Raw genomic sequence first — 72,089 nt, forward strand, 5'->3', positions numbered from 1 at the left:
AGTCCATGGGTCACAAAAAGTTGATTGAGCACACACACACACGTGCGTGCATGCGCTCAGTGAATATTAGTAAACATTAGGCACAATGCCAGGCTCTTGACAAGGCTTGTTTCATTCACAATACCCCTCTGTGGGTAGCAGCTGCCTTTGAGAATGGAGGAGGAAAATTGATAAAATATCAATATTCAGAGTGTGGCAGGCAAAGGCCTCTTAAACTAATACCTCATCTGGGAACGTGGCAGGTCTAGCAACAAAATATCGTTAGTATGTTCACTGATGACAAACTCAACTGCGAAGTAAATAGGTCATATATATATATATTCATACTCTGGCCAGAGTATCAATTTATTCATTTATCAGGGAGTATTCACACTTCTTATAAAAATAATATCCATCTATTTATTTGGTTACCTCAGGTCTTAGTTGTCACACGTGGGATTTTCATTGCATCATTTGGGCTCTCTAGTTGTGATGGCAGGGATCAGTAGTTGCAACATACAGACTTAGTTGCCGCACAGTATGTGGGATCTTAATTCCCTGCTCAGGAATTGAGCCCGTGTCCCCTACACCGCAGATTCTTAACCACTGGACCATCAGGGAAGTCCTGGAGTGATCACACTTATGGAGCAGGATTTTTAGTTCAATAAGCATTCCTGAAATACCCAACATGTACTAAGGACTCGAGAACAAAGACAGGGAAGAAGACGTGGCATTTGCATGAGGGAACTTTCAGACTAGCCTCTGCGGGCCTGAGGGATAGGAGGTGTGTTGGGTAGAAATGGTCCAGGGACCACCTGATAGTGGGCTGCACCCTAATACAGGGCGATCTATTGGCGAGCACTCTGCTGGAGCCCACATATGGGTTAGGAAGAAGGACACCAAACTGGCTTCCCAGGAGACCATTAGGCCTTGCTCTGCCAGTCTTCTGCTGAGACCCTGGACAGTTACGTTAATGCCTCACACATACTGAGCACTCACAGTGCATCCAGGTCTGTGTGCTAAGTGCCTTAACATGCATGGCCTCTCAAACCGAATCTGAATTACCAAGTGTGACAGTGTAGGTTTACCATGATTCAGCTCCAACATAGCCCATTCTAATTTCTCCTCTTCTACAGGCACCCTAATCTGTAGCCATATTGCACTGCTTTCCATTACATTTATTTCCAGCTTTAGGTGACACACTCTCTACTCCCTGGGTCCTCTTTTCTGACTCAGTCCATCATAATGCTGACCATTCTTCCAGGTCCAACTCACATGCTAACCCTCTCAAAATTTTTTCGTCACAGGATCTTTGAATATCATACAGTTTTTCCACTCATTCATTAGCACTCAGTTCAGTTCAGTTCAGTCACTCAGTCGTGTCCGACTCTTTGCAACCCCAGGAATCCATCAGCAACTCCCAGAGTTCACTCAAATTCATGTCCATTGAGTTGGTGATGCCATCCAGCCATCTCATCCTCTGTCGTCCCCTTCTCCTCCTGCCCCCAATCCCTCCCAGCATCAGGGTCTTTTCCAATGAGTCAGCTGTTAGTATGAGGTGGCCATGGTATTGGAGTTTCAGCTTCAGCATCAGTCCTTCCAATGAACACCCAGGACAGATGCCCTTTAGGATGGACTGGTTGGATTTCCTTGCAGTCCAAGGGACTCTCAAGAGTATTCTCCACACCACAGTTCAAAAGCATCAATTCTTCAGCACTCAGCTTTCTTCACAGTCCAACTCTCACATCCATACGTGACCACTGGAAAAACCATAGCCTTGACTAGATGGACCTTTGTTGGCAAAGTAATGTCTCTGCTTTTGAATATGCTCTCTAGGTTGGTCATAACTTACCTTCCAAGGAGTAGGCGTCTTTTAATTTCATGGCTGTAATCACCATCTGCAGTGATTTTGGAGCCCCAAAAAATAAAGTCTGACACTGTTCCCCTGTTTCCCTGTCTATTTGCCATGAAGTGATGGGACCAGATGCCATGATCTTAGCTCTCTGAATGTTGAGCTTTAAGCCAACTTTTTCACTCTCCTCTTTCACTTTCATCAAGAGGCTTTTTAGTTCCTCTTCACTTTCTGCCATAAGGGTGGTGTCATCTGCATATCTGAGGTTATTGATATTTCTCTCGGCAGTCTTGATTCCAGCTTGTGCTTCTTCCAGCCCAGCGTTTCTCATGATGTACTCTGCACAGAAGTTAAATAAGCAGGGTGACAGTATACAGCCTTGACCTACTCCTTTTCCTATTTGGAACCAGTCTGTTGTTTCAGGTCCAGTTCTAGCTGTTGCTTCTTGACCTGCATACAGGTTTCTCAAGAGGCAGAGCAGGTGGTCTAGTATTCCCATCTCTTTCAGAATTTTCCACAGTTTATTGTGATCCACACAGTCAAAGGCTTTGACATAGTCAATAAAGCAGAAGCAGATGTTTTTCTGGAACTCTCTTGCTTTTTCAATGATCCAGCAGATGTTGGCAATTTGATCTCTGGTTCCTGTGCCTTTTCTAAAACCAGCTTGAACATCTAGAAGTTCACGGTTCACATATTGCTGGTGATGGAATTCCAGTTGAGCTATTTCAAATCCTGAAAGATGATGCTGTGAAAGTGCTGCACTCAATATGCCGGCAAATTTGGAAAACTCAGCACTGGCCACAGGACTGGAAAAGGTCAGTTTTCACTCCAATCCCAAAGAAAGGCAATGCCAAAGAATGCTCAAACTACCACACAATTGCACTCTTCTTGAAGAGATCTCTAGTCTTTCCCATTCTGTTGTTTTCCTCTATTTCTTTGCATTGATCACTGAGGAAGGCTTTCTTATCTCTCCTTGCTATTCTTTGGAACTCTGCATTCAGATGCTAAGTGCCTTTTAAAAAGTCATTTTAATGTTCTCAGTTCTGATTACAAAAATAAATAAAATATTGTTTATTGTAAATAAGTCAAATAATAATGGCAACATTTTGGCAAATATGTCACACTCCTCTCATGGTCTTAAGTTCGATAGGGACAAAGACTGTGTTGCATTCATCTTTCTATCTCCTCCAGAATCTATCCACTATAGCTCCAATATGTCTACTCCAAGCTTGGTTTATAGTGAGAACTAAATAGATCTTTATCTGAATGAAGGAATTATGCTTAGAACTTTTATAGCTAAACCTAGAGCTGATTTTGTTTATTGTTTAAATTATTTTTATTGGATATAGTTGATTTACAATCTTGTATTAGTTTCTGCTGTACAACAAAGTGAATCAATTATACATATAGGCATACATATATCTAGGGGTTCTTGATGAAAGTGAAAGAGGGGAGTGAAAAATCTGGCTTAAAATTCAACATTCAAAAAACTAAGATCATGCCATCTGGTCCCATCACTTCATGGCAAATAGATAGGGAAACAATGGAAACAGTGACAGACTTTATTTTCTTGGGCTCCAAAATCACTGCAGATGGTGATGGCAGTCATGAAATTAAAACATGCTTGCTCCTTGGAAGAAAAGCTATGACAAACCTAGACAGCATATTAAAAAGCAGAGACATTACTTTGCCAACAAAGGTCCATTTAGTCAGGGCTATGAGGAGATCCAACCAGTCCATTCTGAAGGAGATCAGCCCCGGGATTTCTTTGGAAGGAATGATGCTAAAGCTGAAACTCTAGTACTTTGGCCACCTAATGCGAAGAGTTGACTCATTGGAAAAGACTCTGATGCTGGGAGGGATTGGGGGCAAAGAGGAGAAGGGGACGACAGAGGATGAGATGGCTGGATGGCATCACTGACTCGATGGACGTGAGTCTGAGTGAACTCTGGGAGTTGGTGATGGACAGGGAGGCCTGGCGTGCTGCGATTCATGGGGTCGCAAAGAGTCGGGCACGACTGAGCGACTGATCTGATCTGATCTGATGGTTTTTCCGGCAGTCAAGTATGAATGTGAGAGTTGGACCATAAAGAAAGCTGAGCACTGAAGTATTGATGCTTCTGAACTTTTGAAGACTCTTGAGAGTCCCTTGGACTGCAAGGAGATCAGTCAGTCAGTCCTAAAGGAAATCAGTTCTGAATGTTCATTGGAAGGACTGATGCTGAGCTGAAGCTCCAATACTTTGGCCATCTGATGTGAAGACCTGACTCATTGGAAAAGACCCTGGTGATGGGAAAGATTGAAGGCAGGGGAGAAGGGGACGGCAGAGGATGAGATGGTTGGATGGTATCACTAACTTGATTGACATGAGTTTGAACAAGCTCTGGGAGTTGGTGATAGACAGGGAAGCCTGGCAGGCTGCAGTCCATGGGGTCGCAAAGAGTCAGACACAACTGAGCAACTGAACTGAACTAAACTGAATACATATACATATCTATATAATACATATATCTTTTTTAGATTCTTTTCCCATATAGTTCAGCAACTGAACTGAACTAAACTGAATACATATACTTATCTATATAATACATATATCTTTTTTAGATTCTTTTCCCATATAGATCACTACAGAGTATTGAGTAGAGTTCTCTGTGCTATGCAACAGATTCTTATTAACTATTTATTTTATATATAGCAGTGTGTACATGTCCATCCCAAACTCCCTAACTATCCCTTCCTCCTGTTTCTCACCCCCAGCAACCAGAAATTCATCTTCCAAGTCTGTGAGTTTCTTTCTGTTTTGTAAGTTCATTTGCATCATTCTTTTTTAGATTTCACCTAAAAGGCATGTCATATGATATTTCTCCTCTGACTCCTCCAGAACACTCCTCCTCAGTATTACAATCTCTTCAATCTCAGTATTGCTGTAAATAGCACTATTTCATTCTTTTTTATGGCTGAGAAATATTCCATCGTCTATTTGTATCACATCTTCTTTATCCATTCCTCTGTTGATGGACATTTAGGTTGCTTTCATGTCTTGTCTGTTGCAAATAGTGCTTCAGTGAACACTGGAACGTATCTCAGTGAACGCATCTTTTCAAATTATGGTTTTCTCTGGATATACGCCAAGAACTGGGATTGCTGGATCATACCATGGCTCTAGTTTTAGCTTTTTAAGGTACCTCTGTACTGTTTAGAGCTGATTTTTTTTAAAAAATTTTATGTGGGATTTATGGTCAATGATGTTATTAACATGTCTTTATTTCTAATATTATATACTTCTCTAAAAAACTACTAAGAAAATCATTTTGTTACTAGATTAAAGGAAATGCCTGTGCTTTCTTGGAGTGTGGGCCAAATCCATTCCTGATCATCTGTTATTGCTAGAAATCCTATTGCCTTTATCTCCAGACCACTTTGGAGATGAATTATTTAATTCATGCTGAGAACATTTCAGTACTTGAGGTTGTTCACCTTTCCGAGTTCCTCAGGTATCTGCAAGAATTTGTGAGTTAAAATATTCCTGGGTTATAGGTCTTTACTTCATTGGAAATTGACTGCACATTTTTATCATTAAATCATGAGCATCACAGATGACTTTATCCTTTCTGCTGAAGGCATGTTTCTTATTAGACTCAAGCTTTTCAACCTACAATTAATGGTTCATAGCACACTAGGGAACATTTATTAATTTTCATTTTACTTGTTCTTTGAAGGTTATGGGGGTTAAGGGTTCTGAGTTGGAGTTATTGAAATTTTAAAAGGTGTAAATAGGTAAATATTATAGCTCTTGGAAAAGTGAGACATTTTTCCCTTTAAGCAAGTGATTAATATTACTAATAAAAATGTCGTCAGTCTTCCCTGCCAAGGTTATGCAGTGAGAAAGATATTTTGTATGTGTGTGGTTTGCTTTCCCTATCAAATACGGCATTTTTGAGAGAATACTTTATATAAGAAAATTACTTTTAAAAATAGATTCTTGATGCTTTGTTGACCAAACAAAGTAATTCTAAATGAAAAATAGTACCTTCCTATGTATTTACTAAAGATTTTTCTTGACTATTCTTGATGGCTTGTATCAGTGTTTGAGATGCAGGGAATTTTTTTTCCTCTTATCAGATCACCTAACATGAATACTATTCTTGCTGAAGGCTGGATTTCTGAAGGGTAGGCCTATTTCCTATCCTTTTATGGATAGATTACTTACTTTATATTTCATTCAAGTTTCATTTGCAGGCAAGTTTCATAAATAGTTATTTCCTTAAGCTACTATTTATAGTACATGATGTTGGGTATATATATAATAAAATATGTAATTTTGGCATCTGTCAAGTAGTATGTTGTTGAGATATAACTCACATACCACACAGTTTACACATTTAAATGGTTTTTAGTCTATTCACAGAATTGTGTATCCATCACAACAATCTAATTTTAAAACGTATTTGTCACCCCCAAAAGAAATACTGTGCCTACGAACAGTCGTACTTGCCATTTTCTGCACTTCACCAGCCCTAGACAACTACGAACCTAATTTGTGTCCATAGATTAAGCAGTATTAAAAAAAATACATTATCTTATTCAAAAAAGATAATTTTAATTATCTAAAAAGTTTGGTGATTTTATGACATTATTAAAACCAATACAGTCAATAAGGGCATTTTTCTTTATCTTCTCACTGATTTTATCCTCAAAATAAAGCATCTTATTTGCAATAATTTCAAATCCATTGTTAAGTTACAGTAGCATTATGTCCGCCTGTGCTGCCCTTCTGTTTGGTTAGTACCAGAAAGTTCTGTATCTATACCTACTCCAGTGCAGAAGTGTTAGAAAAATGGTGAATATGTCAATGGTTAGCATGAAGCATACTCAGAGCAGAATGTCTCAAGCAACTCCCCTGTCCCTCTGTTTCATTCTCCAGTTCCTTCTACTTCACCAACACGTACACATACGTATGTGCACACACACGCTCACACACACATATTCACACCCACACACATGTATGCACACAGAGTAGCCATGGTCACATACAGTGGAAGATGCTAGAGAGCAAACTTTATGCAATGACAACCAGAAGTGTCAATACAGGTCCAGTATAGAACTGACACATTTTTGCTGCTTCTGCTAAGTCGCTTCAGTCGTGTCTGACTCTGTGCGACCCCATAGACGGCAGCCCACCAGGCTCCCCCGTCCCTGGGATTCTCCAGGCAAGAACACTGGAGTGGGTTGCCATTTCCTTCTCCAACGCATGAAAGTGAAAAGTGAAAGTGAAGTCACTCTTAGGCACCCTATAAAAATAACATGTGTTGTATATTTTTATTGCATGTATATATGGTTGATTTCTGAATCCTAGCGGGGTCACAGAACATTCTCGAGAGGTCAGAAATGCGAATGCTTATTTCTACTGATTTTGCTCATGGCATCATCAGAAAGGCTGGAGGTCATTCATTTTTTCCTTCATTCATACAACATGTACTGGCTAAAGATAATGTGAAGGGCACAGTGCAAGGTCCCAGGGAAAAATGAACACCTAAAAGCCAGCTTCCTTGGGAACTGTTACTCAACTTCAGCACACAGAAGGAAAGAGTTCAATGAATCATGCATCTCTTCCTTTTTCTTGAAAAATTGCAGCCGATATTTTTCAGGAAAATTCAACATAATTGGTATATACCCATCTTTTTAGGTGAATTAGGTCTTAACTGACAGCTAGCCCATTTTGTTCTAAAATTCAACAAACTCTTGGAAAATCTTATTCCATACAATCTTTTGAATATGTCATTTGCTATTTATATTTGATGGCCTTAAGCAAAAAAAAGTTATAAAAGGTATTAATGCAAGTAGATAATAAAGCTGCATTCTGTAAATCTATAGCGGCTTACAGTAATCATTAAAGCATGCAAAAGTCTTTCATCTATTCAAAAATATGCAGTGCACAGAATGTCTGCTAAGGTGCATGACAAGTCAGAGTTAAATATATATTAATAAATGAATTAGCTTCATAAATAATAGCCATAATGACATTTTAGGAGACAATAAGTCTGAGGATTGTCAGAAAACGGTTGATGTATGAGCTTCACGTCTCAGTGATTCTTCAAAATGAATAGGCTTTGCGAGATAGTTCAGACCCGCGACCAGCCTATTTCCTTGAATAATTTACTTGTTGTCAATTTGTACAGCCACATTACACATGCAAATTGTGCTGCCTGTGCAAACACCACTTGGAGATGATAAAAACAAATTTACGAAGGCTATAGAAGAAGGATTTATTTCACTTTCTCACCCAGGTCAAGCAATACATGTATCTGACGATTGTGTGTACCCAATTTTGTTGTAATTATATCAGCAAATTATTCCTTATAATCTTATTATTTTTAGCAGTCTCCTTGTGCTTGGGATAATTAGCTTTCTTCACTCAGTGTAAAAACAATTCAACTTGCCAGCCAGGCAGGGCATAGCTCCATTATCTGTTTTGGGTTTAAATTTATTCCCTATATTCTTGGACACTTTGTGTAAATTAAAAATTTCATAGTCCCTAATACTGTACACGCTGTTCATTCAGTGATGAATTAAGGCCCCTAAACCTCTCCGTTTGCTATTAGATATCTCACCCACTTTATATGTTAATCTGTGCTAATGAATTCCACAACCCCTAGCCACAGCGAGATGACTAAAATTATTACCACTTACAGAGATAGGCCTTTTTCATTTAAAGTTCAATTCAAATTGCTCCCATAAACAGTCTGCCACACAAAGATACCTCCTATAAAGGAGAGTTACTTACCTATAAGTAGAGTTCTCTGAAGGTAGTATTATCTTGGGATGCACATTCCTAGGTCACGTGCCCTCAGGTGTCTGGTGTGGGGGGAGAGAACTCATAGCTGACGGGTAAGACTTTCTTTCCTTGGGGCACTTCATTAGCTCTGTGGCCTGTATTCCTAAGGGTTATTGGTGCCACACCCCTTCATGCGACCAATCCCTTCTTGGCAGACCAGTCCCCAAGTGCAGTAGGAGGCCAATGTAGCCTTCCAAATGAGAAGTGAAGGACTGGTTACCATAAACAATGGCTGATGATCAAGAAACACATTTTCCATTTTAAAAGAAGTTACCTATAAAGTAATATGCCTAATAATTTTTTTAAAAATGAGTCTTTGCCTATAGTATGAAATGTTAAATGTTTGTCTACTTTTTACAGAAATAGCATTTTTATTGCAGAAGAAATGAAAGTGACGGTGTTAGTCACTCAGTCATGTCCAGCTCTTCGTGACGCCGACTGTAGCCCACCAGGCTCCTCTGTCCATGCGATTCTCCGGGCAAGAATACTGGAGCGGGTTGCCATTTCCTTCTCAGGGGATCTTCCTGACCCAGGGATCAAACCCTGGGTCTCCTGCACTGCACGCAGATTCTTTACCATCTGAGCCACCAAGGAAGCAGAAGGAATACATTGTCACTATGGAAGAGCTAGAGAATATAGATCAACAAAAAGAGTAAAAATCACACATATTCTCACAAAAAATCCTGTCACCTAGCGATAGTCACTGATAACGTCTGGTATCTATTTTTACAAACTAGCTTTCTACACACTTTTACATAAGCTCTTAAGATGGCAGCAAAATCACTAGTCTTACTAGGTCCCTCTTCACCCCATTTCTAGGACAAGGAGCATCTGCCCTGTTTGCTCCTAAGTCTCCAAATGAACCCATTTTAAGATGCGATTTGCTGTCTTCCTCTAAAGTGGAGAGATTCCCAGAGTTTCAAGGGCTGAGCCCTTGGTTCCTTCCATCCCTGTTTCCTCAACAGAATATTCAAGCCGGTTCTCCTCCTGCTTCAGCTCGAAAATACTCTCAGCGTGTACCATCTTCCTGAATAATCTTTCACAAACAGTACAGCAAGTCACAGGCATGTCAGGCACGGTCTGAAGGCTGGGTCCCTGCGTCAGACTTCACCAGACCTTACATACACGGTGTTCTATTGGTATGGGTGCTGCTTCATGCTAACTGCTGTCTCTGCCCTTGATTTCCACAACCCCCTGTGAGAACAGGCGGGGCAGGTGCAGTCACTCCTGCTTCACATATGAAAGCATCTCAGGTACCAGAGTTTAAGCGGCCTTCCCGGGAGAAAAGAATTAGTTTCCGAGTCTTTGTGACTTCTAGACCCAAGAAGAGGTCTTGGGTCTAGAAGAGGTCTTCATTTCAATCCTTGTCCTGTATGGCTTTGGAACTTAGGGCATTTGGGATCTTTTCAGTATTTCTCCTTAAGGGCAGATCCCTCCAAAGGTAAAGCTTTGGAAACCTTTTTGGTTAGAAACTCAGAGCTTTGTACATTATTTTATATTGAGTTTTCCTTAATTATTTATAGCTGTAAGAAGGCTATTTACCTAAAGCAAATATTTTGCTTCAGGAGAGTTTATAATAGTCTATCTTTTATAGTATCCTCTGCTGAAAAGTCAAAACAACTTCTTGGAAAAGGAGATTTTTTTTTTCAGTCCACAGGTCAGAAAATGCGCACAGGTGAACTTAATTCATTATGACGCCTGGATGCAGTATGAGTGAGATGCTGCTGAGCCCTTCCCGACTGTTTGTGCTTCTCTTTTGGCCTCAGGGTCACTCACAGTGGTAAACACACGGGGAGTGAGGATGGCACGTCACATGTGACTTACACAATGAGAGGAACATCAACCTAGAGAAACCATTTAATCTATCACTTGAAAGTTTGAAACATCATGCCCATGATAGATTGGGCAGCCTGCAATTAACCCGAGTTAATATTTGGCAGAACCATACGTACAGCTCTTAACATCTCATCTCACAGAAGGTGCTATATGTTCTGTTAATAAAAACAAGATGTAGTTTGAGCGTCTTCTCTGGATCACAGTATGTTCACCTCATTGTCTCATCTCCATTCATGAATCTCAAGTGCAGGCGTGGTTCTATAGTGACCAAGCTCTGAGAAGCATGAAGTGGGCAGGGTTGGGATTCTACGCCTCAACCATCCCCAGAAGTGTCTTCCCCCTTCCTCCTTCCAGTCGACCCTGCCTGTATGCCCTGTGACCTCCTCATCTCCCCTCCCCTTGTTAAATTCCTCCTGTCTGGAGATCAGCTGGTAGTTTAGTCAAAATGCAGGGCAGTGGCTAATAGCACTTCCTAGGTTTTCTCTCCCAGGATCATCTTCATTTTGATTGGAATGGATCCTAGTAAGAAAATATTTAGGCACCAGGCAAACATTTCCAGTGACCATATAACGATGTGACTTGGATCCAGGTTCTTGGGGATTAGGGATATTTTACTTGTAGAACTGTTGAATGCCACGAGGATGTTGAATGCCAGTTCAATTGTTGAATGTCAGTTCTTTTTTTGGTCTGTGTGACAACTTAGAATTCTCTTTTTTTTTTGTGGGGCGGAGGGTGGTGGTGGTAATTTACTCTTATACAGAATGAGGATAAAAATGAACTCCCTCATGACTGTGGTGATGATATGATTGGTTAATATGTGTAAAAGCAATTGGAATGGTACTGGCCTTTAGGAAGTACTCAGGGCGGTTTGTAGATCTTCCTCTTCTTCCTGGGGTAGGCAAGGTGGCATAGGAAAAACCCGTGGGTTTGGGAAGCAGGTGATCTTGGCAGATGGCAGATCTAGATTCTGCCACTCGCTAGCTATGTGATCCAGGACACAAAGTCTTTCTGAACTTTTATTTCCTTTAGTATAAAATAAGGATGATAAAAGTATCTTATCTTACTGTCATGAAAATTGAGATTGTGCGTATGCTATGATTAGCAAAGCATTTTGTGCCTGGCAAGTGCACGTTAATGAACTGTTATTTTTGGTGCCAATAAAGGCAAAAGGGCTTCCCAGGTTGTGCTAGTGGTAAAGAATCCTCCTGCCAATGCAAGAGACACAAGAGACTCGGGTTTGATTTTTAGGTCCTTTATGTACTTTGTGTCCCTTCAGACACAGCTGAGCGACTGCACTCACTCACTCAAAGGCAAAAGACATACATGTATTTGAGGTCGCAGCACAGTTTTCTAAATATTAAATTGCCTCTTACAGTCACTTAGCTAAATATGAATGTCAGCTTGTTTGCATTTAAATACTGAGAGTTTCCAGGTTTATGAATCATAAATCCCGTTTTCTTTACATAAATATTTTTCCACTATCCAAGACAAATAAACAATAACAGCAAACCACAACAGTATTATTTGGCAAACATTTTAATGAAATGCTATGGAGGTGCTAGTAAGAGGGTTGTTACTAAAAAGAAAAATTTAGTATATCTGAAAGTATGAAGTATATGCTAATAAGACTTCAATGAACCAGAGAGTAGAGAAAAGAACAAGTAGAAATTCTATTATTAAGCAAAATTATGAAGAAAGTTCCTTAAGTTTCTTTTTAATTAAAAAACTGGAAAACTTTGAAAATTATTCTTTCAATCTCTTTAAAGTCCCATTTAAAAATAGTTTACATATTATACTAATATATCCATCAGATAATTGCCTCTATATTTCAAAAAGGAGCCCTACGTATATATCATACTAACAAAATTACTGTAAACTACAGTCTGGTTTCCATTAAATTCCCTGAGTTTCCACTAAATTCCCTGAGTTTTCACTTTTTCTTTCCTCCATAGTCTATTGCCAAGTTGTTTATATTTATATCCTCCAAAGTCTATGGCTGAAATAGAAAATAGTCTTTTTTTTTTCAGGTTTGGTCTTGCAAGCATCTTTTACCTAGATTATTGTTATAGTTTCCTAAAAGACTTCCCCAACTTCAGTCTACATGCTTCTATCAACCTCTTTTAAGCCTCTCCATAATTTGATCTCTACTTGATACCCCCCTCCTTTTTTTTTTTTCTGGTGGTGAAACTGAGGCGCAGGGAAATTTAAGGAGTTGAGCAGAGTCATGCTATATTTAGGCTTTCCACATGGCGCTACTGTAAAGAACCTCCCTGCAGTGCAGATGTAAGAGACACAGGTTCGATCCCTGGGTCAAGAAGATCTCCTGAAGGAGGAAATGGCAATCCACTCCTGTATCCTTGCCTGGAGAATCCCATGGACAGCGGAGCCTGGTCGGCTACAGTTTATAGGGTTTCAAAGAGTCGGACACTAATGAGCAACTTAGTATATGTGACTTTGTGACTTCAAAGTCCAAGATCTTATCACTAAACCATGCTACTTTTCCCCAAACAAGACCTATAATTTCCCAGACTTTCCTAGAATGAAATTTCCCTACCAGATATGCCTATTAAATTCTTTTTATCCTCCTACTTCCCTTTTTTTTTCAAGGCCAGTGTATATCCTATCTCTACCAAGAAACTGTCCTGAAATTTCAATCTGATTTCACTGCTTCCTACTTACTGCAATCATAACACTTTATTCTGTTTTTGAAATAGCACTCATTGTTGTCTGCTTTATATGTTAGGGTTATTTATATCTGTCTGTCTCTCCAACAAGATTTTAGATTTTTGAGTGGCAGGGACCATGTTCTTATCTTTCTCATTTAATCGTCCTTCCCTTTCATCCTAAAATAGTCAATGTCTCCCATGGTGCCTTGTATCTAGTAGAAATTAAATCAATATTGAATAAATTGCATTAAATCTTCATTTTAAAAATGTAAGAAAGTAGGTTCCTGTATTTTTGAAAGAATTGTAAGGGTTTTTTTTTTTTTCTAATAGCATTTTTAATGAAAAATGCCTGTGATTAACTAAGTATTCTTGTATAGAAAAAATTTTCTCAACAAGAAGTTATTCTATATAGGTAAGGAAAAGTTTATGCTACATTAACTCATTTTTCATCATGTAATTATTGACTGAATGTCCAGTATATAGGACAAGAGAGCAGGCAGACATTCAGTTCAGTCCAGTTCAGTTGCTCAGTCTTGTCCGACTCTTTGTGACCCCATGAATCGCAGCACGCTAGGCCTCCCTGTCCATCACCAACTCCCGGAGTTTACCCAAACTCATGTCATCGAGTCGGTGATGCCATCCAGCCATCTCATCCTCTGTCATCCCCTTCTCCTCCTGCCCCCAATCCCTCCCAGCATCAGGGTCTTTTCCATTGAGTCAACTCTTCGCATGAGGTGGCCAAAGTATTGGAGTTTCAGCTTCAGCATCAGTCCTTCCAATAAACACCCAGGACTGATCTCCTTTAGGATGGACTGGTTGGATCTCCTTGAAGTCCAAGGGACTCTCAAGAGTCTTCTCCACACCACAGTTCAAAAGCATCAATTCTTCAGCGCTCAGCTTTCTTCACAGTCCAACTCTCACATCCATACATGACCACAGGAAAAACCATAGCCTTGACTAGACGGACCTTTGTTGGCAAAGTAATGTCTTTACTTTTGAATATGCTATCTAGGTTGGTCATAACTTTCCTTCCAAGGAGTAGGCGTCTTTTAATTTCATGGCTGCAGTCACCAACTGCAGTGATTTTGGAGTGGTGCTTAATATAAAAAGTAGTAAAGTGAAAGTGCTAGTCGCTCAGTCGTGTCCAACTCTTTGTGACCCAGTGAACTGTGGCCCACCAGGCTCCTCTACCCATGGAATTCTCCAGGCAAGAATACTGGAGTGGGTAGCCATTCCCTTCTCCAGGGAATCTTTCCGATTCAGGTTATCAAACTTGAGTCTCCTGCATTGCAGGTGGATTCTTTACCGTCTGAGTCACCAGGGAAGCCCCCAAATCTTTATCTTAAAAACTGTAACCAAAAATGAATAAACTCTAACAACAACAAACAGCAATAAGATTCCATGAAAAACATAAGAGTGTTTAAGAAGATACACACCCATCTGAATTAGAAATGCTTGCATTTCCAGTCATGGCCAAGTAAGCTCCTCTGTGGCCCACCATTCTACTGATGGCAACTCCAGACTCTGGAAGAAGCAAAATTTTTTCTTGAAGACATTGGAGAGTGAAAGAAAGCAGTCAGACACTGGAGAGTTCAGATACCCAGAAGAAGCGGACTCAAAAGGATGAGTTTATCATTGTTTTCCAGTTAGCCTGAGAGAAGGTCATAGCTAGCTTTATGCTTAAAGGCTAGAAATAGATTGGAAATACAATCTTACTAGGAAAAGAGTTTGGATCAATCACAGCTGCTAAAAAGTAAAAAGGTGTCTCGAAAAGAAGAGAGAGAGGGTAAGCCCTCTTTATTCTATTTATAAACTATGCCTTAATCTTTGGACAGGGCTTCACTGGTGGCTCAGTGGCAAAGAACTTGCCTGCCAATGCAGGAGACACGGGATGGATCCCTGGATTGGGAAGATCCCTCAGAGAAGAAAATGGCAAGAAAATGGCAAGAAAATGGCAACCCACGCCAGTATTCTTGCCTGGGAAATCCCATGGACAGAGGAGCCTGCAATCCATGGGTTGCAAAAAAGAGTCAGACGTGACTTAGCAACTAAGCAGCAACAACAACAAGACTCTTTGGATGATCCTTGAACTATGCAAGTTAAGGACAGAGTCCTAGCAGCCCAGCTAACACTAAAATAACTGAATTTAGATTTTAACTGCCACCTATCACAGGGAGACAGAGCTTGTGCTTTGAGCTTAGCCAGTTAACTGCCTGCTTGGAAACAAAGCAAAAGCAGCAACAACAAGAACAAAACAATGTTCTTTAGAGAAACATAAGAGAATCTAGTGTTTCTACAATGTGTCCTTCACAGTTTCCAGGATGAAATCCATAATTTTTCATTGTCTATAGATACGGGAAAATATGAAACATTAAAAAAAAAAGAAAGTCAATGGAGACTAACCTGGAATGCCCCCAATGTTGGAATTGAAAAATAAAAAATTTTAAATAGTTATGCTAAGACTTGAAAGGAGAATACTATACTATAATGAGTGAGGAGACTAGGAAATCTCAGTCAAGATATATAAATTACATAAAAAGAACTGAATAGAAATGATGGAACTGAGAAATAAAATACATATAATGAAAAATTTACTACGTAGCTTAATAGCAGTATAAGTATGACAAAAAAAAAAGATTCAGAGAACTTGAAGATACATCATTATAAGTCATACAATCTGAAGAACAGAGGAAAACATTTGTAATAAACGATCAGAGCCTCAGGGTGTTGTAGATCAATATCAGAACGTCAAATATTTGAGAAATGGAATGACAGAGGGGAATATAAAAAGTGTTTGAAGAAATAATGGCTGAAAATTATCCAAATTTGTTTAAAGACATAAATTTTCTAGTTCAAGAAGTTCAGTGAGCACTTAGCAAAACATATAAAATCTAAAATGTGCATCTAGAAACATTATAATCCAACTGTTGAAAACCAAAGGTAAAGAGGCAATCTTAGAAGCATGTGAGGAAATTTCTGTGCTTCGAAAGACACTTAAGAAAATAAAGACACAACCACAGACCTCATTAGTCATTAGGGAAATTAAAATTAATACCACAAAGAGATAACACTAGACATTTATTTGAGTGGCTAAAATTCTTTTTTGTGTCTCTGGCAAGAATTTGGAGCAACTGAAGCTTTCACCCATGGCTGATGAGAATAAACAGTGGTACAACCACTTTGGAAAACAGTTGGTGCTACTTATATAGTTAAACACAAATTCCATATAACCCAGCAATCCCGCTCCTAGGCATTGACTCAAGGGGAATGGAAACTTTATGCACACAAAACCTACATCAGTGCTTTCAGTATTCTTTGCTCATAATTCAGAATTGGTAAAGATGAAAACCATTTTAAATATCCTTCATCTGGTGAATGGATAAATAAACTGTGTTTTAGCTACGTAACTGAATACTACCCTGCAATAAAAACGAACAAACTGCTGATGGATTCAACATGAATGATCCTCAAATGCATTACATTACATGAGAAAGGCCAGACTCAAAAGACTACACACAACTAGATTTTACTTGTATAACTTAATTCTGGAAAGGGCAAAACCATGAGGACAGAAAGCATCTCAGTGGTGTCCAGGAGCTGTGGGTGGAGGAAATAACTTACTTCAGAGAGGCATGAGGGAACTTGAGTCGATGGCAAAATTTCATGTATCGATTGCAGTAGTGGTTACATGTGTATATGCATTTGTCAGATTTCATAGAATGTACACCATCAGGGGTAATAGAAATAGAAATCTTTTTTCCTTTCTTTTTTTATTTTTTTAAATTACGACAGTATGATAACACATTTACAGGAGACTTGGAAAATACAGAACAAAATTACATATACTGGTAGCTCCACTGTATATTGCAATTATTTTTAAGTAGATAAAGTATGGTTTTTAGTTGCAGTTTCAATATCAAACTCTCAAAAATTAATAGAATGAATAGACAAAAAGAGGAAGGATATACTAGGCCTGAAAAGTACTATGATCCAATTCTACGTAATTAAGATTTATACAATTTTCACACAACAGTCGGACACAAATTCAAGTTCCCATAGACATAAACCAGGAGACAGTGGAACACATCCAGGAACATAAACAAGGTGCAAAAATATCACTGTCTAAAGATATTGAAACCATACAGAGTCTGTTCTGTCCTCTCTATAGAGTTATGTTTAAAATCAATATCAAAAGGTATTTGAAAATAACCCACATATTTTCAAGTGCAATGGGACATTTACCAAGAGAGATCTTTGACAAAGCCATTGAAAGCCTCAGTAAAGTTAAAAGACTGAAAAAACTCAGAGGGTGATTGCAGAGAAGAAAGCATTCAAATGAATAATAAAATAAATTAATATCAAAATGAGAAATTAATATCAAAGATACTTTAAAAACCAGTAAGGAGTAAATTTGATTGTACTTAAACTCTACCTCAATGAACTTGACTTAGAAAAAGAATGATATTTTCAGGTAAAAGAAAATTAAGAAAATCCATTGCTAGCAAACATACGCTAACAAAACAGGGTAAGGGAAATTCTTCAGAATGAAAGTAAATAAAAGCAGATATAAATTCACATCCATAAGATGGAGTGAAGAGCATCAGAAATACTAAATGTGTGGGTAGATGTAAAAAACAAATTCCACCTCTTTCTTCCTTTAAAATACATTTATGGTTTAAAGCAAGCACTGGATTGTGGGATTCACAATGTGTGTAGCTCTAGCATCTGTGACAATATCGAGGTTGTGTCCAGAACAGCAGATGTACCTGTACAGCTCCAAGGTTTCTACATTTTTCATGAACTGTTAAAATACGAACTTTAAGTCATCTGTGAATAGTTAAGGATGAATACTGTAACCCCTAGAGTGACCACCAAAATATAAGATGGAGAGGTAAAAATAAAAAGCCAATATATAAGTTTAAATGAAATTGTAGAAAGGACCTAGGAAATGCACTTGGAAAGAGGGAAGACACTGCTCTGGGGATGGTCAGGCTCAGAGCTGGGAGGCAGGATGGCAGAGTCTGTGTGACTCAGTTACTGATTTGGTTGGATGGGCTGAGAACATAACCATGGAGTAAAATGTGCTTTCCTTTCTTTTCGATTCAAGTATAGTCGATTTATAGTGTTCTGTCAGTTTCAGGTATACAGCACAGTGATTCAGAGATTACATCTATCTCCATCTGTTTCGGGACCCGGGTTTGATCCCTGGATTGGGAAGATCCCCTGGAGAAGGAAATGGCAACCCACTCCGGTATTCTTGCCTGGAGAATCCCATGGACAGAGGAGCCTGGTGGGCTACAGTCCACGGGGTCGCAAAGAGTCGGACACGACTGAGCGACTTCTCTCTCTCTCTCTTTCTCTATCTCTTTCAATGTATTCTTTTTTCTGATTCTCTTCCCTTACAGGTTATTACAAAATATTTTTTTAATGTGTTTATTTTTGGCTGTGCTGGGTCTTCATTGCTCTGCACCTGCTTTCTCTAGCTGCAGGGAGCAGGGGTTACTCTTCATTGCAGTGCTCGGGCTTCTCATTGTGGTGGCTTCTTTGTTGCAGGGCACGGGCTCTAGGCACACAAGCTTCAGGAACTGCAGCACTTGGGCTCAGTAGTTGCGGTGTGCAGGCTGTAGAGTGCTGGCTCAGTGGTTGTGGCACATGGGCTTTAGTTGCTCTGTGGCATGTGGAGTCTTCTCGGTCCAGGGATTGAACCCATGTCCCCTGCATTGGCAGGCGGATTTCTATCCACTGTGCCACCAGAGAAGTCCACCAAATATTTTGAGTAGAGTTCCCTGTGCTATATGGTAGGTACTTGTTGAAAATGAGCTTTTCTTAACTGGAATTAAATAAGTAAATTTACCCACAGTTGAATGGTAGAAAGCAATTCAAAAAAATGTCCAAGTTAAAACCTAACAAGGGTAAAGTTGTATGAGACAGATCACTCAGGATGGCCTCAATTTAGCAAATACATGGTTTCAAGTGTCTGTTTCCAAATAGTTACAAGAAATTCAGAAAAGCCATTTTACTAGAGACAGACAATATCCTAAATGCCAATGCAGTTCCCAGGCCATAGAAAATAATGCCACATGGCAATAAAAACCAAACAAAATAAATAATAATACTGAATAAGAAATGACTCTTGCTTACTCTGAATGATGAAAGCTCTGGAAAGCTTTCTGAAAGGCTCTTTTCGACACATTCAAGGTGAGATGCTAGTTCCGTAATTAGTTACTTCACTTTAAACTTTCAGCTTTCTTTTTTCTCACCAGCACATCATCACCTTGTGCTTGGCAGTCAGGATGAGTGTGGTGGGTAGTGCTGTTTTATGCATCACAAAAAAGATGATGGAGAATAAGACACCAATATGACTGGGTTAAAACTGGAAAAGAAGTTTCCAAATGAGGTACCTGTGTCTATGAGTAAGAGATTAACTGGAATTTCCATCTTGTGAACAGAGCATCCTTTTCCATTCTCTGCACCAGAGGATATGTGTTGGCCAGCCTCCAAGCAGGCCACCTACATGACCACTGCTTACCTGGAACAGTTTTGCTATTTCTTGGAATAAATTGAGGATGTGGTACTGAAGATGGAAGGGAGGTAAGAGGTGGCATACAACAAGTATGTTTGCTTGAGCAGGTTATTTCAAAGTCAGATTTGACTAAGGGAGTTCCTTAATGAAAGGGATCCTCGAAGACTGTGTTGAATTCATAAAACTGAATGCAGAATATGAATGGGTAGAAAGGAGGGAGCAGTTAAAGAGCAAAAGCATAAAAGCAAAAATGAAAGGGAATAAATGAATGAGGAAAATATTACCCTTGACGATCAGATTTCTTTATCCTCATTACCATTACTTTTATCCAGATGCTTATCATTTATCCCACGATGGTCTTCTAGCTAGACATCTTTCATGTTGGCTCACCTACTTCCAAATCCATCTTTCTTATTCACAAGACTATAATATTAATCTCATTGGAGTACCTGCTTCTTCTAATTATTCCCTTGATCAGAATCCATTGTATCGAGGTAGAAATTGTGTGTTTGCCTTAGGGAAGTGCCCTAAGACGCTGACCCAAGTTGGTTTCTTATGTCTGACCTAAACCACAGCATTCTTGCCACTCTACATTGGTTCCTAAACACCTTCCCTGTTTCTCTTCATCTCATGCCTTGACATCTCCACTTCCATCATTCATCTGTCTTCTCCACAAACACTTACTGGATATCGGGTGCCAGGACAAGTGCTTTGCCTTCAAAGGAGCACACAGTCCACCAAGGTTGGACTCAGCTATGACCACTGGTTGCATTTCAGTGTGATGAAGCCCTAGCTGTGCTGTGCATCAGCTATTATAAAGGCACAGAGAAGAAAGCCATGAACTGTGTGTCAGAAAAGATTTAACTGAGGAGATAATATTTTGATCTAGATTCTGAGCTCAACAACTATAAAGAGACAAGCATTCCAGGAAAAAGAGATAGCACATGCCAAATTCCATTCTGGGGGTCTTCCCTATGGTCCTATGGTTCAAACTCTGTGCTTCCACTCCAGGGGTCCCGGGTTTGATCCCTGGCCAAGGAACTAGGATCCCACACATTGTACAGAGCAGTCAAAAAAATTCTTCTCTGGGACTTGTGTGATTTCTACTCGTATCATGGACCTCATAATTTTAGTAATTATGGTACAAAATGTGTCATTTAAAACTACATTACATTTCTTGCACTAAAGACTTCTTGACAGGACAGTTTACATACTTCATTTGTATTCTCTTCAAGTCTTAGCAAAATGCTAAGCATTAGGTCCAAAGTAAGGACCACAAAGATGCTGACAGATTAATCTGGCAAATATGTCAACATTTATATAGTTGGTTTTCTCGTGTATGTGTTCCCGTAGAACTTTATGGACACTAAAATTTGGATTTCATGTAGTTTTCACAAGTAATATTATTCTCCGATGATTTTTAAACAGTATTTTCAGAGCAGTTTTAAGTTCACAGCAAAACTGAAGCAAGGTACAGAGATTCTTCTATATGTGAATTGCCCTCCCCCAACGTCATGACAGATACTCCCCACCAGCGTGTTGCATCTGTTACCACTGATGAGCCCACAGTGATACATCATAATCACCGAAGTCCATGCTTTACATTACCGTTTGCTGTTGGTGTGGTACACTCTACGAGTTTGGACAAATGCTTATGGTATCATTATGGCATCATATAGAGTGTTTTCTCTGCCCTAAAAATCCTCTGTGCTCTGCCTATTCACTTCCCCTCCCCTCAAACATGCACACTCACACTACCTAGTTTTTACATGTAAAGGGAGGAAACTGGTGTTTACTGACTATTAAGTACATTCCAAGATGAATGTTAAAAGCTTTACATGTGTTTCTTCCTTTAGAGAGATTAAGCAGACAATGGGCTGTTTTGGAAGATGAAAGTATTAGGAAAAGGGAGAGTAACACATATTTCAATGCAGCAATCAATGAATTGTTGAATAGGATGGGATTTGATAATAGGATGGGATTTGATCACTCACTACATACTGAGAAAGATGTAGAGAGAAGACACATTTTGCTCCTGAAGCCTCTCTTTCCATGAGTTCCCCCCCCCCCCCCACACTGGGTAGTGATGATGTCTACACTTTATTGACTGCACTGTGTTGGGATTTACCAGGAACTTCACTGTAAAAGGGGCAGTGTATGACAGTGGAAAGAGCAGAAACTTCAGAGACCAGTGAAACTTTCCGATCTTAGTTTTGCATGTTATTATTGTGCCTCTTGAGAAACCTGTATGCAGGTCAGGAAGCAACAGTTAGAACTGGACATGGAACAACAGACTGGTTCCAAATAGGAAAAGGAGTACGTCAAGGCTCTATATTGTCACCCTACTTATTTAACTTATATGCAGAGTACATCATGAGAAACGGTGGACTGGAAGAAACACAAGCTGGAATCAAGATTGCTGGGAGAAATATTAAAACCTCAGATATGCAGATGACACCACCCTTATGGCAGAAAGCAAAGAAGAACTAAAGAGCCTCTTGAAAGTGGAAAAGGAGAGTGAAAAAGTTGACTTAAAGCTCAACATTTAGAAAACTAAGATCATGGCATCTAGTCCCATCACTTCATGGCAAATAGATGGGGAAACAGTGGAAACAGTGGCTGACTTTATTTTTTGGGGCTCCAAAATCACTGCAGATGGTGACTGCAGCCATGAAATTAAAAGACGCTTACTCCTTGGAAGGAAAGTTATGACCAACCTAGACAGCATATTAAAAAGCAGAGACATTATTTGTCAACAAAAGTCCATCTAGTCATGGTACGTAGTGAGTGATTAAATCCCATATCCAGTATGGGATCAAATCCCAAATCCAGTAGTCATGTATGGATGTGAGAGTTGGACTATAAAGAAAGCTGAGTGCTGAAGAATTGATGCTTTTGAACTGTGGTGTTGGAGAAGACTCCTGAGAGTCCCTTGGACTGCAAAGAGAACCAACTAGTCCATTCTAAAGCAGATCAGCCCTGGGTGTTCATTGGAAGGACTGATGCTGAAGCTGAAACTCCAATACTTTGGCCACCTGATGCGAAGAGCTGACTCATTTGAAAAGACCCTGATGCTGGGAAAGATTGAGGGCAGGTGGAGAAGGGGACGACAGAGGATGGGATGGTTGGATGGCATCACCGACTCAATGGACATGGGTTTGGGTAGACTCCAGGAGTTGGTAATGGACAGGGAAGCCTGGCGTGCTGTAATTCATGGGGTTGCAAAGGGTCGGACTTTCTAAGCAACTGAACTGAACTGAACTGAACTGAACTGATTGTGACCTTTGACTATATTTGTGACATTAGATCAGTTTCTTAAACTCTTGGAGAAGGAAATGGCAGCCCACTCCAGTATCCTTGCCTGAAAAATCTCATGGACAGAGGAGCCTGGTGGGCTGCAGTCTCTGGGGTCGCACAGAGTCAGACAGGACTGAAGTGACTTAGCAGTTAGCAAACTCTTGAAGCCTTAATTTCTTTTGTCTGTCAAATGGATACAATAATAACCACCTCTTGGGTTTATATGACATTAGTTACATAATAGCAAGCACCTCTCCTATCTTCCTATGTACAACCCAGTTGGACCAGAAGAATCTAAAAGTAAGGCAGGATGAATAAAGAAACAGTACTTTTCTTTGGCAACATCCTATATTACAGAAATTTCCTTTCCTCAAATGTCAACTGTTGCTAATGTCATAGTGTTAGTTGTTTGATATATTCTTGGAAGATTAACATTACCTAGAGATGCTTCAATTTGCAAGTTTAAAAAATCCAGACAGAGAAATTGTCATGCAATATCGAAGTTCAGAACTCCCTTGATTCTATTTTTTTGCATAAGTCATTAGCCTAATTTTTCTTCAATGCAGAAAGTAAGGCATTTTATACAGATGGAAAGAACTGTTCTCTTTCTCAGTTTCAGCAAGAAGTACATTTATCATGTGTTCAACAAAGTTGCATTTACTTTTTCCAACTGAGACATATTTAAGGGACTTCAATATATTTGGGGAAATTTTCATCAGAGATTTAGCAGCTACCAAAAAAAGACCTCCACAATTAATCTTTTATAACATGAGTGTGACTTGTAATCTCTACGCTTAGGATAAGTAAGTAAGTGTTAGTTGCTCAGTTGTGCCCGACTCTTTGCGACCCCATGGACTGCAGCCCACCAGGCTCCTCTGTCCATGAGATTTTTCAGGCAAGGATACTGGAGTGGGTTGCCATTTCCTTCTCCAAATATTACTAAATATAAGGAAAAACAATTCATAAACTATAATATTTCTTAGCAAAGAAAAACTGCTTTATGATTTTTAAGATGTTTGAAAATTTAAATGAAACTTACATGTTTGAAATTAGTGCCAGATGTAACACAATTCAAGCACAATTGTCTAGCTGAATCACATTTAATATGATTTAGTAAAAGGAATTCAATAATTCTGTATTTCATAGAAATCTCACAAAAACAAGTATTTCATTCACAAAATGCATGATTTGGCAGGTTTCCAAAGCAGGAATTTGCTGGAGGGAAGGTAAATTTATTGATTAAAATAAATCAAATGACTGACATCTCCTTTAGAAAACTGGCAAAATAATAATATTCAGAGACTGAAAGTCTTACCACCAAAACCAGAAGAAAAGTCTGACCTATTTACATGTATTATAGAAATCCAATTATGTCACAAGAGTAAGTTAATCAGATATTTGAGCATTCTCAAATTAACACTGAGAACATTTTAAACTATGTATTTTGGGAGTAGGACTTTCCAAAAATCTTTGGTATGAAATCTGGTGGTTGTAAGTCTTTGGAGTACTTATATTCCCCATTTATCCATTGCAGATTTATATGCAGTAAATAATGAGTATTCTATGATAGAATTTATATAGAAACAATCTAGACAGTTCTTAAATAGGCCGACAATACTTCCTTTCTATCCTTTGTCTCAGTTCTTCCCTCTCAGCATTTGTTATGAACTGAAAATTTAAACACTAAAATTCTAAACCCAGGGTGGCTGTATTTGGAGATGGGGTGGTTAAAGAACTGATTAAGGTCAAATTCGGTCATAAGGGTAGGGCCCTGATCCAATAGGATTAGTGTCTTCTTAAGAAGAAACACCAGAGAGCTTTTTCTCTCCCTTTTCCTCTCCTTACATAGCGCACAGAGATTTTATGAGCACTCAGCAAGATGACTGCTGCCTCCAAGCCAAGAGAAGAGGTCTCAGAATGAAATCTACTTTGCTGGCCCCTTGATCTTAGATGGTCCAACGTCCAGAACTATGAGATATAAATTTTTGTTGTGTAAGCTGTATAGGCTTCCCTGGTGGTTCAGTTGTAAAGAATCCACCTGCCGATGCAGGAGATGAGGGTTCCATCTCTGGGTCAGGAAGATCCCCTGGAGAAGGAAATGGCAATCCACTCCAGTATTCTTGCCTGGAACATCCCATGGACAGAGGAGTCTGGCAGGCTACAATCCATGGGGTCACAAAAGAGTCAGACAGGACTTAGTGACTAAATAACAACAACAAAATTACTTAATCTGTGATATTTTATTATGGCAACCCCAGCAGACTAAGATAGCAGTTAGGAAGCTTAATGTAACAGCCACAACAGAATTTTCCGACACACTCTCTCTTTAACTGCTTAACTTGTTTACGTGTCTGGATGCAGGGAAAACATTATTGAGAGGCTGGACACACTTGCCCCAGAGAGTTTCATACAGATGCTTAAATCATTCAGCCCTGCTTCTGTTTTAGAATCAGAGAATGTGAATGTAAGAAAGGGTCTTTGTGACCCAAGCTTGTCAATTCAGATTTTGCTATCATTCTGGGGGCATAGAAAACTACTTCATACACCTAGCACATCTTCTGGAAAACAAAGGGGGTTAGGTAGTGTATAGTTAAGTATTAAACACCTGTTTATACTAAATTATGACATGTTATTGAGTGCCATATGCAATTTTTACACATTTTTGGAATGCTTCAAAGGCATTATTGATAAGGTTAGTGACAATAACAACAAATAGCTGAAAGACTGGAAATGAATGGGGGCCAGGTAATGCCTTAAGGGGTTTATACGTATTTTGTTACATGATCGTTACAACACTAGAAAACAGAAAATTTTTTTTATTATTACAGAACATTATTTCAGAGTATGAAAGCATTTCTAAAATAGTCCCACTCCCATCATGGTCATATCCTGTTTTATTTTCCTCATAGTTTTTTTGGTTATTTCTTTCCCCCTTGCTTATTTTTTATGTTCCTCCCAACCCCCTTCGCAGACCCTAAGTCAGTGGCTGCCAGGGAAAAGGAACTCAATGAGCTTTTGGCCAAGGCCACACAGCCAGTCTGTAGCAGCTGCCACCATCAGCAGCAGCTGCCACCATCAGCAGATGCTAAGCGCCACGAGAGCAGGGGTAGAGACCATTTTGCTCTCAACAGAGGCTGGCACGGTTCCTGCTCAAAAAAATATGTACGGGGAGGGGGTGGGAAAGTAAGGAAGCGAGCTGGGGGGCGGGGGGTGGGGGGAGTTTGAATGAATGGAAACGTTCCCAGAAGGGTCTAAGAGCTTCTGCAGCGAGTCCCGGTCTTTGGGGAATGAACTCAGTGCCAGGCACTTTCCTCACCACAGAGCACTAGAGTACGGCAGGGGATGGAAAAAGAAAAAAGTCTTTAAGACGTCTAGAAGAAAGGAGAAAATGGCGAGAGAAAAGCAGAGGGAAAAAAAGAAGTAGAAAGAAACGAATCGCCCTTTTTCGTTTATTTAAAAGGCGAGCCAAGCGCGACCGGTTACCATGGCGACCCCAGACCAGAACGGCCCCAGCCCATTGGTCGAGATGTCGGAGCCAATGAGAAGGCGCGATGTTGGCAGGCCTTAAGATGGCTGCCGGGCGGCACCGTCCGGACTGGTGAGTACGGCTGATTGCTAGGCTGGTTCTTGTGCTCCAGGGAGACGGACCCAGGGAAGACAGGGTGCCTGGAACAAGGGAGCAAGCGCGGGAGGCCTCACAGCCTCTCGGCCGAGCCGTAAAACCTTTGGTCAGGCCCGCAAAGCCTTTGACCGGGCCCGTGGGAGCGTCGGCTGAACCGGCCTCCGCCTTGCTCTGACGCGGCGTCGCGGCGGAGTCCCCGTCCTGTTGGTGGGAGAGGAGTTCTCCGTCCCACCCCGGCCGGAGTGAGACGGGATTAGGCTTTCGACCCGGGAAATGGGCTCTTGTTTACAGTTGCCGTACCCGGAAACGAGCTGCAGTTGATGGGAGAGTCAGCAAGGTAAACATCCTACATCAGAATCTGTGGCGCTTAGTTCTGTGCCGGGATGGGATTCTTCCCATTTGGGCATCGGAGTGTGGCCCAGCTGCAGGAGAGCCTGCAGAGTTCCGGGTGGTTCAGCCCTGCAGCGAAAGGTGTACGTTTCTAGAGCCACCCCTCTTGCATTCTTGCACCCTGTAAATATTCTTACGGAGACATCCAATTTTAAAATGGGCCTCGAAATATTATTGGCTACCTGTAAATCTTTCTTGCAGGGTCTTGAATCTCGGGGAGTGTTTTCTAGCCCTAGGCTGAACAAGACACTCACTTTGACATATGCTTACGGGCAAAATCCTGCTAAATAGTTTATCTGGTTAATCGGATTGGTAACTTAAATCCGAAGTCAGGCCTGAGATTCAGTTGTACTTTCTGTACCTTTTTGAGAAAACGGAGCACATTTATTTCATAAACGTAAACAGGGCATTAATGTTGATGATAACATGCTTAGAAGTATTTCAGTTAAGTAATTAACGTCCAGTCACAAAAACTGATTATTGTGTAAGTTATTTAACAGGATCTTCAGATTGGTAGGTGGTGGTTCACGATTTCTGTAAGATTTAAGTTCAGATCAGACAAGATTTTCAGTTTTCCGTGATTATTTTTATTTATTTATTTTTTTGTCTTCCTTCTTTTTTTTTAATTTAATTTTATTTTTAAACTTTACAATATTGTATTAGTTTTGCCAAATATTGAATACAAAATTTGGGAAATAAGGCAACTTCATTCAGTAAAAATGGAATTGAGAGTCTAGAATATGAGCATCAGGGGACATTTACCTATAAAGTGCTTAGATTGAGTTTTGATTATAAGCAGTTACCTGGACTTTAGAGAATGTGGTATTATTACCCAGGCCTGTATTCAATTTGGTATAACATTTTTATATAGCTTTCTTCCCTTAAAAAGTGAGAAAAAAATTTCTTCTTGATCAAATTTTAACATTATTACAGGCTGGGGACATTCTTCAGACCCACTCTCAAATCTCTGTCACCAAGAATATAACATTACTAAACGATGCACTCTATAGAGTTTTGAGTTACAGAGTTCTATTTTTCTAAGATTAGTGGATCGCCAACCATTGGATGAGTCTGTTACCGCATCTGTAAAAGGGGTTTGGATAATAATTCCTAGTGGTAGGGTCATTGTGAGGGTTAAGGTAGAACAGTGCCTGTCACATTGATTGTATGCCACTTAGAGCGAAGACATGGTTTGTTTTTCCTCTTGGTTCTGTTTCTTTGGTCACAGTGGAGTTTCTTTCTCTTTCTCCAGAGCGTCTTTTAGGTGTTTTCTCTGAAGTGCAGGGTCTTACTGAAAACTAGCAAGCGTGGCTGTGGTGGCTGGGTTAGGAGAGAAACCTTATCTTCTGGGGTGTTGGGGTTTAATTAGTATTGTTCTGACTGAGAGGGAATGGAGTGTTATATCAAAGAATGAGGTGATTCTGGGCATTTGGGCACACATAATATTGAGATCCATAAAAAGGCATATTAGAGCCTCAAGACGTCTCAGAGATTTGATCAAACCGTTCATGTTTTAGGTTAAGGGTGAAGACCCAGACAGATGCAGTGGCTTTTCTACAGTTATGTTGTTCAGGACTAGAAACCCATCTTCTGACTTCTGAAACTGTTTTTTTTCCTCTGCCTTACCACTGGCTCCCAATCCTTTCACAACCTAGAATCCCATTTATTGTAATTTGATGTCTCCATGGATGCTGTATTTTGAAATATTGCTTCTATTAAACTATACCCATTAATTTGTGTTTTTTTCCTTTTTAGTAAAACTCAGGCCTTTAGCTACCAATCAGATGAATGAAAATGTGGTGAAGAATAATGTTTCATTGAATTTAAGTTTCCTAACCTAAAAGTGCATGATATTGTTTGAGGGAAAATGAAATATGTTGAGCTTTTTGAGTATTGAAATTAGCTTAGAAATCTCCATTACTGTCTTCATAAAACTTTGAAACGCTTAGCTGAGGAACTGCTGAGCTGTGCCATGTTCTTCTAGATACAATGATATCTGCCCAGGTGTGCTAAGTAGTAGCTGTGCTTAGTTTCCAAGGGCAAAAGAAAGCCTAGCCATTCAGGCTAGGATGTGATATAAATATTTTTGTTCATCATAAATCATGTCAACCCTGGACTGCATAGCACACACTGAATTTTTCTTTGTAGAATAACTGTGGATTAGGAAGAATCTTCACTCCAGCAGTACAGAGTATGTGAAATGGAGAAGTTGATATTCAAAATCACAGAGAATAGGGGGATTCACAACACATGGACTGTTATATAGACTTGACTATAATCTACACTAAAAAACTTGTTTCTTAGTCTCTGGTATGTGATGTTTCTTGAGAATGGCTGAGTAATGCCCACATTTGAAGGGTTACCTGCTTTAAAATGAAAGAATGCACCCTGAAAGGTATAAGATGAGAGATGCTTCAAAGAACTAGAGAATCAGAATCCAGAGCAACCCAAACAGAAGTAACAGGAGGCCTAATGGGACTAACCGGTACTGTAGTACAACTGGAAATGTAGAAATAACATGCATATGCTTTGACTAGAAAGACACTGATTTTGAACCTAAGCCCAAAACAAGTCACAAAGCAGCCACTCCGTATTGGCTGATTTGCAGTTAGAGCTGCTGCTCAGGTGGGCAGCTTCACTTTGCAGGCTGCTTGGTTAACTATCTGTGTTTGTCAGCGGCCACCAATTTGTCCTGCTGTTTGTGTATGTGTATATGTTACTGTCATAGGAGAATGGCACATCGCTTTAAAGATAATTAGGGATTAAGTTCAGAAACACATCTTACTTGATCTTCGCCGCCTTTTATGGATTTGGACATAGAGTCCACTTTTAAAAAATTATTTTAGTTTTTCCCCCACCATGGGCACACACAGGAAGTTATCATACTAGCCAATAGCCTGCTGAGGACAGTTCTTAATGCCACATCAGCAAGAACTTATTAAACATAGATGAAGTTGAGGAAGTCCAAAAGTCATCAGAAATTATTAAGGGCTGATGAAGAAAGGCATGCCCTCTCCACAGCTACTAGCCCTGCTTCCCAAGGTGAAGCCCCTTGGGGTGCCCAGAGCATAGACTCACCGTGTGAAGATACTGCAGCAGTGGCCCAGTGGAAGAACTGTGCCCATCTGAGCTGCCATAGCTGAAGTCTGGGCTGAGTGGTACTTGGCTGCTGATGGACAGAAGCTTGCCATTTGTATAAGAATGTTGGTTCCATGAGGTTAGGCATTTTTGCCCGTTCTGTATACTGCTGTTTCTATGTCTTGCTAGTGCCTGGCACACACTGGACATGCAGAAGATGCTGTGGACAGGGAGGAGAAACAGTGGCTCCAAAATAGTGCTAAGAAAGCTAACTCTGAAACTTGTTACCATCCTACAGTCCTGAAATGGATAGTGAGTCTGAAGGTGTATTATATGCCAGTGGCAAAGTCATGGTAGAGCGGATTATCACAGCCTTCCTGCTCCTTCGCGGGACAGTAGAAATGTTTTTGTTAATAGCTCCACACCTGTTTTCTATATTGGCATGTTATACGTCATATCTTTTGTGCTAACTGTATCTCAGTACTACCTCTACTTCCAACTTTTAAAATCCTCAGTCCAGATTAGGGATGGATTCAGGTTTCCCCAGTGGCTCAGTGGTAAAGAATCTGCCTACAGTGAAGGAGAGGTGGGTTCCATCCCCGGGTGGAGAAGATTCCCCTGGAGGAGGAAATGGCAACCCACTCCAGAAAAGTCTGAACTTCAGGCAGTCCAACTGCCTGACAAGTCACATGGACAGAGGAGCCTGGTGGGCTACAGTCCGTGGGGTTGCAGAGTTGGACATGACTGAGCAACTAAGCGTGCAGACACATAGCCGGTTTTATAGGGCTTGGAATTTATGTAATTTGAGTCCTCGTCTTTAAAAAAAGGAATACAGATTCAAAATACAAAATCAGGTATAGTGCTTTGGAAGATCTTATGCAAAAGATGAGCCTTAAAGCTTAGGTTCTGTTATCTGCCTGGTAATTTGCTTCTGATTTTATTGCTCCATTCAGAAAACCAGACATCAGCATTTTTAATTGAAAGTTCATGTCAGACTGTGGAAATCAGGGAGTTAAATGACTTGTATCAATTACTAAATGAATGCACCTCAAACATTAGAAATTTCAAAACTACCTTATATAGATGCTGCCACCCATAATAGAAATGATAAAAATGCAGTACATGGCCACAGAAATAAATGATAATGGCAAAAAGAACCAGTCATTGATCAAGTCCCCAGAACCTCCTGAACACCATGTAGAGTGTTTCAGTAGCTTACTTCATTTCATTCTGAGAATAACCCTGTGTGCTGGGTAATTAGCCCCGTATTACAGATGAAAAAACAGGGTCAGAGGTGTTAAAAATGACTTCCTCAAAATTACAGTTAGATGTTAGAAATCTTCTTCTGAAAAAGCCATGACAGTGTTTTGGTGAGGATGTTTTTCAGAGAGCCAGCAGCTAATGAGACTGGACCCAAACTGTGAAAAGTGAGAGCTGATTCTTTGGACTTGGGAGGAGGTCCTTAAAAGTTATCAGGAATCCATTCTTCAGAGTATGCAAAATGCCATGATACTTTGTCTCGGAGACAGTGCTGGTGGTTTTCTTATACTCGATTAACACAATAGAGGGCAGAAAGCGAAAAATTTCCACCTTTCCGTTTTATTCCTTCAGTTGATGGTAAATCCTGAGCAGAACAACCAACTTCTCTATTCTAGGCATCTTTTAAATGAACTGGTTTTGGCTTATTATGTATGCTAAACTAGACTGTGCCATGGAGATTAAGAGTGAAATGTACTCAATTATAATTTTAGAAAATGATTACAACTTGAATTTTTTAAAATTATTTTTATTAGACTTAACAATAGTTAATGATTCTCTCTACCAATGGGCTATATAACTAATGATAAAAGTAACTCTGAACTTGTTTTCCAAATACAATATATTTACTTTAAAAAGCTATACATTTTTGTTAATTTGTAAAGATTATACTCTATTTAGTATTACTTTAACAAGCAGTGTAAAAGGTAAAACTGGGGACATCCTTTTTACCACCATACTCTTCTCAAACTGCTTGCACAGCTCAAACATTTTCCTTTGTGTAATTGTTTTCCTCCTCCATAGATAGTCCTCTGAAGTTTTATATGTTCAAACACAGATGAGAAATCCAATTTTATTTTTCTTTTCTAATTGTTACAGCTTGAAATGTAGTGTTACAATTCTTAAATTACGTGCAGTGTATATTGTTAGGCTTTTAACATTCTTGAACTATGAATGCTTTTACTGAATTTCCTCTTTTTTTTGGACAAAATTATTCATGTATTACAGGATCAAGATTTTGTTGTCATTAAGTCATTCAGCTGTAGGTGTGTCTTATAACAGACTTACTTAAGCTACCTTACACTTCTAAAAATTTATATAAGCAAAATATTTAAATTATTTTGATATGGAGAGTATATTCTGCTTTATACCAATTTTTTTAAAAGTGTAAATGGACTTTTCCCCAACCATTGATATAATTATTAGATTCTTGGTATATCTTTTAATGGTCTTAAAATTCATTCCATGTCTACTTTATATATCTTAATTCATTTTTTTTCCCTCGAGCAGAAAAGATGTGGAGTGGGCTGTTACCTCCTGGCCTAAATGAAAGTGATGTTGAATTGAATTCTGACGATGATACCACATTAGAGAGCTCTGAACTTAACTTACAAGAGGGTAAAGAAGATGGGACCTTTGAAAAGACAGAGATGGTAGATATTCCTACAGATGGACCAAGCACTGAAGCAGAGGCAAATATAAATGCATATGAAGAGTGTCCCTCTGGAATTCCCTTAAATATGTGGAATGTAGGTTTTCTTTCATGTGTTCTTATTGAGGTCTGTGCCTGTGTGTCTCTGCCAGGGTCAGAATGTATGTGTTCTTGGTGGGTAACGGGTAGGGAAGATTGATTCTGAATGGTTTTATTACTCTCTGGGTCTGTGGCCAACTCATTGGTCACTCAGGTACTTGCGTTCATTTTTGTTTTGTTTTTCATAAAAAGAGGAAGAAAAAAAAAACATTTAGTAGGATTAACTTACTTAACACAGTACACAAGGAGTTTCAGTCTTAATCTCTTTGTTACAAAGTCTATGAGTCATTGACTTTTACCCCTAAATTATCAGATTGACGTGTTTGGAAATAAATGAAGATCATTCAGGTTGTAAAAGTCTCAGACAATAGAGTACCTTAAGAACTAAACTACTTTCATTATATTTGTATTTTTGTAGATGTTAAGAATATAGTTTTTATTGACATGTTATTTTTCAGATGTATACTTTGCCTCAAAACATATTTGCTCTTTTTTTCTTTTTTTTGCTTTTATGTAGAAATTTCAAGAATTGCATAAAAAGCATTCTGAACAGAAAACTTCAGCTTCTAGATCCGAAAAGAAAAAAAGAAAACGCTCCAGAAAAGGTGTTTTAATTCAGGTTAATTGTCAATAGTGTTAAATTGTGACCAGTTGGACTTAACAATTTTTAATAACCATCATTTGAAATAACCAAATGCTTAGGTATTGACACTTTGTGAATTCTTTTCAGGTAAATTGAAGAATGAAGAAGAATCTCATAGGTAGGTGGAATTTAAAATATCTGTCTGTCCTAGTATTGCAGAACTTGTACACATAGTTGAATTACCTCTGAAACCTAAGAAGTAGTTGATGTAATATAATTGTGGTAATGAATTAAAAATGGTAAATGTAATAATGAGTACATTTTGTATGAAACATAAGTTATTGTCTATCTTTTTACAGTGAACAATCTTCAAGTGAAACCCAGTGGAAGGAGCTTACCCAGTATTTTGGAGTCAATGAGAGGTTTGACCCCCCTGTTAAAAGGAAAAAAGTTGAAAAGGTAAGATCTTTGTTAGTGCATCTTCTGTTCGCCAGTAGGAACTGTTTATAATTAATTAGTCTTGCCTAAGGTATTTCTCCTCGTTAATTCATTCAGTGAAGAAGTTAATGTGTGCAGGATGCTAGATAAACAAGTAAATATATAGTTACAAATCATTTTTTAAAACTGTTAAAAAAGAAACAGGGTATTGTGAAGAAATTAATATGGAGGCCCCACATTAGCTGAGTGGTCTGGGAAGGCCTGTCTCATTAAGACTGAAGGACAGCAAGGAACCATCTATGTAAGGCCCACTAGTGTAGAGGTGATAACCTGAGTAAAGATCCTGCTGGGGAGGAAGAGCCATCATGGGACATGTGAGTAGCAGTGAGAAGGTCAGCCTGGCTGGATGGAGTCGGTGAGGAGGAAGGTGGGTAAATGGCCCAAGATAAGACTGCAGAAGCAGGCAGGCAGGGCCCAAACTGTGCAGTACCTTAAAGGATGCATTAAGGAACTGGGTTTTCATCACAATGCAGTTGAGAACCATTCAAGGGATTCATGTGCAGGGAGTGGTGATCACAGTTACATTTGAAAAGATTGCATTTTACATCGAAGATGGACCTTGGAGCAGCAAAAGCAGATGAGAACAGTTAAGAGACTCAGCCAGACATGAGATGGTGGGAGCTTGAGTGAGAATGGTGCTGCTGAAGGTAGACGAGAGGATGGATCTGAGGTGCGCTGTAGAAGTAGAATGGACAGTATTTACCTCTGGATCGCTTGTGGGGTGGTGGGGAGATTGGAATTAGGAGGACGGGAGAGAACCATGCAGGGTTTTACTTAAGCAGTGGTGTGAATAGTCACATTGATTACAACGACGAGAAAGCTTTGGAGGGGAGAAGATTTAGAGCGAGGCCTATCCAAAGTTCATTTCGGGGCATGGGTGGTATCAGTAAGAGAATAGAGTAGACCATTGGTAAAATGAGGCAGGAACTTGGAGGAGAGTCTGAGTCTCGAGACGCATGCTTGGCAGTTGCCAGTCTATAGATGGTGTTAATATTTGATAGAGGCTAGAATGAATGAGTCGGAGAAGGCAGTGGCACCCCACTCCAGTACTCTTGCCTGGAAAATCCCATGGACGGAGGAGCCTGGTAGGCTGCAGTCCATGGGGTCGCTAGAGTTGGACACGACTGAGTGACTTCACTTTCACTTTTCACTTTCATACATTGGAGAAGGAAATGGCAACCCACTCCAGTGTTCTTGCCTGCAGAATCCCAGGGATGGCGGAGCCTGGTGGGCTGCCATCTATGGGGTCGCACAGAGTTGGACACGACTGAAGCGACTTAGCAGCAGCAGCAGCAGCAGAATGAATGAGTAACTTACACATTTATCTAGGAGAATGTTGACAGACTTCAGGAGCATGGAAATTGAGCTCTGAGCTGGAATGGAGGTACAGAGGCCTCTTGGTTAAAGCCCAAGGATATTGTGTCTTGCATATACGGACAGGATCACTGCTGTATACTGTTGTTATGTACGTAGAGATCGTTACTGTTTTCTGGTTCATCAGTATTTCTTGGGAAAAACTGCTTGATTTTTAAACCCATCATTGGGGTTTAAAATTGGGTGCCTCACTGAGGGCACATGCATTAAAGAACTGACACAACAGAGTTTTTACATGTGAACCATTGATTCGAACTTTGCCAAGAATTCTTGTCACTTAGTCTGTGGAACACTGGGGAAGTGGTACCAGGATCACCTTGTACTGCAACTAGTTAGAGATGTTGAGCCAATCTCCTTTTCCCAAATGTTCAAGCAGGTACAGAAATGCTGAATTTCTTACTGAAATCACTGGTTAGAGCTGAAGCTAAAACCCAGACTTTAAAACCCATTCTCAGTTCTCCAGCTTCACCATCCAAGAGGCTGATAAGCATTTTAACGTGATTGCTGTGCTCTTGACCACTGTGATTCTGGTGGGCTGGGAGGAGGGATTTTGTGGGGAGGATGCTCTTGACTGCAGCAAACCTGTTCCAAAGCATGAGGTAGGAGGCTCATGCTGACAGCAGTGGTCCCCAGGCCATCTCTGGCCCACCTGCTTTAGAGTCCTAACTGCTGACTAGATTGTTATTTTGAGGGAAAAAATGGTTAATTCAAAAAAAAATTTTTTTTATATTTTACGGGCACGCTGTGTGCACGCAGGCTCTTAGTTCCCTAACCAGGGATCAGACCTGGGCCCCTGCAGTGAAAGTGCCGAGTCCTAATCTCTGGATCACCAGGGAATTCCCAGAAATGGTGAAATACTGGTTCTCATCGGAAATATCTTTTAAAGCTGTGCTTGTGAATTAGGTGGTCTTTGATCTTCAGTTGTTTATAATATTTGTTATGTTTTCTCATAACTATATTGTAAGTCACTCAGTCATGTCTGATTCTTTGCAACTCCATGGACTGTAGCCTGCTAGGCTCCTCTGTCCATGGGATTTTCCAGGCAAGAAAGGGTTGTCATTCCCTTCTCCAGGGGATCTTCCTGACCTAGGGATTGAACCTGGGTCTCCTGCATTGCAGGCAGATTCTTTACCGTCTGAGCCACCAGGGAATCCTGTATTTACTTTAGAATATCTAAATTGTTTCTTAGTGAAGTTAAAGCTATAAAATTCAGTCTTTTAGCCTTTTCAAAACGTAGAAATTATGAGAGTATTTTTTACAGCCTATCTGTATTAGAGTATTATTTCCCTACGTGTATGAAATTGTACCTTCTTGATAATTGGCAAGATATGGCTAAGTTATCCTTTGTCTAAAGTTTGGAATTTGTGAAGAGTAACTTTAATAAAGGATACTAGGATTCCTTGTGCAAAGACTTTTGTACAGCTCAATTTTAAGAGCTAGTGTTCTGTTTCACATTGTATATTAGATGTATTCTAGAAAAAAAAGATAAGTCAAGCTCCATTTTAAAAAGAAATTTCTGTTTAAGGGAAGACTGCTATAAATCCTTTTATGTATGCTCACTGATCTGTTTTAGAAGTTTGGATTTTCTTTTTTTTTTTTAAATTTTATTTTATTTTTAAACTTTACAAATTGTATTAGTTTTGCCAAATATCAAAATGAATCCGCCACAGGTATACATGTGTTCCCCATCCTGAACCCTCCTCCCTCCTCCCTCCCCATACCATCCCTCTGGGTCGTCCCAGTGCACTAGCCCCAAGCATCCAGTATCGTGCATCGAACCTGGACTGGCAACTCGTTTCATACATGATATTATACATGTTTCAATGCCATTCTCCCAAATCTTCCCACCCTCTCCCTCTCCCACAGAGTCCATAAGACTGTTCTATACATCAGTGTCTCTTTTGCTGTCTCGTACACAGGGTTATTGTTAGCATCTTTCTAAATTCCATATATATGCGATTTTCTTAACAGCAGTGTTCTTCTGTATGAGTGACATCTGACTAAGAAAGTCATGGCATCTCCTGAACAAGGAAACCGATGCTGGCCAGGCTAGTATCGCCCAGGATGTTGCCAGCACTTATTATTCTATTAGTAAGTGTGAGCATAAGAGGAAAGGAAGGATTCGGTGAAGCCAGATGATTTCATATTCTCTTGGTAGTTCAGCTTAATTGCATGCCAGCAGGTTCACCCTTGTTCTTTGGGATCACTGTTTTCCATGCCCCCTTGGGCTATCATGCCAGAGTCTCTACTGTGAAGCCAACAGAGTAAATAGATAGTAAAAGATGTCCACATTGGAGCCATCAAGATAAAGGCTAAGAATAAATGTCAGTCCACCAGAAAATAGCCACTGCCGGAGAAATCTAGAGAGGATCATGAAAATCCGTGATGCAGTTTGGACAAAACCAGCATGGATTTCTGCTCTATTATTTTACTTCTCAACCCTTTTAGTCTCCTTTTCACTCAGTCACTCAACTCTCAAGAATGGTAAAACAAGACGAACTTTTTAAGTCTATTGTGTGATCCATCTTTTTTATTCTTTTCTTCCCCCCTCTTTTTTTGGAACACTGCCAGATTATTGAAACTTGCTCAACCAAGGATGTGCATTTATAACACTGCTGTCACCTGCGTCCCTGGCAATGCAGAGAGGCCTGTATTTTAAAATATAATCTTCCTAATATATAGAGCTGTTTTAAAGTGTTCTTGTATTAAATACAGCTATAATTGTGTTTCTGGCAGTAGTTCTGGGTCTTAAAAAACTTCTATAATCATAACATAGTTAATGTTGAATCTATTTGGGAATTTCTTTAGAATAAATTTTACTCATTAATTTCATTATAAATGCCTTAAGTATTCTTCAGTTGCATCAATTTGATTAGTCAGCCATCATATTTGGGAGTAGTTTTATGTCTACTTAATGGGTACTTTTTGGCAAGAAAAACCAAAGGTACATTTAATAATTTATAGAGTAACTGCACAAGGTCTTTGATAATTTTTGTTTATGAGAGGAAGCTGCTATTGTACTGTGTGGCTATTTTCAAACTTGTTTTTTTAGAAGAATACTTTTTCTTACGAGGCTCTCACATGGAGATCAGGTACACAGATGACAGGCTGGCTGCCTGGAGTGGGAGGGAGTCGGGTGGCTGGTGATGGGAATGTAGAGGTACCCGATGTTCCCTTGGTATCAGGTACCGAGTTTTCTCTCTTGGTCTTTATGTGATCCCTGTTGGTGAGTTAATACCCACCAGCTATTATTCTCTTAATACAGATGAAGCAACTGAAGCCCAGCATGATTTGTCTAAGAAAACAGAGCAGGTTGAAAAGGAAAATGGTCCCAAATCTAGATTCTTCTGAAGTAATAGTCCAACTTAGTTTTACTTTGTTGTTTATTTGCTAAGTTGTGTCCATCTTTTTTTTTTTTTTGCGACCCCATGGACTGTAACCCACCAGGCTTCTTTGTCCATGGGATTTTCCAGGCAAGAAGACTGGTGTACGGGTTGCCATTTCCTTCTCCTGGGGGTCTTTCTGACTTGATTCAAGTCGTTTAAGTGGGTGTGATTTATATGTAAAAGTAACAACACTTAATTCTTTTTTTCCTTCCTCGTTTATGGAGAGATTACCTAATTTTTTCCCTAGATATTTAGATCTGATCATAGAACAGCAGACTTGAGTGAACAGTTCATTTGTATTGTTTAAAAGTTGAATGTATTATCTGATTGAATATTCAGTAGCAAAATGTCTGTAGAAATGCATTATGTTACAGTTTGACCTAAACAGTTTTAATTGGTATATTAAAAGAGATTTTACTACACACATACATATGATTAATCCTTAATGTTAAGCCTAGTACTCATAAGTTTCTTAGATACTTACAGTACTACTGCCTTGACATCTGCAACAAAACTGTTAGTTAGCGGTCACTTATTGCCTCATGGGAACCTGTCAGATACTGGCCTTAGATAATTTTCCACCTGTGACCAAATTGCCATCAGTAAGTTTGTACTGAGATATATCTTAAGCTAAATTCTGAGTCCTGCCAGAGGTATCTTAGGAGCATACTGAGGCCTTATCATCAGTCCTGTCCCCATCAGTTCTAATATTCATTGGAAGGACTGATGTTTCAACTGAATTTGAAATTCCTATACTTTGGCCACCTGATGCAAAGAGCTGATTGATTTGAAAAGACCCTGATGCTGGGAAAGATTGAAGGCGGGAGGAGAAGGGGACGACAGAGGATGAGATGGTTGGATGGCATCACCGACTCAGTGGACACGAGTTTGAGTAAACTCCGTGAGTTGGTGATGGACAGGGAGGCCTGGCGTGCTGCAGTCCATGGGGTCACAAAGAGTCGGACATGACTGAGTGACTGAACTGACTGACGGACGGACTGAGGCCTTGCAGAGGATCAGCAGTGCTTCTGTGCCTCCTGCCACTCCTGTGGTGTGAAAGATGCCCTAGATATTTCCGGTAAAGATTACTCTGGGGTCCAACTTACGACCTGTAGAAAGCATTACTACTCAAATCTTAGTTCGTGAGATGACTGACTGACTCAAAGTTGAAATTTTGGGTCTTACACTGTGTCTGAGCCCTTGACTAATTGTAACGAAGTCTGTAGTTACATAGACCTTCTCTTTGTTTTAATGGTATCCTGATAGATATAATGTGAATACCTTATTTATTGAGTGACTACTATGTTCTAAAACTTTGCTAGGTATTCTTTGCCTTTACTGTAACTCTGCAAAGAATGTGGTAGTATTCTCATTTTACAGGTGAGAGAACTGCAGCCTGTAGAGGTTTGGAAACAAAACTCAGGGTTTCTTGGCCAGTAGGTAGAGGAGCTGGAATTTGAATCCAGGTTTGACCTCAGCAACTGTGTTCTTTGTAAACTGTTGTTAGCTTTTGGTCTTAAGGTGATAGAAATGTTTAACCTCAGGGTTATTATTATTATTATTTAAGCATTTTAAAAATATTTGGAATGTTACTATCTTCTTATAGAAGCAGAGTCTGGGTGTGTGTATGGAAGCAGAAATTTTTCAAAGCCAAAAGGAGCTATTATATTTTACTTAAATAAATTGCTTAAAAAGAAAAAAGAAAGGAGAAAAGGGGGAGAAGAAAGCAAAGTCATATCTAGTGAAACTTTTATTGATATTAAAAAAAAAACTTCTAAAAGAGCTAAAAACAAAGTTGAACATGTAAGGGGAATTCTAGAATTTTATTTCTAGGGGAGAATTTTGGTCGTCCATGCCGATTCTCTGATTTTCTCTAAGGAAACTGAAGCTTATGGGTTAAGTACCTCCTTTGCCTGGTGCTGTGATCACCTTCTCTGACTTCTGGCCCAGTGCTCTTCCCACTATATTAGAGGCTGGTTGGAATGGCTCGGGGAATGGGAGTTCGTCGATAGTAGAGAGATTTGTAATTTTAGCTCATTTATTTTTCAGTGAAAATTACACCAATCAGCTCAGCAGTTCATATGTTTCCAGAAAAGGGGAATGTTCTTGTTTTCCATTTTGGGGACTTTCACTGTAAGCTGTGTCTCCATGGTAACCAAAGGGAGTTAAGTTGATGGATTTCTAGGCCTCACCCCCAGAGTTTTCTGATTCAAATTTGAATTTTTAACAAGTTCTCAAATAGTGCCGATGCTGCTGGTTCAGACTCGAACTTTGAGAACTTCAGGCTTAGAGTCTAGTTTGAAAAGTTATTCATGAGTTGCAGGCCCGAAGGGAGGAGGGGAGACTCAGGAAGGGGCTGAAGGACTGTGAGAATAAATATGATGGTGCTAGAGTATGGGGTCCAAATGAAGCCCCGACAGGTTCACTTTCTCTGAGGACTTGAGGTAAGTGGAAAGGCAGAATCTTGTGTTTGGAGAGAATTCTAGATTGTGAAGCTCTTATGTGGCCTAGAGCAAGAGTATTCAAAGGTTTCGGGAGATAATGAACTGTGCCTGAGTGTAACCCAGTATACGCCTTCTTTCTTTGAAGCAGTCTGTATACGCCTTCTTTCTTTGAAGAAGTCTGATTGTCCTCATCATCCCTTACCCATCCTCTTCTAATAAAAAATCACCTAGGCAAACCTATACATAGTCATGTAGTTGATTTGCATTCTGGCACAAGCTCAGTTCACAGACTGGCATCATTTGCAGACTTGACCTGGAACATAGACCACACTTGTAGAGTCCCTGGCTTTGAGTGTAGGTTTGGGGTGGGGGTGGGGGCTGTTATTTAGTGGCCCCTGAAGATGAAGGATGTTGGAAGAGTGAGTCCAAGGATGTTGTTTGGATCATCAAGAGAGGAATTCTGCAGCAATACAAAAAAGAGAAATTTCTGGAGACTGGTGGATGATCACAAGACCAGGGTGGAAAAAGGACAGTCGAGCAGCATGGCCTGGGCTCAGAGCCTCTGAGAGGCTACTGAATGACACTCTGAAGCTCCAGTCCAGAGCGAGGGAAAAACCACATCGTCCCCCAGGCCTGGGTGGGGTGAAGGATTGTGAGAAGGAACAGTCTTCACTTAACACAGATGTCATCAGTGATAGCCTCCTGGGTCTTTGCTTCTGTAATCTTTTTAGGCACATTGTGCGTGGGCATTCTTAAAGTCTTGTTTCAACAAAGGCTCCATGGGAGTGAAGTTTCTCTTAAAATCAAGCAGTACTCTGATGGAAGAGACATTGCTTGGACTTCTTTTATTAGGTTAAGTAGGGAGAAGTCTATTAACCAAAAATGAGGAAGATACACTAGATAAGCCATTGGGATAAACTTTTCTTCTAAGAAACATATATTAGACTATCTCTTTAAAAAATTTGTATTTTCTTTGGTAATTATTTCTACAAACTAAAACTCAGTTATTTAAGTCTAACAAGTATCTTTTCATAGGATAGGATATATCCTACCTAGTCTGTTGGTAATCCCATGAACATTTTAATTATAACTTCATGAAGTAGCTTCAGCTAATAAATAGCATTTCCATAGGAAAGTAAAATATAACTTTCCTCCTGTGTTTAATATCCAACTTAGTACCCATAGAGACTAGGCGGGGCTGGTGAATGAAAGTATGGGCAGTAGAGAAAGGCAGAGGAAAAGGGTGGTTTAGAATATGGGCTCTGGGCAAATCTGTTAATAGATTCATGTGATGGCTTAACACTTAACAGACTTTGACTTGGATAAATTGATGAGTCCAAGCTTCTGTTTCTTTGTGTTCAAAACAGGATAACAGTTTTATTTCATCAAATTGTTACATGGATTAAATGAGCTTTCTTATAGTGAGAAAGGATGTGCTATATAATAAGTATGCCATAATTTCTAACTTACTATTATTAACATTGTTATCAAGGGAAAGTATAGTCGTTAGAATCACAGAAATGTGGATTTGCATCTCCTCCTTCTTAATTCAATTAATCTGACCCTGGCTAAGTCATTTAATATTGCTGATTCACTTTCTTATCAGTAAATAGGAGTGGTGGTCGTTGTGAGAACGCAGTAGTCTAAGTACATAATGTGTTTGGTGTGGTCCTGTGACATAGTCTTTGCTAGCAAGGGTTTGCCTTTCTTTCCTGCCTCTGAGTTTGAGATTTCTTTTCTTTCTAGTCGGGACTTGAAAAGAGGATAGACCAAGCTGTGGAAGAGTGGAACATTGAGAAGGCCGAGGAACTCAGCAACCAGCTAGCTACTCGTGAGGTAAGTCGGCCCCACCATGATGCTCTGCTGCGCTTTCAGATCTTCTGAAATGAGTGTACGTTCTTTGCATGATCACGAGTAAGTGCAGTGTTCAAATATTTGATCTAAGATTTTCTTTTCTGTCCATTTTCTTCCCTCTTACTCTCCCACTTATTTTGAAATACTGGGTTTTATTTTTGTCTTTAATGATAATAAATTATTCTTATATAAATCTTAATGCTGGAAATAACCCACGGTTGATCTTCAGCCTCTAGATTTGATCTAGTTCAGAGCTCTGTCTGCCAGTTGTGCTGAAAAGGCTAGCTTTCTTTTTCCATTTTCATCTTTAACTCAGTTTAACTCTCCCTGAGGGCGGCTGCGTGTTCTGGGGTCACATCTCTCTGCGTGTTCCTAACCCTTTCTCCCCAGAATGCTTTCTTACTGCATATTCTAAATAGTTCCCTCAGCTCTAAAGAAGTCTCAGCCTTTTTTTTAACCTAAAGTCTGTAGTATAAAGCTAATAGGTATATTGAATATTCTTTTCCCAAGTACCAAGGCATCCAGAAGATTCTCACTTGCACCCTCTGGGAGAAAGTTGCAAAATTTGTAAAACAGTTTCTGTTTGCCCTTCACTCAGATACCTGAAATGTTAACAGTCAACATTTGCTTGATCATTCTTTTCTGATTTATGTGTGCCTTATTTAGATTTGCCAAATATGTCAGTGATCGCCTTTATAATAAAAGAAAATTTTTCTTTTTTCCGGTCTTGGACGCTGAGTTTTGTTGTTGTCTTTTTAGTCTTCTTTAATCTGGAATGTTTCCTCCGTCTGTCTGTGTTCCTCAGGACCGCAGTAGTTTTGAAGAGTAGCTGATGGTTTTGTAGGATGTCTGTCAAGTTTGCTTTGGCGCTTCCTCATGATTAGATTCATGTCGTGCATGTATTGGTGGGAAAATCACAGAAGTATCCTCAGTGCAGGATATCAGAATGCATGTGGCATCTATTTGTCTACTTTATTGATGATGTTCCTTTGATTATTTGCTTAAGGTGGTGTCTCCAGGTTTATTCTAACATCATTCTTCCCTGTGTAAATTAATAAGTATCTCGCAGAGAGGTGAGAGATGATTTGAGACTCTGTGAATATTCTTTTTCTCACTATTCTTTACCTACTAATTTTAGCAGTCATTGCTGATTGTTTTCCAGCTTGAGACAATTACTATTATAATTAAGATCTTGAAAACATTTGAGTGTACTTCTCATCTTTACCTGGCAACTCATATCTAAAATTTGTCTTCAGTGAGATACTGGATTCTAGAATCTCTTATGTATCTATGTTAAGTCTCCCAGTAACCTGGACAGTTGGCATATAGTTTCCCTCTGTGATGGGTATATTTTCCCTAAGGTATGCTGGGAGGGCTGGGGTCATGGGCCCTCGTGTCCACCAGGGTTGCTTGTTCAGTCCCTCCTTGTCTGTCTCATCAGTGGTCACCTGTGAGCAGGAGGCTGCGTGTCAGAGAGAGCAGAGGTAGAGCCTCTGAGGCCTCAGACCTGTGTGTTTCCTTTGAGGGTATTGAATTTCTGTTTCTGTGTTTTTATTTGTCATACTGCTATTTTTGAAATGGGAATTGCATACTACTGACTAGGTATTTTCCATTTTAATAATAGTAATAAATAATTATAATAATATTATATGATAATATATAATATAATAGTAACAATAACATTTATATAAATAATAATACCCATTTAGGTTATTCTTTCCTGTCACGCTTTATGACAAATGAGATTGCTTTAAAAATATACCCCATTTTCAGCATTTGTAAAGATAGTAAGTATTTTCTCAGGAGTTCTTTTTACTTCCATACCAGCATAACGCTTTGTTCTAGTGAAAGAAAATTTATCTAGTGTGGGGTTAACGACTTCTGGTTAAAAGGAAAAAGAGTTATCGGGGCCCTCCTCTTTTCCTTGTATAAGTGGAAAGACATCTGGAAAGTGTTTACTGGCCACAGACACTGGAGAGATACTGATTACATGTTAATTAAACACCTATGGAAGAATAACTAAAGTAATCGAGACGTAATTCTTGAATAAATAGTTTAGTTTGAGGTTTAAGTTTTTCGTGTTTATCTCCATTGTGCCAATCACTGTGGATATGAAAGACGAGATTTTGAGAAGTAAGTAATCGTAAGTTTGGGGCAGAAACCCTTTATGAATTAAAGGTGTATATGCATGGTGGGTGTCCTTTTGGAAATCAGGTATACTGGTTTTGAATCAGTACCGTTTTCTTTTTTCAAGAAGCAGTGAGTGGGATGTGCTGATAAAGCCTTTGCTCAGAGGCACAGATCTCAAGAGTTCTTAAAGCCTTTTCCAACTGTAATAAGTGAAACTAATTTTTGATGTTTAACATTTGTAAGCCTGTGAAACCAACAGGGCAGTATCAGTATTGGGAAGAGTGAAGCCAAAAGTAGAAGCCATGTCTGAGAATGGGCCTTGAAAACGGTTCCTCAGAACAGAACAAAACAAAATAAACTGGTATGTCAAAATAAAGCCGTCAGTGCACTAGCATGACACAGCAAGCACGTGTTTTTCCAGAATCACATACCCTTAGGTTAATGATGACATTAAAGATGGGTGTAATCTGGCGTGGGGGATGGCTTAAGTTCACATGTTGGAAACCGAGATTGTGCTGTCAAATTTGGCTTTGCCATGTAGTAATGTGGTTGCTTTGGGAAAGTCCATCCTATCGATTAAATCCTTCTTTGTTGTTAACAATCTTGGAGGAGAGATAAAAGTGGAAAAATACACTTGGGTTTGTGTCATACCGATGAAAATGTTCTAATTTGAAAAAAAAAAGCTCTTAAAAAATGACTATATATGTATGTATACATACACATGCACATTCACACACACGTTTGAGCACATTTATAGCTTCTTAACCTCAGGCCTGAACTGGAAGAACATTCCATTTATTGATAGTGATCCTCAAAAATGCCATCCTTTGGTTCTTATCTTTTCTGACACACTTTGTTACAGTCCAGATCATACCAATTTGTAGACACAAGTATTTAAAATGAAGTGCTAAGCCTAGATTTAATAAAGTAAGCGGCATTTCAGTTGAATCTCACATTTTGAAAACAGACTTTGTCTCTAGGCATCTTCATGTTAGGCTGCTGTACATAAAAACCAACTTGGTTTGGCAGCAGACAGTGAATTTCTACCATTGAATGAGTCACACCTACATTAACTAGAAAATATATTGCTTTCAATTATAGCTGTGCCATGTTAGGGCAAAAATGAGTGGGGAGGAGAGGCTGCCAGTGAATTTTGTTTGAGCTTTGTATATAGCTCATGCCCCTGAAGGTTACCTTTTCTGTAAGTGATTCAAATAGGATGATCTTTGACAGCACCAGCTAAACTTAATTCCTTGAAAACATCAGTACATACTTTATGTTGTAATGTTACAACTATTTTATGTAACTTATAGTAATTAAAAAAAATAATTTGCAAGGTATTAATATTCATATCTGAAATATTTTGGTTATAATCTGCTGTCTTTGCTAAGGTCAATAACCTTCAGTTGGAGTAATGATATAAAATGTTTCATATCTTAAAGCTTTTTGCACCAACTTATAACTTCAGCCTTTTGTACTATTAAACACAGTATTTATTTAGAATCTAACCAAGGTGTCACAAGTACAAATGATAAAAAACAGTGTCTCACTTTGATAGTGTTCTTCTTATAGGTAATGATAAATATTTCACTGGCAGTATGAATTAAACTGAAGATCTAATTTTAGCTTTATTAAATTTCTTAAATAGGCTACTTAGATTTTTGGATTCCAAAACATAGGTGAAGTTAATAGTGTTGAAATAGTAATAGTTTGTTAATATTTAAATAGGGCAAGGTAGGAATGGTCTTTTTAAAAAACCAATGTTTGAATTGATTGAGTTGTATTCTTTCCTAGCTAAATACATTAAATACTCTCTAAATTTGGGGCAGATTAGTAATTTGTTGGTGAAGTTCTATTTTTAGAGCCATTTCCTAGAAAAATCTTAAGGCGTTCTTGTTGGAGAGGGGTATATATACACATTTGAGGCATTAGTTTTTGTATTTTATGTTAATGTGTAGGAAGAACTATTTCTCAGAAATATTTCCTATGCTACAGCACCTGTTCTGGCACTCAGAATTTTTCCATTACAATTCATTGTTGGGCTGTAGTTTCCTTGAGAGGATTCTGGCTGTAATTCACCCTTTGATTTTGATTATTAATTTCATGTCGATGTACACACTGCATTGTCTTGATGGAATAAGAGCTTCAGTTCACCCGCCTCCCCCCAACATAACCTCCCCTAATAGAACAGTTTTGACAGATGTAGCTATCAAAGTACCTGGAGCATTTGCATATCCAGAGTTCAGAACTGACACATTTGTTTCAATTTTTGAGATAGAGATGCTGCCAAACCTGGTTAAGTTTGAAGTTGCTTCTCATCAGTGCTGTTTCCAGAGCTCTGATATTTTAGGAAAGTTGTTTGCTTGCATCACATTAAAAAAAAAAAAAAAAAAGAGCTGAGTTGATGGATATTATAGTGAAGAAGGTCTTGTGGTTCTAAACTCTTGATTCTCTAATCCAGAGGGCAAAATTATTTTCTTCCTGTTTTTGTGACTACTTTTAGAACTCTCTTAACAACCATGATTCCAGAGGTAAGGCTATTGTTCAGATATGAAGCTGAACATATATTCCAATTAGCTGTTACCAGAATTGATCACTAGAACCTGTGACTCTAAGAAGGCCAGCAGGTGCTTTCTGTTTTCTTAATTATTACGATTTCTAGCCACTGAAGATAGGGTAAACAAAGCACAAATACATTAAGTGGTACCTGTTGGTACACAGTAAGAATTTAAAATTGAATATCTCCATTTAACATCTTGATTTTACAGAAAGGAGATTTCCTGTGTTGTGAATTCCAGGGGTGTGTATGAAGAATACATTGTTTCAGAGTCATCTAATGCCTGCCAACTGTCTGGCAAAATTTATTTTATGTCCCTCTTTGAAATTTTACTCCCCTACCTCCCACCCCTTACTTTTACTTTCTTTTGGTCTTTCCATTAGACAGGAGAGTGTAGGACCATTTTCTTTGCAGTATATTTCACTGATTAGCTCTGGGAGGGAATCTGGGACACTGGGGCAAAGAAGTCCTCACTGAACAGGCTCTTGCTGGTCGGCGGTGATCAGCCACCTGGGGAGGCTGCCTGCCATGGAGGGAGGGGTGTGTGCCTCCGTTAAGGATCATGTAGAAATGACTCACTTTCATTAACTTTGGTCATTTCTCAGTGGTTTTTTAATTTAAACGTTCCTCTTTGTGTCATTTTGTAGTCTGTGCATAGTCCGGGGGGCTTTTCAATGGTGATTTTAATTCTTTGAAGCCTTGTTCTCCTTAGTTCTTAAAAGTAATTCAGTTATTTCATATAGATGAACAGGTAGCACAATGTATGGAAAATAAGCTCTGCCTGTCCAGGTGAGGGAAGGCCTAGTTGAATTCCTTTACGTGAAGCCGAAAGATACGTTCTTTGCTATAAAAAATGGTGTACATCCTTGAAGTTGGAGCATTTTAATATGAGAAAAATAAAAATGGTACTGAGTGATGGGGTTTCCTCTCAGGCTTTTAGGTGTGCTTTTTAGATCTCATTGCACTGAGGACGTTTTCTTTCAACCTTTGGGGAATGATTGGGTGATCACCTAGAGTGGTGTTCCTTATGCTCTCTTTTAATTATGTTTATGGTGCTTTTAACAAACCTTAAAAAAAGATTTCAGATGTTACAAGTCTAATTAAAGAGACAGACAAAGCACAGTTTATACTGTAGATTTTTTCTGCAGTTCAATTAATCAGCATGTTTTCTCTTTTAATTAAAACCATTTTAGTAAATTAAAGCCCACAGCAAAACACATATATAATTTGTTTGTAATTAGCTCTTAATTGGTGGTAGTTGAAGCTTAGCACCCTTGGTTTCTTTCTTCATGATTGCCATTTTATTAGCAGCCAGTCATTAATTAATCTTTTTCTAATTAGCTTATAAAACTGTTGATGGCACATTATTGTAAATGTGATTTTAAGTTCAAAGCTTGTTAATAAGCTTTCTTACTTAGAAGAACAGAGATAAAGAAATTGCTGAAAACAGTACTACAGTTCTTTAAAAAAAAGAAAAACTGTCTTTCTGATGGGGACTGTGTAAAGCATCTAACAGCTTATGGTTAATTTTTTTCCCTTATGAATGGAATAAGTTGCTTGATTATAAATGTCTCTATCCAGGAGTAATTTCAACAGTATAACGTCTTTTCTCCCCCCTTTGGACTACTGTAATCTACATATAATTTGAAGCCTTAATAGTCATCATTAAACCAGGTGTTACATAAACTATTTCACTATGAAATCAGAGTTGAGGAAAGGTGAATCATACATATTTATACATGTAAATATACAATATATGTAATATGTCTATACAAATATATCTTCTATTTTAAAAACAGGGTTTGTTGGGTTATGCCTTGAAGTAAAAACCATTTGGCTTTAACTGATTTGTAGTTAAATAGGTGTTAAATAACAGGTGTTTGTGCAGTTGTGCACACAACATAGATATATGTAGTACACAAACATGGAAACCTGTGCATGCACGTTTTAAGGTGACAGTGAAATTAGGCTGTTCTTTCTAACAGAGGGAAGAAGACTTGATTTAAAGTCAGTATTTAAATGACTGGATATGCCGTAGTTTATTTGCTGTCCTCAGAGCTTCGGCATCTCAGGTATGTCCGTGGAAATGTACCAGTCCCACTGAAGACATCCTGAATTCACTGCAGCACCTGCCATGTTAACCTGTGGTTTGAATAAAACACATTAGCCACGTCATATTGTTTATTGAAATATATTACCGATTTCATAAAACTTAACTTCATGGTATTCTGAGCTGTTCATCAGTAATTTTGCAAAGTTTTGAAAGTTATTAAAAAGAAAAAAATAAAGCATCATTGGTCCTTGGAAGTGCTTTTTCTTCTTTGCTGTTTGAACTTTGCATGTTATTTCAACTTTGGCTATTTCTCCGCTTGTTTTTAAGAAGGCATTTTATGATGCCATGCAAGAGACACTAGAAAGGGATAGCTGACAAGGAAAAAATTAAAAATTGGATAAAAAGTAAATGAATAATGTCATATTACCAAAAAGATGAGAGGCTAATTTGTGCCGACTTTTTGCTAATTTTGTTCAAGCCTCAAAATGAGGAGCTGTCAGCGTTCTGTGTAGCACTGATGACAGTGCCAATGATCCATGAAATAAGCTGCCGCTGGCTTTGTTCTGATAAGAATGAACAAATCTGCACAATGTTCGGCTCCCAGAATCTCATTTTCATACTTGCATGCAGGCGAAAAGAAATAAGCTGTTTGCAGGCTTGATTAATCAGACATTGGAGGGGTTTTTGTCTCTTTGATCTCTTTCGTCTCCAAGGTAACTTGCTTGACATTAATGTTGAGCTTGAGTAAAGACAATCAGGAATTGTCGACCAAACTGATATAAAAATTAAAGACCTTAACACTTTAAGTACTCCAGTAATGGTTCCGCTTTACTTCAGAAAACATCTGTTTTCATTTAATTAAAGAACAAAAGAGAATGGCATAAATATTTTTCATAGAGACCTATTATTCCAAAGTTAAAGTATGATAATTGGTATTTTTAAATAAGTGCCTTGAAAGTGTGCAAAAGGGAGGGAAACTTCATAAATCTGTTACAAGCTAGTAATTTGAAGATGAGTAAAATATTTTATGAAATGAATAAGAAGTTTACAGTGATGCTAGATGAAGCTGTTTGAATCACATTCTTTAAATGATTATCAGCAAACTTTAGCAGGGCAAGGTTTAGCGAGAAAAACTAACTTTATTTTGCAAGTTTGTCTTTTAAAAATCTTGACTATGTTACACGATGTGCCATTATATCTGTTTTACAACCCAATATGATTTACACATGCTCAACCTGTAAAATTGAAAGGAATTAAAAAAGTGTCGCCGTGCATTTGCTTGAGGTTATGCAGACGCTTTTACAAATCTTCCAAGTGGCTGTAGAGATGAACGCCTCAAGGGTCCAGCCGGGGCCCTGCTTTCCCAACCAGCTAAAGCCCTTATCTGAAATCCAAGCAAAGTACCATTAATCTTTCTGAAAGACCTTTTATGGCTTTTAATATATCCCAAATTAGAACATTTTACACCCTTGGTTCCTGAAATATGGTGATAAAAAGCCTTTAGAGCTTAATTTTCCTTACCGCTTGCTCTGACCAATTTGCAGTTCTTTGTGATAATGTTTAGACACCTTAATTAAAATGCAGCAAAATATTGGATGTTCTATATGGAAAATGCTGATACTTTGACGACACACAGAAGAAATTCTGTATATATTTTTATTCTTGAAAAAAATTTCTTCCCACATGGTGTTGCTCTAGTTATCTGATGACCCGAAGCCGTTTTTTAATATAAAAACCATTGACCAGGCTTTTGTGATGTTTACATTGGGCCCGAAGATGCTTTTTTTCTTTTTAGAGAAGCGAAAGGGGGATTCTTGGGGACCTATTCTGTTTGTTTGTAATATTGAAACATAGCGTGGTATTCTTTTTCTTCTGGAGCTTGGCTTAGTCTTCTTGCCTGGGAAAACATGTTTCTTCTCAACTGTCTTTTCTATAGAAGATCTTATGATCCTTTCAGATTTCCAAATATTTCCGTTCTTTTTCTTTTCTCCTTGGGAGTAAGTAAAACACATTCATCTTAAGCATGCAAAGGCCCCAGCCTTGATAGGACTTTTCATCATCCTTACAAGCTAAAAGATCCTTTCAGTTAAATACATAGACCAGGCTTGTTTAATGTTTATTAGTTAAAGAACATTTCATTGAACCTAACCCCAGGCAAAATACAGTTAGAAAACAGACTTTCCTACAAACAAGTCTGTTGGAAAGTATTGCTTACGTACCTATCGCTTACGCTGTTCAGTCTGCAAATCGATGGAGCCCTCCCATGTAAATACATGTTTCTTACGCTGTCATGAAGTATTTGTAAGAAGTTTATTCCGTGTCTTACGTGGTGCGTGTGCTCTCAGTCTTATCTGCGATGCTGATTGTGCTGGGTTTGGCCTTCATGTTGCTAGAAATTCTCCCTTCTAAGAGTTTGTGACTATGCTGAAAGGAGTTCCACGTGAATCAAATGACCACAGTCAGGGTCCAGACATACTGAGATGGTCTTTGGTTTGTCTACTCCGAATCCAGAAAACCCATGTTGGGAAATTTCAGTAAGTTAAAAATATAAGCTGCACCATAATTTACAACAGTTTCAAGAAATAATTTTGTCTCACTGTTAATGGTACATAGCAGCTGTATACTTCAGGTCATTTTTGTTTCATACTCAAAAGTATAGGCTCACTTTAAATAGAAGATAAACTAGCTGAGGTGGGGTGATCTCAGCAAAGCTATTGTATATGAGATTTGTATTTGCTGTCTAATAAATAGGAATATAATTAGACAAATACGGAATTCCGTGTTTTACCTTTTGGAGGTGGGAGACAGAGAAGGAGGCTATCCTGCGCGAATGTGGGGAGACCCGGCGTACCTCTTAAACTGAAGGCGAGCTGTGTGTCCTGATAGTAGGCAGCTCCTTAGGTGCGCTTCCTACTCCCCTCGCGTCCCCCAGCACCCCTTCGCCAGGTGGAATTGTACTCTGACCAGAGGGCTGTGAGCAGAGATGCTGTGTGCGCTTCTGGACTAAAGCACCGAAGAGCCAGTATGAGCCCCTCCAGCCAGCTCTTCTCTGCCACTGAGACTTGAAAGCCGTGTGTTGAGATGCTGGCAGCACCAGATGGAGAGCCTGGCCAGTCCACAGCTGACGTGAAGTGAAACAGAAATAAAAGTTCAACCAGTGAGATTTGGAGATTTGTCGGATACTGCAGTTTTGACTAGCCTAACCCAACAGGCACTAACTTGATTTTTTTTACATTTATGACAAACGGATGGCTTTTAGTCGATAGGAAATCCATCTTCATGATGAATGATGCCACAGCATTCTTCTGAGCTTTGTTTTCTCCTTCGATGAGGAAGCTACAGCCCTTTGATTCTTAGCCTTTTCTTAGTTGACTTAAATAAACTGTTCCGTGGTGAAGAACTGAAAGTGAAAAGAGAGCCAAGAGAACAGGGCAGGGATTGAAGCCATCAGATGTAACTGACAGCCCCTTCTCCCTAGCTCCCTCCACCCCAGCCCTCTTGTTCAAAGCCGTGTCTGCAGCACCCGCAGCAGTGCCTGGCAAAATAATGCATTGGTGCCCTCATGATATTGGTTGCACGAATGTCCTCCTTGTGAGAAAAGATGGTGACGACGGTGGTGGTGCTAGTGTTGGCTGAGGTATCAGGAAGACTCTGACTTGGTCTCTTGTCCCAGGTGGGCTCCCAGCCACAAGTCCTCCTTCCTTCAGTGGCTTTCCTTTGGGTTTCGACCACCTCAGCATACTGGCTTGACTGTCACATTGTTTCCATCTGCTTACCTTCTTTATGTGTATTCTTTCCTGGACTGAAAAATCAGATCTGTTTTTGTTCTCGTTTGTAAACCCTGGACAGTGCTTGATGACTGCTTATTTCTTTTATCCTAAAAAGAAGCTGTCCTCCAAGGTGAGCTGAAAGGAGTGGCAGGCAAGCCAAACTTCACTAGGTCAGCTTCTCTCCTTACACGTGAGCCCCTAACTGCCGGCCGTGCCTCACTGTCGGCAAGCAGGTCCCCAAACGGGCTGTGATACTGTGGCCGGAGAGTGGCTTCTGGGCCCTTTCCTCTCGTACACAAGTCTGCCGGCTGCTGAAACGCAGTAGGCTGCGGTCAGAGAGAGAAAAGGAAAGAAACACCAGGAAGACGTTTTTGTAGCCTTTGTTGTTTTAACAGATACTTTTGAGCCTTCCATGTAGGCGGGCATTTTTAAAATTGGAGCCCACTAAAAACAGAAGAGCCCCATGCCTGTCCTGGAGACACTCACTGAGGAACAGCTCTGCGGCCAGAGGGCCATGGAGAGTCCACTGTTGGAACTGTAGGCTGTGGCGTAGAAGCTGAAGGGCTGGAGAAATACAAAAACGAAGATGGTGTTGGGTTGAGTTAGAGGAGTTTTGGGGGGCGGGGCCGTGAGGACGCTTTGTTCTGCTGGGACCTTTAGGACTGGGGCAGATGAGTGGAAGGAGGGTGCTGGCAGGGAACGCTGTGGTCCTGGGGCCCCGCCTTTTTGCCTCCTGGCACCCCTTATATTCTTTTTTCTGTCAGTGAGTGCAAAGCGATTGCCCATCACACAAAGTGTGTTTATCAAGTAGTAATTAGCTTTCCCGTGTTTTATTAATCACATCTATGACTGCCAATCCGAGCTTCTGATCAGTGTGAGATAAAGGATGCGCCCATACCGAGTTGCTATAATTCTAGCCCAAAGCAAAGACACTGGATGTCTCTGTCAGCCTGCGCCGCCTTATCAGGGTAAATTCCTGTCTGTCCTACTGAAATGCTGAAAGCTCTTCAAGATCTTCATCCACAGGCCTGGTGGGCCCTCGAGGGGCCTTGGTGTGGGAAGGAGCTCCATCCGGGAGACTTGCATAGCTAGGGTAAAGGGCTGGCTGAGGGAGCAGAGGAGAAAAGGGACTGCATTTTTGCATTTGTGGTGGTACTTTGGCGGTTTTAGAGGCCCAAGCATTAAGAATTTCCATTCTTAGCACGTGTAAAGTAAGGTTGACCTGGCTTTCTTACCCACAAATTCTCGAGTATCTGTATCATTGTAATTCTTGTATCAGCTAGAATATTTATTTTCACTTTTTCTCGTTTGTAATTCTTAGCTTGGTGTAAAAATTGCCAAAGCTATTGCCTGCCACAACTTCGTGAAAGCCAAAAAGGAGGCTGAAAATTCACAGGTTGCACGAAAAAAGAAGAAACTTGCCTGGGGGTGAGTTTTAAGAATATTTTTAAAATTAGTGATTCTACCAACTTCATAGCAATTACAGAAATCCTGTGATACATTTTGTGAATCCAGTTTGTGCATAATGTTATTCATTTTATTCTTTGGATCTTTGCTGCATGTTTATCAGATTATAAATATAGAGGCATGTCTTCATCCTATTTGATATTTATTTTGTAATTGATGGAGTGTGCGAAAACTTTTTTAAGTTTATTTTACTTTGGCACTTAGTAAACATGTTACTTCAGTAAAGTATTTAGAAATGAATTGAGATTTTCATGTTTTTCATTTTAGATTTGAAGCAAAGAAGAGGTGGGAAACCAAAAGCAACATGGGATATATGTGACTTGCCAGAGTTCTTCAAGACCTTTGAGGCTTCACTCGAGTCTTCAGTTGCTCAATTTACTAAAAAAGATTTTGTCAGAAAATTGATGGAAGTAGAAAAAATAAGCATAAAATTTGGGAGTTGATTATCAAATCGTTTTTCAGTCTTTTTCTAAAGAGTCCATCCCACTGAAGTGAGTGAAGTGGACCATCCCGTTATTTGTGCAAGTAATCTAAGCATATATACAGGGGGAAAGAAAAGGATAGGATTTATTTATTTATTTATGTGGACCTCCAGTATAGAATCAGTTTTACTTTTCCTCCATTTGCTGGAGCATAGCCAGTGAGCTCCTTGTACTTCCTTATCTGCACGCAGTGTAACTGCACTCACTCTGGAGCTGTTTTTAAGATGGGCATTTGTTTATAATGGATTAGTCATAAGTGCAAGAAAGATCCTGTGTTTACAAATGCCTTTATCTTAATGTTACAAAAGTAATTATCGGTTCTTTATTGTAGGCAGTAGAGTTGATATTTCATAGTAACATAATACAGGTAATTGATTAATCTTTGTGTACCTTCAGGTTAAATAACACCATTTTAAAAAAGGACAGAATCTAACAGTATTTGGAGAATGATTTAAATTCAGGTTCTCTGCCTGGAAATGTCTTCCTAAATATCTCTCTCAGCCGTGTCACTCTTTAAATTATGAGATGGTTCTTGGAGAAATTGATATAATGGTTCTAGACAGTGATAACTCCAGACATTGAGACCTTGAACCTTCACTCCTCTCCCCCATTGCTCCGGGAACCACTGAATGCTTGCATACGGATAAAGAAGACTGGCGCCCTGCTAAGTGACTTTCACTGCAGGTGTGTTTCAGAGTCCCAACTAGAAAGGGCTTTGAGAAATTGTCTCAAGTTGGTGGACAAGCCCACAGCTGGATGCTGTGATTTTTTTTTTTTGGCAGGCCTGGGTTATTTTGGCAGCTCCCTCTTGGTGCTCAGTCGAGGTAAAGAACTGCTTATTGTGGTTTCCATCTTGTCCCTTCCTGCTACTTCATCAGAAGTTTTCTAACCATCCGATACAAACTTTCTCTCTGTTTAGTATAAATTCAGGAACATAGAAGATGAATCATGGTGATGGTCTTATTTTGTTAATTTTAGACTTACAAATAGTAACCAAATTTTAGTAATTTATGGTGACATATTTAATGTTTTTTTCCTGTTCTGGAAAAAGTGAGCAACTTATTGCTATTTGAAAGAACAAAAATCATATCTTGCTTCCGTTTAGATGGTGAAAACTAGTATAGCAGAGAAAGTGAGATTTTAGGAAATTGTGTCCCTACTTATGGACTTCATTGTGAAAAGATATTCAGACCAAACATTGGAAAATCTTATATTTTAAGACAATATTCCCTGTTGAGTTTTATAGATATAATCATACAGCCTTTACCTGTAACATCTTACTTTAGGCTCTTGGTAGGTGAATGCAAACTTAGAATATAGGAGATTTTCCTCTCAAAAAAAGACTCATCATGGGGGAAATATTCATTGGTTTTGTCTGAAACATGAAAAACCATTCTCTTTGAAAAGCAAGCAGGTAGTGTAACATTCTCACGTACGGGGCTCCAAGACAGTCGTCCCCCTGCATTGTCTGCTCGCCTTTTCCCACTGACCTACTTCCTTAGCACGTTTCCTGACCCCCTCTGGGCATAGTTCCCCTCTCTTCTCATGGTGAGGCCTGGCCAGAGTGGTCACCTTTAGGGTCTGGTTTGGGAGCCCCTGACCCAAAGTCCAGCTGTCTAAACCCTTCTTCCACCTGCCCTGGGGCCAGCAGTTGCTCATTCCTTCCACTCAGGAGTCCCACGGATGAGGACATTGTCCCTGAGTGGATGGGATTATGGTGGAATCAGGTCTCAGGGGATTCACTGGATAAGAGGAGCCATGTTGCAGAAGTCCCTTTCCCTTCGAGTCCTGGCTTGTGAAAGGGTCCAAGATCTCTTTGAGTCCTGGCTTGTAAAAGAGTCCAAGCTCATCCAGCAGAAGAGGAGTGGGAGGGGAAGAGGATTTGAAGAAGAGGAAGGCACTGGTTTTCTTGGGTTAGCCCTGCTGGCATATCATTTGGGACCACTTTATTTTTAATCTGCTTTAATTTGAATTTTCCTCATTAAAGCATTAAAATGGGGACATTATTCTTAGAAAACCCAGATTGCCCCAGAAGTATAGTCATTTGTCCTCTCCGTTTGGTGACAGTGAAATAAGGATTCTCTTTGGATCAGTAATAATTTCAGTTCCTGAAGCTTTAACATGTGCATTTACTACCATCAGAATGCCTGAATTAGATTAGTAATGTAAATGTCAGTTATTGTTAACTGAGATTAATATGTTTCAGGCCATGGGTATGCCATTAATGTAACTATGATTTACTGTTTGAGTACTTCAGGCTAAAACACCTTACTAAAGAACAATAATTTTGGGCTTTGCAGCCCTGGTTCTGAGAAGTAAAGTTGATAGTGCATTCCTCTTTGGAAGCCCTCAGGATGTTTCTGATTTTCCGCAGAACATTCTCATTTCTTTCACCAAAAGGAGAGTTTGAATATATAATCTCAGGTTTGCTATAATTAGTTCTGATGACAGACCTAAATACCTTGGCCCAAACTGTAAATCAGTAGTTAAACAGGTTTCTGCAACTGATCATAAATCTCAAACTCCGTATTTTAAATGTGCTAATTTTTTTTAGAGAGACAGCTAAGGAAGGAGCAGGCCAAGGACAGGAATAAAATGTTACTTGAACTTTAGTTAACAGCTTAAAACTTCATCTTTAAAACGTACCGAGTTCCCTGATGCCTTTTGTCTAAAATGTTATCTTGTAAATATTGTAATAACTTAGCTTATTCTTCACTCTGATAAGACAAGTTTGAACTTCGTTCTTTTTTATATAATTTTATTTATTTATTTGGCAAGCAGGAGCTGCCCCGGCTGCTGTACTCGGGCTTCTCGTTGCGGTGGCTTCTCTTGTTGCAGAGCAGGGGCTCTGGAGCACAGGCTCGGTAGTTGTGACTCACGGGCTTAGGTGCTCCGAGGCACGTGGGATCTTCCTAGCCCAGGATCGGACCTGCGTCTGTTGCATTGGCAGACGGATTCTTTACCACTGAGCCACCAGGGGAGCCCCTGAACTTAAGATGAATATTAATTTTCAGATGCTCAAATTTTCATTTGTTGGGTAAATATGTCACATTTTTAGAAAGGTATGTCCTGCTAAACTATAAAAAACTATCGGGTTGATCCTTAAAAAAATTGCTGACAGTTGGCATCTTACTTCAGAGATCAGCTTTGAGGAAACAAGGTAATAACCTTAACATCAGGCCCCATTTTGGAAAATTAGTGAAACCTGGTTAACTTCAGGACCAACTGAAATAATTCAAGTTTTTCCATGTTGGCAGAAGTTGCTTTATTTTTAGTATCTGGCAGAGCAGCAAATGCTCTGCATGTCAATTTAATGTTTTTTGAAGCCAACTGTTTATTCATTGGCTTAAAATTTACACTCTACTAAAGTCTTTGCCTTGACTTCCATGAAACAAATAGTAATATTTGGACAAAATATGTGCACGAAAATCTTTTTCCAAGACCAAGTGTAGATTAGTATTTGTGGCATCAGTGCCTTCTATCATGGTAATAGATCAAAAAAAAAAAAAAAACTTTGAAAAGGCTAAGTCAAAACCAGGACAGTGCAGTTCAAGGAATTAATTTTTATTATGAAATAATCAGAGCATCTTTCTAGATTTTCAGGTTTTTAAACTGCTAAGAAATGGAATCTCTATAGAGTAAATTTCAGTGAACTGTCAAAAGATTATTTTATTGATCTACGTATTTATTCTTGACCTTGATAACATTCTGAGACAGTGAGACCTGTTTTTCCATTTTTGAGGGTGGGGTGCTCTGTAGATTTTGGTAAAATGAGTGGAGCTGCATTCTTTAGTCTTTATTATTTTATCCTCCCTCCATATTACTCACTGTAAAAGACACATGCGTGCATTCACACACTCATTCAGTGTTGTAGCTGTAATCAGCACAAAGACTGACTGGGGAAAGGATTCCCAACTCCAGTTAAGAACATGGAAGTGTGTAGCAGATCAAGATGCTGTGGAGAAACTCAGGAGTCAAACCATCTGTGCCCTTGGGTCTCAGTGAAGTATATAGTTTCTTCATCTCCTCTGATCGGTGAGCGTTCTAGGGATGTGTGTTCAGTTTGCTAGAATTTCTTCAGACACAGCAGTACTATCCGAGATCTTCCAGCCACTCTAGCCTTTGTGACCTTGATCCCTGGAACACAGCCACAGGCCTTTGTTGGGACTATCCATTAAATGCCATGCAGTATGCTGGGTGTTTAGATGTGCTTTTCAAATCAATAATTAGCTGAGAGAGAATCATCTTTTTATTAGTATTAGTAATTCCTTTTTACATTCAGGTAAGAAAGCATAAGACTTTTCTGAGTAGGATGGAATTTAGAAAAAAATGAAGTACATACCTTTTATGTCCAGACCAGGTTTCTTAAGGAAACAGAATAAAAGGGACTGAAGGGAAGGAAAGGTATAGTGTCCAAGAAAAGCCCTGGCTCCTGGCTGCTCCTGCCCCAGGGTCCTTCCTGTGTCCTCTCTGGCATCATTCTAGAAGGCCCAGCCCACACCCCCGCCCAGGGCCCATGGGCCGCCTCTTGCTGAATTGCTGCAGGGGGCCTGCTCTGTGACAGGTATGGAATGAGGTAATCTTTTCCCACCTCTAATTTCTGAAAGGTGTGTCTGTCCAGTTATTACTTGTTCATTGAACTGAAAGGTTCAGAAACCAACAGCTCTCGTACAAGCTGTAATTATTGATGTCTGTTTCATATTCATCTGTAAGTTCTGGCATTTGATCAAGAAGTTAATATATCACTTCATTTTCAGGCTGAATATGCCTCAGCTATAAACGTTATATTTTTTGATGGATAGTATACAATTACAACTGCCCAGAATAAAAAGTGTTTTCATTTGTAATGTGAGTGATACTAGAAGTTATTATGGATGTCACAAGGAGTAGTGAAACAATGAAGCCTTGCGTTGCTTCAAGTTCCTCCCCACTTAATATCTGAGAGACACTCACTGAACACCTACCCTGTTAGACACTAAGCTAACTCATGCCGATGCAAAAGTGAATGCGCACAGTCTGCTGGGAAATGTTTAGGAAGCATGTTTTGGACAACTTGATTTTCAGGTAGGCTGTTAATACAAAGGGACTTCCCAGGTGGTTCAAGTGGTAGAGTCCGCCTGCCACTGCAGGACACATAGGCAGGAAACGTGGGTTCAATCCCTGGGTGGGGAAGATCCCCTGGAGGAGGAAATGGCTACCCACTCCAGTATTCTTGCCTGGAAAACCCAAGAAATAACCTGGAAGAAAAGTGAAAGTGAAAGTCACTCGGTTGTGTCTGACTCTTTGCGGCCCCATGGACTATACAGTCCATGGAATTCTCCAGGCCAGAATACTGGAGTGGGTAGCCTTTCCCTTCCCCAGGGGATCTTCCCAGTCCAGGGATTGAACCCAGGTCTGCGTTGCAGGCGGATTCTTTACCAGCTGAGCCACAAGGGAAGCCCAAGAAATAACCTACATGTAATAAATAACCTAGATGTAAATTTTTTAATTACATGGGCACACGTTCTTTTCTCTGCAGGATGTGAAGTCTCCTCGCTGGTTAGCTTGGCTAAAGTCATTCACTAGCTTAGCACTCACCTCACAGGGACTGACACCCTGACTTTCACCATATTTTGTAGCCTCACACAGACGTGAGGCCCACTGAGGTGAAATGGGAATGAATGCAGCTGTTTTGTACAATGCTCCATAATTTAAAGCTTAGGTTTTCTTAGGCTGTATCAACACGTCCTTCATTCTACAATGGCTATGTCACAGTGCCTGCCCAGGGTAGGGAAATGTTAACTACTGCAATAAATATGCCCCTGAACTATAATGACTCGAACAGTAGAAGTCTATTTCCTGCTCATGGGACAGGGGACATCCCCATCAGTGGGGGGCTCTCCTCACAGTCATTCAGAGATCCAGGTTGACAGCAGCTCTCTGACTTTCTTTTCCTAATAAATCTGGGGGTCACCATCCCAGCCAACAGGAAGGGAAGAAGCCACAGAAGAACACTTGAGGAGGTTATGGGCCTGGCCTAGAAGGGGAATGGGTTACTTCTGCTCACTTTGTACCAGCTAGAATCTCATTGCTTCACCTAACTGCATCAGAGGCTGGAAAATGTAGACTGTTTCTCTGGAAGGAGGGGAAATACATTTAGTAAACAGCTAGCCGTGTCTGCCACATCCATGACCATCACATATGACCTTGATGGTGTGGTATCCAGGTGATGCTAAGACATGTTGAATACCACAAACTACTACTTGTGACTTGATGTAAGCATTGTACTTGGATATTTTGACAGAGCTGATCAGAAAGCCTCTCATGTTTGTCAAGTAATGTGCATGGTAGATAGAGGTCTCAAGCATCTCCTATGATGTATGGGAAATGCTGAAGTAGAGTCACGTTTCAGCAAGGCTCAAATAAGAATGTAGTTGCCACCTGGGAAGTCAAGGTCATAGGAAAGGTGATGCTTCAGTCAAGTCAGATCAGTTGCTCAGTCATGTCCGACTCTTTGCGACCCCATGGACTGCAGCATGCCAGGCTTCCCTTCCATCACCAACTCTCAGAGCTTGCTCAAACTCATGTCCATCAAGTCAGTGATGCCATCCAACCATCTCATCCTCTATCATCCCCTTCTCCTGCATTCAATCTTTCCCAGCATCAGGGTCTTTTCCAGTGAGTCAGTTCTTCGCATCAGGTGGCCAAAGTTTTGGAGTTTCAGCTTCAGCGTCAGTCCTTCCAATGAATATTCAGGACTGATTTCCTTTAGGCTCAACTGGTAGGATCTCCTTGCAGTCCAAGGGACTCTCAACAGTCTTCTCGTAGGAGGGTGTTTGGACTTAGGTCTCTAGGGAGTGAGGATGCATCAGCATATATTAAACAAGAGATGTACATGTTGGCATACTAGAGATGGTGGTTTAGGAGTCAGGCCTGAAGCTAGGACAGCTAGGGTATTTGAGTATCCTGGGGAGGAACTGATGAGACCCTAAACCAAGGCCGTGGGAATTGTGGGGAGAGCGTGAATGCTGGAAGTTTTTGCGGGGAAGACTTGACATTTGTTGACTGCACAGGGCCGTGGTAGGGTTGGGTGCCCGTGGATGGTGATGTGGGTTGAGTGAAGCAGGTAGCAGAGAGCAGGTAATATAGGTAGAGTTTAGTAATTTAGTTGTGTGAAATCAGACATTTAATAATAACCCTGATGCTGGGGAAGATTGAAGGCAGGAGGAGAAGCGGGTAACAGAGGATGAGATGGTTGGATGGCATCACTGACAATGCACATGCGTTTGAGCAAACTCCAGGAGATGGTGAAGGGCAGGGAAGCCTGGCGCGCTGCAGTCCATGGGGTCGCAAAGAGTTGGGCGTGACTTAGAAACTACATATTCAGGAATATAGATGATAACTTAGACACACTGTGTCCAGCCAAACACCATGGAATTTCCTTCTGGAAGGTCAGAAGAGAAGGCTGTTGAAGAAAACAGGTAGAGGCTTATTTAAAAGATGGGATGTCAACAGCAACACAACACTGCTGAGCCACTGAGCAAGGTAAGAGTGGCATCAGAAAGCCTGGTGATCTGGGTCAAATCCAAGATTTAAATCTGGATCCCAATAGGTGGTGCCTCAGATCAGGTTTCCTAGAAGTAATGTCCCAGATGTCTTTTGAAAGCAATTTATAAATGTTTTATAAATTTATAAATGTGTGCATTTCTGGAAACACCTATAAGGGAGAGAGTGAAGCCCATGAGGAAGTGAAAGAGCTGGTCAGGCCATGGCTCTGTGAACCACTCACCTCAAAGGAGCTGGCTCCTCACACCCTCAGCCCCGTCAGCCGGGGCTGTGGGTCTGTCCTGGTGCACCACTGCCCTGGGCAAGGGGGCCTCCCTTGGTGGAGACATTTCTGTCAAAGAGGGGCAGCCTGGCACTGCTGGGGGATGGATGAACCCCGCCAGCCACACACACACACACACACACACACACACACAAAGTGAGGTGGATGTGTGTGTGGACACAGGTCAGACAGTCCTCACACACACACACACACACACAGTAAAGTGAGGTGGATGTGTGTGTGGACACAGGTCAGACAGTCCTGATCATGGCGGCAGGCTCAGCTCTACCCAGGGGAAGTTATTTGAACCAACAGCGTGGGCTGGTGGCTTGAAGTCAGAAGGGTTTAAAGAATCTGCCCCTTATCTGATAGGGCTTTCTTGATAGCTCAGTTGGTAAAGAATCCTCCTGCAATGCAGGAGACCCCGGTTCAATTCCTGGGTCAGAAAGATTTGCTGGAGAAGGGATAGGCTACCCACTCCAGTATTCTGGCCTAGAAAATTCCATGGACTGTATGGTCTATGGGGTCACAAAGAGTTGAACATGACTGAGCGACTTTCCCTTTCACTTGTCTGATATCTTGATTACATGAGAAACAGAGATGCTTGGTAGTGGTGGGTAGAAGCCTGCTGGATTCGAATTCAGAAGTGATTATTGACTCCAGTAATAAATGAAACTCCTTAATAACTGTCCCTGAGATGTATGAAAATTGAGCTGCTTAAAGGTTTTAAAAACGCATGACCAGGGACTTCCCTGGTGGTCTAGTGGTTAATACTCTGTGCTGCCAGTGCAGGGGGTACTGGTCAGGGAACTAAGATCCCACATGCCTTGTGGCACAGCAAAAAGATTAAAAAAAACTCATTAGCACTTGCAAGCACACCCATGAGCAACTGTGAGTACAGCAGGTGCTGTACAAGGGTTTGGACACTGGATAAAGGATAGAAATTGAAACCATCTACTACTAGAAGACATTTGCTTAAATAGGTATATATCTTATAGTTGCAGATGATTTCAATTTCTATCCTTTTTCCAGCTTCCCAGGTGGTGCTTGTTGTAAAGAACCTGCCTGCCAATGCAGAAGACATAAGAGACACGTTTGATCCCTGGGTCAGGAAGATTCCCTGGAGGAGGGCATGGCAACCCCCTCTAGTCTTGTCTGGAGAATCCCCATGGACAGAGGAGTCTGGCAGGCTGCAGTCCATAGGATGGCAGAGTTGGACACAACTGAAGTGACTTAAAATATGCACTTAAATAGGTAGATAAATGTATGTACGTATTTTGATATGTACATATAGTTACAGACAGGAGGAACTCCCAAAGTAAGTTCAGTGGAACCTTGGGCCATTAGGAAAAACAGGTTTCTGTGGTCAAATGCATTTGGGAACCATTGCATGTTATTGCCACTGTGACCTTGACAGCTGTGACTTTATCAGCACCTCAAGGCCTCTGAGAAGTCAGTAACCCTCTGCTGGTGTTTATCACAATGCTTCTCAAATTTGTTGAACAAATTGATCTTTTTTTTTTTTCCCCACCCACCACTTATTAACAATCCACATGTTTACTCACAACACTCTGGGAAACACAAACCTAACTGTACAACATCTAGAATAGTAACATTTTAGAGTATATAACACTTCTCTTGCTCTGGGGGAAACCTTTCTGGGAAGGGCCTCTGTGCTTTCTCCCTTTAGATTTTCGCTGAACCACACCCCCGCCCCATCCTCTACTCCCGAGTTTTCCTTGGTATTTCTTTCCAGAGCATGGAAATCATATCCTGTGTACCCTTATAGTGTGTAGATCTCTGAGTCCAACCCAGACCTACTGAATCTCAGCATGTTGCTTGGAACTGTTTTTGTTTGATTTTAAAGGTCTCTGTGGTTTCTAATGCAGCTCGACTGGCACAGAATTACAGGCCAATATTTTATGTGGATGGAAGGATGGTGGATGGTGGATGGATGGATGGTTGGGTGAGTGATTGTATACATACCTGGTCCTTCCAGTCAAACCATTTGGAGTCTTGATGTCCTTATTAAATAATCGTGGCTGATTGAGAATATAAGCCTTGGGACTATTGTTACTGTTCTACTGAAAAAAACTTTTAAACATGTTGAGAATCATTACAGTTTGTCCCCTACATACAAATGAATTTCATTCCTAGAGCTGAAGGATCATCAGCAGTAGGAGATGGAGGGCAAGCTGCAATTTTACTCACGCCTGATGTTGATGCAATGCGTGTTTGCATCTTACAAAGTTCTCAACTTGATGGTTCATTTGTAGGGGACTTTCTGTCTTGTATATGCTCCTGCCTTAAAGAGACACCTTAATTTTACATGCATCATATAAGTCTAGCAGGTTGAAAAGTTAAAATGTTTTTCATTATACTTTCATTATATTCTTGGAAGCATCTCTCTAAAGAAGTGAATACATGTTATATATTTTTTATAGAGGAGGAAACTGAGATGCTGGGAGATTTAGGAGAGAACTCTAAAGCAAGCAGACCCTCTCTATAGCATACAAGAGCCAGGGTTAGGGCCCTGGCCAGGCCTTTGCTCTTTCTCCCTCTTCCAGTGATTCTTAAAGTATGATCCATGAACTACCAGCAAGCGGAGGAATCACTTGTTAGAAATGTAAACTTCCCCGTGTAGGAAGCTGGGATGGAAGAGACGAAACAAGCCAATGAAACTTGCACATCTTATCACAAGATGGAGCTTCCCTTGTGACTCAGCTGGTAAAGGATTTTCCTGCAATGCGGGAGACCTGAGTTCGATCCCTGGCTTGGGAACATCCTCTGGAGAAGGAAAAGGCTACCTACTCCAGTATTCTGGCCTGGAGAATTCCATGGACTACAGTCCATGGGTTTGCAAAGAGTTGAACACAACTGAGCGACTTTTACTTTCACTTTTCTTTCACTTATCACAAACCATAGGGAGAGAGGGATACCTCAGTATAAAAATACTGAGTCTAATTCCATTAATATAAATGCTCATATCCCCAAACAGGCTGGCTGTACTCATAAGCCACTTTCATTAAAGGAAAAAAGAAAAAAAAAAAAGGCCAGAAAAAGAAAGGTTCCGTGTCAAAGAACTCAATTGGAATCCTCGCTTGGTCCTCGCTTCCTTGCCAGCAGTGCTCAAAAAGAAAAGAGAAGAAAATCCGAAGTCCGTGTGCATAAAAGTTCCATTCCCCATGGCGGAGGGTTTAATTAAAATCTTCAGATGTTTCTCTGCAGCTTGGAAGGCATTTTTTATGAAATTCATATATTACTAGAAGTGGCTCCAACAATTCTCGAGGTCAAAAGCTTTGTAAATGACATCAGTGGATCAGGATCTCACCGCGCCCTTCAGGATCTCACCGCCCTCTTCAGGATCTCTGTCCTGGTTTCTTTGCCTCCAGTCTTGTGGCGGGAAGGACTGACTGCTCCAGGAGGCAGTGGGGTGTTTTCCAAACGTGCAAATGACAGAATCCAGAAGAAATGGACTTCCCCGTGTGTTCTTCCCTGATTCTTTTAGTAAATATGTGTTGAGGGCTCGTCACATGCCAGGTCCAAGTGGAAGCACTGAGGATACAGCAGTGAGCAAAACAGACAAATCCTGAAAATCATGGAGCTTGTACTCTAGTGGGGAACACAGACCATAAACAAACTAGACAGCATCCCGGTGGTTCCCGGGGGTGAGCTCCTGGGCCGGCAGCCCCTGGCAGATGGAGAAATGCATGTTCTCAAGTTCTAGGACAGACACTGATGTGACAAACCCTCCAGGTGATGCTGATGTACACTCAAGTTTGAGTACTCACGTGGTGAGAAGCTATGGAGAAAAGGAGAGGATCCAGAGTGGGTGTGGCTGATACCAGCAAGTGTTAAAACAGTGAAGCCATTATCCCCGGACTCCAGAGGAGCCCAGATTCCAATATCAGCACTCCCACTATGAACTATGTCACCCCAAACACATCAACCTCTCTGTGTCTTGGGTCTCCTCCTGAAAAATGGAGATACGAATAGTACCTATCTTATAGGACTGTGAGGATTAAATAAAATGATGAATATGAAAGTGCTCAGGGGACTTCTCTGGTGGTCCTGTGGCTAAGACTCTGTACTCCCAATGTAGGAGTTCCGGGTTTAATCCCTGGTCAGGGAACTAGATCCCACATGCCGCAACTGAGTTTGCATGTCGCAAACTGAATAAGGTCCTGCCTGGTGCAAGTAAGACCTGGTACAACCAAATAAATAAATAAATAGTTTAAAGATCCTGACACATAGCAAATCATATCCTCATAGGGAGATAGTTCTCTGGGGGTTTCTTGCATTACTGCTGTTTTGCAAGCATGGTGCTAACTACCCTTTGTTGCAAACTATTTTTGTGAGAGTGTTTGTATATAAACAGGATTCCCTGATGGCTCAGCAGGTAAAGAATCTGCCTGCAATGTACAAAACATGGGTTCGATTCCTGGGTCAGGAAGATTCCCTGGAAAAGGACATGGCAACCCACTCCAGTATCCTTGCCTGGGAAATCTCATGGACAGAGGAGCCTAGTGGGCTGCAGTCCACAAAGTTGTAAAGTGTCCTACATGCCTGAGCATGCACACACATGTATGCACATTGTGTGTAAGCAGCCTTAGAAGATTGAGATTGAGATAGTGTCTCTCTCTGGGGCAAAGAGCAGCCATGCTTACTGTTCAGTATAATAAAGAATGTCCTCCTTTGGAGCTAAGGCAGCCAAGCTTACTCTCTTTATAAAGATCCAGTTCTCTAAGGAACTTCTTTAATGAAAGCCATGCAGGGACAAGTGTCATCACACCCTCTTAGTATCACACTATTGGAATCAGTGCAAAAAGTGCTGAGACAGTGGCTATTGCTTGTAAGTACAATAAGTCCCCTACATAAGAACCTTCAAGTTGTGGACTTTCAAAGATGTGAATGTGCAATTTACTAGTGAAGATCTGATAAAATTGAAGGCCTAGAGGAAGGACAAAGAGAGATAAGAAGAAGAAGAAGTAGCTGAAGGACCAAAGAGATTCCCTTTGCCTTTGCAAGAAACGGCAAAGGGATTTTCCTGACTTGAGGAGGCACTGTTAGATTTTTGAGACACAGGGTCCAAACGTAGAACTGTACATGAAGGTTGCAACAGCCGTACAGAATGCAACCCAGTGCTGCCGTGTCTTCTATGATGGGAAGAAAAGAGCTACTACTCAGACATACTGGATTTTCTATTTTTAAAAAAACAGGATAGATAGAATTAAATCCAGCAAGAAACCAGAACGTATGCCGTCAACATCAGTTGCGAGTGAGATTGCAGCTTGCCCTCTGTCTCCTATTGCCATTGATCCTTCAGCTCTACCACCTCCCACCTCTTATCCCTCCTCTGGTCAGTAACTCTTCTTGCCCGTTCACTCACTGCCAGCTCCTGGATGCCAGTGGTTGTACTGTACTACTGTACTTTTCAAGGTGCTGTGCTATAAGATTAAAAATGTTTACTTTTTTTGTTTTTATATATTATTTGTGAGAAAGTATTATAAACCTACTACAGTACAGTACTATATAGCTGATTGTGTTAGTTGGGTACCTAAGCTAACTTTGTTGGACTTATGGACAACTTGGACTTATGAACACACTCTCAGATCTGAACTCATTCATATGCAGGGGATTTACTGTAATAAATTGTCCTTGGTCTCTGACCCAGGAGTCTAGTATCCTCTAGCAACATCCATGAAACAGTAGCAAGCTGACTTGCTGGCTTTAAATAGGGTGGGATCTCAGCCCTTTCGGAGCTCTTGATGGTACTGTATGAATGTTTGTCTGAAGATATTATTCCCCTATGTGCCAAATTTCATAATAAACAAAAATACACCTGGCGACTCCAGCCTTCAGAGAGTTTCCTAATGACCCAAAGAGGTTAAATATCTATGTAAAGATGACTTGAAAGACAGTAAAGCAGGTTTGAATCTAGGTTCTGGACTCTTACTCACTATGGGAATTCTCTAAGCCTCAATATCTTATTTGTCAAGCAGTGTTAGTAATGATGCTTATTGTGTGAACTTGTGGACGTTAAGATAATGCATGTAGAAAGTTTAGCCCAAGGCCTGGTGTGCAGTAAACACTCAGTTATCATTAGCTGGCATTACTATATGTTGTGTATACAAGATGATCAGAGCATTTTCTACCCTCTCCCTGGATCCTTAGGGAAGTCATACCCCAATACTGTACCACTTTCCAGGCAGAAGCTGCCTTTCTACTATCCAAACACCTACTCAGTGTATTCCTGGATTCTGTCCAAAAAAATTCTCCAAATTCAGCTCCTATAGATGGGGTAGAGGACTGACTTTAGAGGCAGAAAGCTCTCATTTCATATATAATTTGAAGTTTAATAGGATAATATAATAATTTGAAGTTTATATGGTTCAGTTCAATTCAGTCACTCAGTCGTGTCCGACTCTTTGCAACTCCATGGACTGTAATACGCCGGGCTTCCCTATCACCAACTCCTAGAGCTTGCTCAAACTCATGTCCATAGAGTCAGTGATACCATCCAACCATCTCACCCTCTGTCATCCCCTTCTCCTCCTGCCTTTAATCTTTCCCAGCATCAGGGTCTTTTCCAGTGAGTCAGGTCTTTGCATCAGGTGGCCAAAGTATTGCAGCTGCAGCTTCAGTATCAGTCCTTCCAGTGCATATTCAGGACTGATTTCCTTTAGGATGGACTGGTTGGATCTCCTTGCAGTCCAAGGGACTCTCAAGAGTCTTCTCCAACACCACAGTTCAAAAGCATCAATTCTTTGGCGCTCAGCTTTCTTTATGGTCCAACTCTCACATCCATACATGACCACTGGAAAAACCATAGCTTTGCTACAGACCTTTGTTGACAAAGTAATGTCTCTGCTTTTTAACATGCTGTCTAGGTTGGTCATAGCTTTTCTTCCCAGGAGCAAGAATCTTGTAATATCATGGCTGCTGTCACCATCTGCAGTGATTTTGGAGCCCAAGAAAATAAAGTCTGTCACTGTTTCCATTGCTTCCCCATCTATTTGCCATGAAGTGATGGGACTGGATGCCATGATCTTCATTTTTTGAATGCTGAGTTTTAAGCCAGCTTTTTCACTCTCCTCTTTCACTTTCATCCAGAGGCTCTTTAGTTCCTCTTCACTTTCTGCCATAAGGCTGGTGTCATCTGCATATCTGAGGTTATTGATATTTCTCCCGGCAATCTTGATTCTAGCTTGTGCTTCATCCAGCCTGGCATTTCTCATGATGTACTCTGCATAGAAGTTAAATATTCAGGGTGACAATATACAGCCTTGACTTACCCCTTTCCCAATTATATGGTTGGTTGTTTGTAAAGACTTTATTACTGTACATAGAACTCCAGCACATACTTTATATTCAGTCAGTGTTATTCGGTCCCCTTGGCTGCAGCAGTGTGTTTAGTGGACCATTCCTTTTCATGACTGCGTCCCAAAGACTTTTTATAATGGCTGGCACATAGTAGGTGTTCAATAAAAAAAAAAAAGACTGACCAAACCCAAGTATCTACTATATAATTAATAAATTCTGAAAAAAAGTTTTTTGGCCATGCCATGTGGCATGTGGGATCTTAGTTCCCTGACCAGGGATTGAACCCACACCCCTTTCACTGGAAATACAAAGTCTTAACCACTGGGCAGCCAAGGAAGTCCCTAATTCCTATTTTCTCTTCCTTTGGAGACGTTTCTGCTCTAAAATGTCCTCAGTACATTTTTCTGAAATCAAAAATTCTTGACAAAGCTCCTCATTTCCTCAACTTCCTCTCTGCCACTGGCTTTTAAACTTCTACAGGCCACAGAAAGACCCTCTCTGTGAAAAAACACACATGTGAACATATACACAGAATTCTGGCATGAACCCAGTGGTTCTTGGTTCTCCTAAACCCATCCAATTTAGAAGACCCCATTAAACACTTCTGTTCTACAGGACACAGTCCACCAAGATAAGAAGGCCAAGAAAGCCCATCCCCTCTGTCCCAAATCAACAAGATATTAAGGACAACCTGTATAACACAGTGGCTATTTCCACCTTCTGGTCAAGTCTGCCCCCTTCATGGATCACAGCTTTGTCGTGGTGAAGGGGTTTGCATAACTCGAATGATGCTATGAGCCGTGCTGTGTAGGGCCACCCAAGATGACCCAAGATGGATGTGTCATAGTGAAGAGGAAGACTGAAGATAAAAGGAGAAGGGGTGGCAGAGAATGAGTTTGTTAGATAGCATCACTGACTCCATGGACATGAATTTGAGCAAACTCCAGGAGAGGGACGGGGAGGCCTGGGCGTGCTGCAGTCCATGGGGAGGTGCAGGGGATGGGGTGGGTGGTCACAAAGAGTCGGACATGACTTAGCAACTGAACAACAGCAAAAGCCAAGTCTACATAAAACCTACTTCCCATCTACTTGTGATTTAGGGGAGCAAAGCTGAAGGAATTCAGATATTTTAGGTTCCTTAAAATAGGCTTGTGATCTTTGAAAAAGCTCATGGAAATGTTATTTGTAAAAATAGGTTCATTCAGTCTCACTGATCATGCTTATCATCCTGAGAAGTCTTAATGTACTTTCTATATTTCCCCTCTCCTTCCATTCTCTAGCTGTGTTCTCTGGGCCGTAGAAAACTGGGCAGTCAAGACGTTTCTGGAAGCCGAAAGGAGAATTGAACAGGAGAAGACTTTCTAAAATACATCACATCAAGTGCCGTGTTTAACCTCAAAAAACACTTCACCAGGGTTGGTAATTGATTGACAGTGAAACTCAAAGGGAGAAGTGGGGAATGGATGAAGATATGTAAAACTGCCCAAAGAAAGAA

The 72,089-nt window shown here is 40.2% G+C and overlaps 1 protein-coding gene across 2 annotated transcripts; it reads left to right on the plus strand.

Moving 5' to 3' along the window:
* The first annotated feature begins 26,481 nt into the window (after positions 1-26,481).
* FAM204A (family with sequence similarity 204 member A) lies at positions 26,482-58,976 on the plus strand. Of its 2 annotated transcripts, none has more exons than XM_027528426.1 (8): positions 26,482-26,586; positions 32,626-32,864; positions 33,384-33,471; positions 33,597-33,627; positions 33,809-33,908; positions 42,898-42,987; positions 54,837-54,943; positions 55,250-58,976. In XM_027528426.1, the coding sequence occupies exons 2-8, from the start codon at positions 32,631-32,633 to the stop codon at positions 55,299-55,301; spliced, it is 702 nt and encodes a 233-aa protein (XP_027384227.1). In that variant the 5' UTR covers positions 26,482-26,586; positions 32,626-32,630; the 3' UTR covers positions 55,302-58,976. The 2 variants fall into 2 exon arrangements, with proteins under 2 accessions (XP_027384227.1, XP_027384228.1); XM_027528427.1 differs by having other exon boundaries at positions 26,543-26,947; positions 55,250-55,433.
* The last annotated feature ends 13,113 nt before the right edge of the window (positions 58,977-72,089 follow it).

This window comes from Bos indicus x Bos taurus, chromosome 26 (assembly GCF_003369695.1).
Source record: "Bos indicus x Bos taurus breed Angus x Brahman F1 hybrid chromosome 26, Bos_hybrid_MaternalHap_v2.0, whole genome shotgun sequence".
Taxonomy (NCBI): Eukaryota; Metazoa; Chordata; class Mammalia; order Artiodactyla; family Bovidae; genus Bos; species Bos indicus x Bos taurus.

What these genes read in the sequence shown, in the direction of transcription:
- FAM204A (XM_027528426.1), top strand. Translation starts at nt 32,631, where the DNA reads ATGTGGAGTGGGCTGTTACCTCCTGGCCTAAATGAAAGTGATGTTGAA. An exon ending in AATGAAGAAGAATCTCATAG is followed by an intron (nt 33,628 to 33,808) that starts GTAGGTGGAATT and finishes ATCTTTTTACAG; the next exon opens with TGAACAATCTTCAAGTGAAA. An exon ending in AAGAAGAAACTTGCCTGGGG is followed by an intron (nt 54,944 to 55,249) that starts GTGAGTTTTAAG and finishes TTTTCATTTTAG; the next exon opens with ATTTGAAGCAAAGAAGAGGT.